Here is a 60,948-nt window from a genome sequence, read left to right as displayed (position 1 = left end):
ATGAGACTAAAATCAATAATTTAAAAGCATTATATGGTGAATTCTATGTTTGCAACATAAAACAATAAATATAAGAGCTATACTTACTTGCTTCCACTTTAAAGAAAATAAAAGGTGATTTATGGTTCAATGACATTTACTAAGTGATTCCCAATAACTTTAAGCCATAATCTAAGTATAGGGAAACTGTAAGTGCTGGATAATTTAACATAAATATTCTGATTGTGATGTAGGAGCGATTATAAGGAATTTGAAAACAAACAACTGAAGATAAGATGCAAACATTTTTTATTAGTAATAATAACTTTAAATCACAGTAATAAAAACTACTGGTAAGAAACATTCCATTTGAATTGCTCTTTGTATATCAGCTAATAGATTTTGCAATCATCTACATCATTTTATGCTACTTTAAGAGAGAAAAGCGAGTTTTCTAAGATGTGACAGAAGTGGCCATTTAATTTGAAAGCATAATGAATTTCCTCTTCAGCTTCCATCAGGGTTGTATGATTTTACCCCTTGATCAGGTGACAGACCAGAATACATCCCCTTAGTCAAAGCAGAATCTTAGATGGTGAGGGAATGGGCTGTTGGGTACTTGAGCAGAGCACTACTCTTGCATCATATATCCAAACCAGAGCTGTGCTTCACATTTGAAAAAAGTTTGAGCTAATAAACTAAGGAGGGTCTAATATCACAAGATGGGGAGCGGAATTAGTTCAGAGAGTAAGGAGTCGGCCAAAAGATCAAAAGAGCTGGAGAAAAAGCTTCAGGAAGATGCGGAACGAGATGCAAGAACTGTAAAGTTGCTATTATTAGGTAATATTTTCAATTTTCTTAATTCAAAAAAATTGATTTTCTATTCACTTTTCTCAAAATTTAATTTCAAATGATATTACCATAGAGGAAATTTTTTAGGAAAATGTGTTTAGAAACTTCGATAGACTTTACATGCACTCAGTAAATCTTTAATAATAGATTTTCCTACTACATATCTTTCTGTTAAGCAGATGGGCAAATATTTATTTGATGATCCCTTTTCCCTATGTCAAAAAGATTATCATTAAAACAAAACTCATGTATATTTATTATTTTATTGTACCTTAATCATTTCCCCGATGTCAGCTTTTTAATACTAAAAACAAGTTTTAAAGATCAATATTATTTTGTTTGAGCAGAAATATGTTGTTTGACATCATATTTAATATGTTACTTGTGCTGTTGAAATCAACTAGACTCTATTTATTTGAGGAGTAATGATAAGGTATTCTCAACTATATTAATTATATTATTTTGGCTCCCAAATGGTGCCCAGGATCTTGTCTGTACACTTCAATAATACTTCATTTATAGCATTTTAGGACATTTATAAATTCATTCAGGACAAGAATTCTCTCTTCTATCTTTTCATTCCCTCAAATCTCAGCATGATGTTTTACCAAAACAATAATTATGTTCAATGAATTGAAAGAATGAAATAATCTACATGCCACAGATGGTTCTAAACAAAAATTATATCTACTGGTCATTGAAAACAGAAATAGATTTTGAATTAAAAATAAAGACCCATTAAAAAAAAATACATAAGAGTGTTAATTAAATTAGCCAAGTGTTCTCTCCTGTTCTTAGTGATACACAAAAGGACTTTGATTTATTCCAGAATTGTGAATCTTGCACAGAACAAAACATCCTGTGATTTTTCAGTGTTCCTTTTCTGTGCCTAATTTGCTCCCATTGCCAACAGCATTTCACAAACCAACCGTGGGATTTCCAGCACTTGCTTTTTAAAAGAAAGGAAATATTCTCTTGCTTTTTGTGTATGAGTTCTGCTGCTACCCATATGAACCACAGCCCTTGGGAGTAACCACCTAGGGGTTAGTGACTTAGCAAAATATTGGTGTAAGCTCTCATGAAATCAGTAAATATATTTTTCTAACACTTCAGAGTATTTACTGAAGTTTTGATCAAAATGGAAGTCATGTGGGCATAGAAAAAGTAAATAAAAGGTGGGTGGGAAAGCTAAGCGTGCATTTTATGTTTTTCTTGTACTAAGGACAATGGCATAAGAGTGTTGATAAAATATACTTTAAGAATCCCTGTGTTGAAATAGCATTTGAAAATAATAAGCATATGTTTTCAAAATACCAAAAATTTTTAGATTAAAATGGTGGGTTAGAAGAGGAGAAAGAATAACTTTTTGGACTGGAGATATAAAAGGATCATTAATGGGGCAATCTCATCCTTTACTGTCCCGAGACAACCATATTTTCATGCATTCAGTCCCATTGTTACTATACAATATGCCTGTATTTATTTAGCTCCAACTATATGGGCAATCTCTCAGTCACCTCTTTATTTATACAAAATTAATCAAATAGTCTTAATTTTTTCCTATATCAGTTATATTCTAAACACTTACTTGTCTATACTTTACCTTGTGAACTCTATTGTGTTCTACATATCATGGTTCAATTGTGAAGTTCAAAACAACAAAGTCAACAATTCTGTTTTGGTTCTCAGTTGTGAATTTCACTAAATTTTCTACACTTTAATTTTTATATTCATTTTGACTTCTTTAAGATATCATAAAGGTGTACAATAGAACTAAACTAAATCTTCCCACTCTCCTACCCCTAAAGCCCCCTCCTCTAATGAGGTCTATTTAATTTGTCCCATCATTGAAACAATGATTCCCATTCATCAGTGGGCTCTGAACCAGTTTTCGGGTTGATCAATGAGTATATGTCACGTAGGATTAGCCAATTTAAACTTAATAATGATCAGATCCTGAGTCTAACCCTACTTTCCCAAAATTAGAACTCTCAAAACAACTATTAAAAGAATTCATTATTATGGTGATCTTCTTCTTCGTATCTGGTGAAGTCCTAGGTACTTAAACACCAAATACCACATTTCCGAATGTACCATGTGCTGTAAAATACATAAAACCATTTGGTATTATTGGACACAAGATTTCACTGAATCTCAAGACTTTCATAATGCTACCTTACAATTCAAAGATTACTTTGCAGACAGATTTTTTTTTTTTTTTTTTTAATGCCTTTCAGATCTTAAGTAAAATTACAGAGCAGGTGCTAAATCAGTTTCTTTGGCAAAAAGTGGCCTTCTAGGAAATACCAGAGATGACTCATACATCCCTCGTGCATTTGATAACTGCTATTAAGACATTTTTTTTTTTATTAAGACAACAATGGCATGTGCTTAAAAAAAAAAAAAGAGCCTATAAAGATGCCACAGATAACAGTGTACTTTATAAATTAAAAAAAAAAAATTAATGAATAAGTTGTTCTGTTTTGTAGACTTCCTAAAGTAGTTTTTCCAGTCTTTATTTATAAATAATGTTTGACTAAACTTTCTGACTGTTCAAAAAAATACCTACCATTTAAGTGTGTGGAGTCAGCATGTGGGTTATACTCCCACTTTTCCTATGTCTCCTCTCTTTTTATTTTTTACTTCAAATTTCACTTAAAATTTATTTAGCTCCAACTATTTCACAAAACCTTTCTTTGTAGTTTTACAAATCTGTATCATATGAGCTGATTAGACTCTGAGACCCAGGAGAAATACAGGGAAAATTTAGCACTATTTTCTAAACACCCCTCTCACGCTGTATTTAACAATCCTTTCACAGCTCTCAATTATAATGTTTCAGTTAGTTGTTAGCTAGTCATTTCCATAAGAACCATGGGCAGCTCACCATCAATGTTCTTTTCTTTTAAAACCTTTTATTCTCTATTTTTCTATGTGCTATGTCTTAAAAATTACACTCATTCTTTAACTGTACTGAGTTTTATTGTTTTGAAATATACTAGTCATTTGGCTCTTAGAAACATAAACCTGAATAGAACCTAGAAATAAAAGGATATTTATGTCACATGTGCTTATATTTATCATAGCTGCTTGACATTTTCAAAGTTCTATATGGTCCCTCTTATTCAACAAATAGATATTTTGGACAGCAATGCCATTTTTTAATATAACAGTAGGAGTATCACAATGATTCTGACACTATCTAAAAGCTTGTTGCAAAATCATTGGTAAGAAAAAAATTTTCCTAAGGTAACTAGCTAAATAGGTTTATTTACATGGCAGAAGTAAGAGTTTTTAAGCCATCTGAGGTAAAATGATTTGTTGATTTCTTCATCAAGTGTTGTCATTTTTTTTTTGTCTTCTCTGAGTGACCTTGGACTTGCCATATAACCTCCAAGAAATGTTAGCTGTCAAAGTATTTTGTAAATTGTAAAAAACCACACAATGTGGTTTATTCTTATTTTGCAGTAGATTCACAAATCTGTGATAAATTGAATGTCAATAAATGTATACAAGTTTTCTTCCTTTTGTCATTTTTTCTTGTATAACTAGGAGCAGCGAGATCATAAGACTTGGGATAAATCAAGGTTCTTATTTGCCACTCCGGGTTTTTCGTCTGTTTTATTTTTTAAATAGGTCTTCATTTTTATTTTTAAAAATATATCTCTGGGTGGGAGTGGGAAAGGCTGAAAACTAGAGGTGTTTCTTAGTTATTGGCTAAAGTTTAAGTTCATCAAGTACAAAAAATTCTATTTTAAAATTTCATGACATAGCCAATGCTTATCCATGGGTGTGATCGGATAAACACATTTCCTGGAATAATTGTGTTAAGATTAACTGATAAATCTCTTTCTTATCACCAATGAAAAGAGAAGAAGCTGTAAACACATGGGATATACTCCTGAATGATGCTCTCAATTATTTGTTTTGTTCTATTTATCCAAATTTAAAACCATTATTTCCTTTATCCAATAAGAATACAATTTCATTTTATGTTTGTAAAGGTATTGGCTTTTCTCCAATCTGTGGATGCAGAAATAGCTTTAATGCAAACATTTATATTGTTTTTCAATTTTTCAGTTAAGTAGAAATCAGGCAGAAAAAATCTACCCACAGAGTTTCAAATTTTCTTCAAAGTATAATGAACTATCTGCACTATAACAATTTGGAAGCTCCAGAGGAAACTCTGAATATTTGCAACATTGGATTTACTTATAAAGCATGGCAGATGGCAGCATCAAATATCTTCTTCTAACAGCGAAAGAGCACTTAGACAAATGTTTTGCATATATTTGGTTGTTTGTTTTAGATTTATTTATCCCAATTAATTAGTACATCTAAAGCATAGACTCACGAGTCACATAAAATATGTAAGCCATTCATTAATGCATTCTATACTTAGATTATGATTTTGTTAAAGAGATTAAAAAGAACAGTGCTTATAAACTGCAATTCATTAGAACATTTCTAATGATATCACAGATCATTTTCATATTCATTTTTTTCCTTCAAACCCTGAATTATTGATTTAAGAGCTACACTGAACAAGCATTACATAAGTACTATGAGCTGTTAATGTAAATTATTTACCCTTCCATATTGTTGAAAAGGAAGAAGGGTAATGAAACATATGATTGTTTAAGAACCCCATAATATGTTTTATATAAGTAAAAATATGACCAGTTATGTTTTTAGACAAAAATTCAGAATTCCATCTCATTTAATTTTCCTCCACATAAACTGGTTGCCATTCAGTCCAATCCCACTCACAGCCCTATAGGACAGTGTAGAACTACCCCATAGGGTTTCCAAGGAGCAGCTGGTGGATTTGAACTGCCAAACTTTTGGTTAGCAGCTAAGCAATTAATCACTATGCCACCAGAGCTCCCTTTTCCTCCATATACTCATGTGCAATATATTAATATAGAATTTGAACTTAAAGAAGTAGAATTCAAGGTGAAATTGAGGTTGAAACTCCATCAAGATATAAAAATATCCATTCTGTTTATCAGATCCTGATGCTAATGAGGTAGAAATTACGGGTTTAATTCCTGCCTTAATATTTTATATTCCAATAGAAAAGAACTACTATTTAGAATTGTTACTCCTTTAAGATATCTTGAAGTTTCCTTCTCTGACCAGCATTTCATACTCTATCATCTCCATACTTTTCATCCTTAAAGAATTAGTTCTTCAATTTCATATACCTACCTCTGATCAAGTCAGCCATTTCAACAGTGTTCCTCCCAAAATTCTGGAATATCCTGTCCCCCTAATCTTCTATCTTAATTGACACTTAACCCTGGGTAATCCCTCAAAGTGCCCTCTTTACCAGTGTTGTAATACACTATTCCCTATTGACTTCCCTCAAAGTGATGCTAACTCTAAGTGCTGTCTAGCCCTGATCCCACCCCATAAAAATATATACACATGTATATGTATATAGGTATATATATGAAAAAGAAAGTAAATATTACATAATAGTAATCATTGTCAAATATAATGCACTATTTTTCCAACCTTCTGTAGGTTTGAAAATTACCAAAATAAAAAATCTGGGATAACTAAGAGCATGTTGGATTAATATTCATTCTGTGACTCCCCCCTCCAAAAAATGTACAAATTTATCTGCCAACTCTTTCATAGTGATAAAAATCAAGGAGGAATGGCATAGATGAAATTTTAGAAATTGAAGAGATTTATATAGCATATAATCAAATACTCATTTTAAATATTTTTCTAAGAATTAAATATTTTGGCCAGGAGCACAGGCAAGCAAGCATCACAGGTAGGTAGTAAAACTAGGCCTTCTAACATGTAACTCCATACTAGACACTCTCAGCTACACTACTGTGTGAATTCATCTGCAAGGAACATTGGTTTTACAAAATACACAGATGTTTTCAAGTGAATGACTCTCATACCACCCTCTGTCCAAATTGTGAGTGAGTCATGTTTGGTGAAAATATTTTCACCATCAATACTGAGATGTTATGTCCAAAACTCTATTTCAAAAATTAATATAATAGACTTTGGAGAATGTAGGTAACAATGTGCCTTAGATAAGATATTTTTCTCAACTTAAACTTTTTTTTTTACTATCAGATAGGTGTTGCATTTTAGCTAATTCATGATTAATTAATGACCTAAATGTAGATGTTTAAAGTGAGAAGTCTGTGCCTCACCTGTCAAATATAAGTGAAGCAACACTGTTTTGTTGAAAACAGTGTTAAAAAGTCTCACTTTTTCCAGCTCAGAAGGCCCACACACCATAGCAAGAATGAAAACAGGATCAATATTCTAGGTGGTACAATTATTTTCTTTTAAAACAAGCTCTGAAACTGCTTATGCTTTTTGCACACACTTGCTCAAGATCACTAAGTCCTATATGTCATAGCAGGGAAGTGATAATTTGGCATGGAAAAAAGTGTAGGAAATTATTTGTTACCAATTGGAAAATGTCTATAAAAACTAAACAAAGATTTTAGTATGGTTGTTACATGACTACTTTAAAAATAACCCAGCACTTTCAATTGCTTCTCAAGACACTTCTTAGAGGCAATCAAACAACTTCATCAGCAGAGAAGTGAGTACTTTTCTTCCCATTTGCTATTCAAATAGTAACAATATTGGCTCAAGTCCCCTGAGAGGTTACGGTACTATTGTGTAGGAGTAAACCAATTTTGCTTGCTGAAAGTGAAGAGGACTTGAAGCACTTACTAATAAGATCAAAGACCACAGCCTTCAGTATGGATTACACCTCAACATAAAGAAAACAAAAATCCTCACAACTGGACCAATGAGCAACATCATGATAAACGGAGAAAAGATTGAAGTGGTCAAGGATTTCATTTTACTTGGATCAACAATCAACAGCCATGGAAGCAGCAGTCAAGAAATCAAAAGATGCATTGCATTGGGCAAATCTGCTGCAAAGGACCTCTTCAAAGTGTTGAAGAACAAAGATGTCACCCTGAAGACTAAGGTGCACCTGACCCAAGCCATGGTATTTTCAATCGCATCACATGCATGTGAAAGCTGGACAATGAATAAGGAAGACTGAAGAAGAGTTGACGCCTTTGAATTGAGGTATTGGCAAAGAATATTGAATATATCATGGACTGCCAAAAGAACAAACAAATCTGCCTTGGAAGAAGTATAGTCAGAATGCTCCTTAGAGGCAAGGATGGTGAGACTGCATCTTACATACTTTGGACATGTTGTCAGGAGGACCAGTCCCTGGAGAAGGACATCATGCTTGACAGAGTACAGGGTCAGTGGAAAAGAGGAAGACCCTCAACGAGGTAGATTGACACAGTGGCTGCAACAATGAGCTCCAGCATAACAACGATTGTAAGGACGGCGCAGGACCGGGCAGTGTTTCGTTCTGTTGTAGATAGGGTCGCTATGAGTCGGACCTGACTCGGCGCCACCTAAAACAACAACAACAACAACAAACCAATTTAGAGGTACAAGATTACATTATGAGAAAGCTGTATCATGACAGAGGTGACACAATTTCTTGAGATGCTTTTAGATTAAAATCCAAAATTCATTTTTCCATCCTGAAGAGAATTTTATTACTAATCTCTTTTCATTCATTTATTCATTCAACAAATGTCATATAACACCTACAATGTGTCAGTCTCTTCCATCTAAAATCAGTTTAAGATTTCTTTTTCTCCTTTCAAAACCGTGTTCCTTTCTCTCTGGACTATTCAAGAAAAGAAAAGAACTTCTTTGGGTTCTCTTCTTCCAGAAAGGCCCATTAAGACAAGGACCTGAACCTATTCTTCTCAAGAAGTAACAAAAATATTGAACGTATTATTACAGTTTTCAATTACATATAGAAATTCTATTTGTTTCCTTTTCAAATGTGTTTGGGCATTTTTTACAGTTTCATCTCAGATTATCAATCTTCTCTTTCATTTCTTTAAAAATATCTTATATTCTATGTTTAAAAATTTCAATATCTGAAGACTTCATGGATCTGTTTCTGCTGTCTATCAGAGCCCTGGTGGAGCCGTGGTTAAGCGTTCAGCAGCTAACCACAAGTGAGCAGTTTGAATCCACCAGCCACTCCTTGAAAACCCTATGGGGCAGTTCTATTGTCCTACAGGGTCACTGTGAGTCAGAATCAACCCCACAGCAAAGGGTTTGGTTTTTTGTTTTGTTATCTCTGTTGGTTCTCATTCATGCTGCCTTGTTTTCTTGTATTTTCTGGTATGACTTTTTATCACTATTTAGTCATTTTCATTGAAACTTTATCTGTGGGAACTTCTTAAAACCTGAGTTAGAAAATTGAAAAGTGTCTTAGAAATTAAAGGGGAAAAATCATGATTATCTCAGGAGATTTAACATTTTTAAAAAGATAAGCTTCTTTATTTAGTCCTAATAAAAAATCTCATCAAACTGTGGATAAAAGTGAATTCCCTTAACCTGAAAAATAATATCCACAAAAATTAACTGTGGTTGCCATACTTAAAGTGAATATTTAGCTTTGTTGACTATAGATAGTGAATAAGGACTAACAGCAATCCATGTTTTCCAGTTAACAGAGCAGACTCTAGTGTCTGGCACAATTTAATGCCCTTGACCTTTGACTCTTCAACCTTCTTATTGGGGTTTTGAGTGAAGGTGAATAAAGCATGCCTTCAAATGAGTAAGATTCAGAGTTTGATGGGACACAGTGGTAGATAACAAAGTCAAAATTCCAAGTGATCTCAACTAACAGAAATGCTTGGATCAAATTATAAAAATGGATTTGGACAGAGATGTAGTTAATCTAGGTTTTAAGTTAATTACATTCATACAGTATGTAGGAGACTGTAACTGGTAACAGTTGATGTGAAAAAAATAGGAAAAATGTAACAACTACAAGCTCAATATAGATAAAGAGTGATAAAGCTACGAAGAAAAAGAGAGAGAAAATCATGGCTTCTATTAAGAAAAGTTTTCTAAGAAAAAACAAGTACCAGGAGTGAGACAGACTGAGGCTACATCCCTGTCATACAGAATATCAGTACTGTTCAAAAATCCCCTGGTATCTATGGCACAATTTTCAGCACCAGCTATTCAAAAGGACATTAGCTTTCTCATGGAGTGTGGGTCAGAGGGTAGGGCATCTAGAAATCATGTTTCACAAGAAAGGAGTAAAAGAATGGAACATACGAAAATTGAAAAGTCTCTTAGAAAATAACATTCTTCAAATAGGAGAAAAGTATTGAGAGCTCACTGTATGTTAGAGTATGTTCTAGGTCTTTTAATCCTAATTTTAATTCTCTCAAACCCAAAGAAAACCAAAAACCATTGCCGTCATGTCAATTTTGACTCAGAGAGATCCTGTTGGACAGAGTAGAACTGTCCCATGGGATTTCCAAGGAGCAGCTGGTGGATTTGAAGTGCTGAACTTTTGGTTAGCAGCCGAGCTCTTAACCACTGGGCCACTAAACCCTAAGAGGTAGATGTTAATAATCTAATTTTATAGAAGAGTAAACTGACTCTTAGAGAGGTTAATTTTGATTGAGACACACAGGCGGCATGAGTGCAAGCCCATATTTAATTCTAAAACATAAGTATACCTATTCTATTTTCCTAGCCAAGTCAAGACTATTTGAAGGACTATCATATGGAAGACCCTTAGCGACCCTATAGGACAGAGTAGAACTGCCCCACAGAGTTTCCAAGGAGTGCCTGGAGGATTCGAACTGCTGACCCTTTGGTTAGCAGCCGTAGCACTTAACCACTACGCCACCGGGTTTCCTATGAGTCCGAATCGACTTGCCAGCACTAGGTTTTAGTTTTTTTATCATATGGAAGAGGCAGAGATTTTTGTTGATCTCCATGAGGAGAAACAGTGAGTGGAATCAAAGTGACCCAAATTAAAATCGGTTCAAAAAAGCACTACCCAAAAAATCTTTCATGCCAGCAGTCTACTGATAGTGAAAGGCAGATACCATGTAACAATGCATCTATGAAAGTAAACAGCTTTCATATTAAATAAGAAGTTGTGCATTCAAAATAATTTATAAAATAGATTAATGTTTGATGTTTCAGCTGCTGAAACCATTCTGAAGTACATACCTAAAAAGGAAGCAACATGACACAGTGTTAAAGGGAGAGTCAGGAGACATAGTTTCTTTGTTTTAAGGTAGATGTGGAACTTCGGATGAGTATTATAACCTTTCCTGAACTCATTTTTCTCATACATAGAATGAAGACATGTGCCTAGCTGGTTGATTTCTAAGGTTTCTTTGTATTTGATCATTATATGATCTTTTATTTTTAGAACCACCTACAGAAATTTTTATGTATGATTATAACACCAAGTGTGTATTCTCAACTTGCATGTTTTAATAAGTTATACCAAATAAGCAGTCGAGTCTTGTGTGTGTTCATTTGAAGATTGGTTACAGGTATAGATAATGTGTACCTTTAAAATTATTTTTAATATTTACAAATAAAAATTCAGACTAAAGTCCCTAATTTATTCTTACTAAAAATAAAATAATTTGTGAGTATTAAAGTATGAATTAAATATAAATTTACATGTTTAGCTTTTTGAAACATAATCACTTCAAAGAAATAAATGCATACCATGTTAAAATTCCTTTAGTAACCCATGACCCAGAAATTTATTTTAGTGATGACCCCAATTTGGAAGGAAAAGATTATTTCAGGACAGCCTCAGCGTACGTGAACATGCTGTTTTGGTGTCTATATTTGGCTCAGTAACATGATCCATCCTACAAAATGGAATGGTCCATGTGAACTAAAACCTAGAATCATTGTGAGGATGGTAATCAAGGATTTATTTCTGAAATAACTTTAAAATGGCGTTCCAAATAATAAATAAATGAGATGTTGGAGAGACTGGCTTTTCTTCAGGAATTTTCCTTTTAATGCTGTAGTTGAGTATACTGCACCTTCAAATAGAAGACTGTAGTTACTACTTGGAGCAAGGATGATCCACAACTTCTTAAGACTTCCAAGGGAAATATTAGAGTTTTATATATAGTTTCATAAAAAACAACAGTGCATGATGTTTTTTAAGGGTGATTTATTATTCTGCTTTCCGGAGATACATCAGGAATGGCCAGCTAAGTTAAAAGGAATAGCACAGAAAACCATTCTGAATATATGCTATCCCTCTGACATAGTCTAAAAGTTGCATTTTTGGTCTAAATTTATAATAAATGTATGACTCATCAATGACACAGCATGAGTATAATGAAATTTGGTTATGATTCTTTAAAACTGTTTATCCATCCAATAGGACAGAGTAGAACTGTCCCATGGAGTTTCCAAGGAGCAGCTGGTTGATTTGAACTTCTGACCTTTTGGTGAGCAGCCAAGCTCTTAACCACAGTGCCACCAGGGCTCTGTTATTTATCCAACAACAACAACAAGAGCTCATTGCCATTGAGTAGATACCCACTCATAGCGACCCTATAGGACAGAGTAAAACTGCCCCATGGGGTTTCCAAGGAGCACCTGGTGGATTCGAACTGCCGATCTTTTGGTTAGCAGCTGTAGCTCTTAACCACTATGCCACCATGGCTTCTAATTCATCCAATGGTGTTTCTTAATTGATGCTGTATTTGTCCATGATACATAAAAAAAAAAAAATATGGTGGTACAATTCTGAAAAACTCTTGACATACATTTTTTTCTCATTATTCTCAAGGTAGAAAATTAATTTAAATGCAATTTATCTAAATAAATTTTCCCTCACTGTAGAAATCATAGCTATTATAGCACTATTTAAAAAAAAATTAATTGACACTCAGTCTCAGATTTTCTCCAAGATTTCCCCCCCCAATATTTCCTCACTCTGGTTGAAAAAGATGCAACACCAAATACATTTGCACAGGGAAGTAGTGGAGTACTGGAGTTCCCATTGGCTTTGGAGGTCCCACTGGCTTTCCTCCCAAACCCCCATAACCCTGAAATTTTCCTCACAGTTTTGTTCTTTAATTCCTGTTTGATTGAATGGGATATACAGGAAACATTCTGGGAGGATGAGGGTGACCTAGAGATTATAAAGTTGGGGACCATTTTCTTTGGGTTGCAAAGCCAGGAGATAAAAGCCTCCCAAATTAAGCTCAAATGTAATGATGGAATTTTCGCACGGTAGTATACTCTGCTTGCTACCTTGGAGCAAGACCTAAGTCTGGATCTAATGTAAATGTAGAGGTGGTTTTACTCTCTTCTGTTATCCTGGAAAGTAGACAGATAATCCTTTCGAGACTTGACAGGAACATTACATTGGAGAGATGTTTGCTACAGATTTATCCACAGAAAGTGGTAGTCACAGGTTTTAATATCTGTACAAACTTGGTGTGTCTGTTGATAATGCCTTCATCTTTCTGTTGCAGGAGCAGGAGAATCTGGAAAAAGTACTATTGTTAAACAAATGAAGTAGGTACACAACTATTTTAAATGTTTAATATTTAAAGTCTGTCCATGTATTTGACCGTTCTTAAAATACTTTTGGAAAAGGTGATTGATAGTTTCTTTCAAATTGTCGGTAGTAGCAAAATTGTCACATTTTCTTAGCAAACATTCCTCCTATCCTTTAGTAGAAAGAATAACAGAGGAATAATATTTTAATTTCCATTTTTCTTTTAGTTTTTCACTCTAAAAGCAGTTATGTGTTAAATATATCTATCTGGTAATGATCTATGGCTTTAACATTGTGATGCATAAGCCATATTTAAAAATATGTCAACTAGTGATCATTTTGAATTGGTGAGAAAAGCATATTTTTAACTTTATTGGCATTTTGGGTACCCAGGAACGAGATGCATATTTGAAATTATTACTATCATGGATTGTAATTTATTTTTGCATTTATTTACCTTGTTTTCTCTTTATAATAAAATAAGTAAACCTGAATTTGTTAATAAGGAAATAGTGAAAAAACATTTTATAATTCAAGAATGTAATGTCCAAGTAAATGGTGATTGATAAGTGTAGGTAAATGGGTGGAGCCACATGGCTGTGTCATTGCCCAAGCATTTTAAAGGACCGGGATTACTATGAGAGAAGAATGGCAATAATTTTAAAGCCAATTTTTAATTCTGTGTCTAAAGACACTGTTCTTTGGGACATATTATGGGAGGAAATGACCCCAGTCAATAATGAAATTGTCTAATTGCAGTCTAATTTCCTTCTTTCTCAGTAATATGTCATGTAAGTTCCATACCAACCAATATTGAAGCCTCTCTTTTGAAATCTACTATATGTATCAACTCCCTCAAGCTGTTTGTTTACTAACTCACTTATACCTGCATACGAAGTTTTGACCTTTCTTCTTGTCTCTAAAGAACAGGGTTCCTTTATCTTGTTCACTAAGCATTCTACTTTTGAGTTCTTAGGTGTATCCTTTCACCTGTCAACTCTTTTTCACCCATAACATTACCCTAGGTTTTAGCATTCTTTTCCTTTGGGCTATAATCATGTTTGATTCTCTCATTCTTTTAACCTTTCCATTCCAAATGAGCTTAAATGCAATGAAAAAAGAAATGATCAAGTATTTGTCTACATAATTATTAAAATTTTAAATATATTAAACCATAAATGAATTTAAAAAAAAAAAATGGAGAACTAGAAAAAAATCCATAATAAATACCATAGATAAGTAATTGACTAGCATAATCTATAAAGACCTATAGAATGTTATGAAGAAGAAACTGAAATATTGTACAGCCATTACACATTAATAAGTATGAGAAAGTGCTAATGTGAGAAAATGCTTATGTTAACCAGAAAACCATGATACACAACTGCATAAACATCTTTATCTCAACCAAGGCAAAACAGATAATTTAAGAAAATGGAAAAACACATAAAAATTTTCAGAGAAATTTGCCCTCAACAATGGGATTTAAAGTTACATTGCACCTTAGCTTTGGATATTGCTAGACTTTTCACATAGAACGAGTCTCCTCTAGGTACTACTTCCTTTTCTGTCCTTCCTTTTCTCACTAAAGTTTCTGTGAAGGATCCCACTTCCCATTTATTCTCCAACCACTTCTATCACACTTTTGCCCTGAATTGCTCTTAGGAAGCTCATTTATGATCTCATAATTGCCATTTTCTATGACTTGTTCATAGTCCTTATCATAATTCCATATTTGGCTCTTCCCTTTCAAAACTTTTCCTTGGCTTCTAGGATCTCTTTCTCCCAGTGCTCCTAACTTTGTCTCCTTTACTTCCTGCCTCTTTGCATCTTAAATGTTGGTTCCCTAGTGTTTTTTATAAGTCCTCTTCTCTGCTTATTCTGCATCTTGATCGAATGAAAACTGCCAAAGTCCAATAATTTTTGCTATCATCTCCAAGCTGAGTCCTCCAAAATCTTTCTTTCAAACCCAGACCCTTTGTCTAAAGTAAGGGGCTGTATATATCTACCAGTATAGTCTATGGATAGCTCTAAATCAGCATCAACAACATTTTTTCATAGAGCTTTTAACTGTCTTAATTATTTATTTAATTGTTTAAGGTAGCAAGACAAACATGATCATACTCAAAGTAGAAATATAGAAAATAATAAATACAGGTGATGCTTTTGCTTTTTTCACATCAGAATCCTTGTATTTGAAAGTTTTAGTACCTTGCGAGGCAATCATGCTGTTTTCTCCCCCTGTGCTACCGCCTCCATGTCTATAAACACAAGGCAAATTCTTAGGAATATAGCATCCAAAAAGATGCCTTAGTGAACACAAAACACTTCAAAAACAGTAAGAAAAACATACTCTGAACGGGAACACATTATGCAATGAAGATGCAGTGAAGTGTAGTTGGCAAACACAAAGGTTTTAGTTTTTAATAGGCAAATCTATTTTAAGCATTAGTTCAAAACTATTAGTCAAATCCTGAACGAGTGGAAAGAAGAGAGGAGTTCAGCCAAATAGACTGTCTGGACATTTAAACTTTGAGAACTCACCGGCACGTACACAGACAGAGAAGTGACAAGGGGCTTAACAGCAGGCAACTACCTACAGTAAAAAAGATGCTTTTGTTAACACCATAAATAGAAAGCAGGCACTCCTATTTCCAGCAGGTCTTAAGTGATAGGAAAGGACATGAACGTTCTAGTAAATTACTTTACTTCCTCTAGACATCCCATTGTAAACACTATACAAACTATCAGAACACTGTATGTATCTTTATCCTGGGAATCTGGAAAATATTCTTTTGAAAAACGATAAGCTTTCTATGTAAAATGCTCATGAGTTAACCCATGGAGTTATTTAGCGTAAATGTGATTTACCTAGAACAAATCCTTAGTCATCTTCATACTTGTTATGGGGAGTTCGGAAAGAAAATATTGTCTTAGAAGACAATGATAAAGTAAACTCAAAGGTATAAAGTAGCTCAGATTTAACACACACATATGGACAAAATTCTTCCTTTTTTAAACTAATTTATACCTTAACGTTATGCAAGGAAATTATTGTTGACGTACTTTAGCATTACACTTGTTCAATTCACTAAAGCCTTTCATGTTTAAATTATAGGATCATCCATAAGAATGGCTACAGTGAGCAAGAATGCTTGGAGTTTAAAGCAGTAATTTACAGTAATACAGTGCAATCCATCCTATCTATTGTGAAAGCCATGACTACCCTTGAGATTGATTATGTAAATCCCAGAAGTGCAGTAAGTATGCAACTAATGGCAATTGTATGTCCAAAATGGAGTTTAAGCCCTAAAATGATATGACTTAATAAGTTTGTAGTCCTAATCTGTACCAAAAATTTAAGAATATGAAACCTGTGTTTTGGAACTATTAATTCTGTTAGTGTAAGATTTTTTTTCTGTTTTCCTTCAAATCAAACTTTTCCTCTTGAGTGTGTGCTATAATCTTATTCAACACTAAGTGCCTTCCTAGCAGTCAAGCCTAATATCAAAATAACATGCTACATTAAGGAAAAACAGAGTTCACGTTTGCTAAATAAAAGTGTTTACTATATAAATTCTAAGCTGCTATATCTTTCCATATATTTTCTTTATTAGTCATTTCATGGGCAATTTTTTCTAGTTTTTAATAACACTGCAATTTCCATCAATGTTCAAATGATAATTGCAAAGATGTAGCAATGGTGAAATATTGATTTTATAATGTTAGTTTTTTTTTTAAGAATTCAAAATTGTGTGATTAAATAAAATGATTTATACTAAATACACCCAACTAGTCATAGTTTGGGATATAAGGTAACATTTAAATAACTTTATTTTTTTCTCTATTTGATATTTATGTAATACAATTATTTTACTCTATAAAAATCCACTTATTTTAAAACACCTTATGTGTGAACAAATAAAACTATTTTTGTTGGCAAATAAAACATAATATTACCCAAAAAACAATAGTTGACCCACACACACACATATACACACAAAATAAAACTGTGCACAAGAGGAGCCCCAGTGGTGCAGTGATTAAGCACTTGACTGCTAACCCAAAAGGTCTCCAGTTCAAATCCACCAGCGGCTCCGAGGGAAAAAGATGTGGCAGTCTGCTTCCCTAAAGTTTACACCCTTGGAAACCCCATGGGACAGTTTTACTCTGTCCTATGGAGTTGCTGTCAGTCGGAATCGACTCGATGACAACAGGTATTTGTGCACAATCCACAGGAAAAACTCACCTATTCCATAAGCTCCCTCCAAAGGACAGCTGGTTACCTCCAGAAGATTTCAGCTGAACTATTCCAATGTAATTCTCAGACACCCTGTTAAATGAACAATGAAAATAGAGACAACAGTACAGTAAATATAGAGAAAATAGTCACATTCATACTTATTCTCCCCCAATTTAGGATTAAACCATGTAAATCACCACTGGAAGCTATTGGGGGTAAAAGAAAAAATGCTTCTTCTATATGAATAACTTCAAAGGAAAAGGATAAATCCTCAGTGGTCCTAGCACTTTTCATTTTCATGAAAATCCTCAGTATGTCTTCAGTGCAGACAGTTTGGGGAGCAGAAAGCTGGCGGTTCGCTGGGCTCTCCTTCTATTTCTAGCCACTCCCTGCCCCTACTATGTTAGCTGGTAAGTCACTTATGTCTCTGGGGACGGTTTCCCTCTCACCTATAAAATAGGACACTTGGAGTAGCTGCATTCCAAGTTCCTTTCCTTCTTTACCATTCTATGACTATTTAGTGATCCTGTTCTTATTTTTAAGGGTAATTCAGTCATCCCTTTGACCACAAGCTTTTTTTAGGAATTTAAACTGACCCTTAAGAGAAAATCTGATTCAACCTACTTATTTAAAGATGAGAAAAATAAGGCCCAGAGAGGATTAGCAATTTGGTTTATGCAGCTAGAGTTTAGGGCAAATCCCACTTCTAACGGCTTCCATTATAGTGCTTTTCTTTTGCAAGGGTTTTTAAGAAATGCCTCTAATGATCAGCAATATTTCATTTATTTTCTACCTTCAAGGCCCTGATAGTTGTTGCTGCATTACTTTGAGAATGGTTTAACAACGTTCTAACTCGCTTGTGCGATATTCCATATATTTGTGTCACTGAAGTTGAAAACTACAATCGTGCTTTAGCTACTTATTTAAATATATTGTGCACTCCATACAGCCCAGTATTTTGAAATCAGTGATGCCAGTCAGCACTAAAGAACTGAAACCTGTTGGTTAAGAGTCTTAATGACTTGTCAGACAGGTGGAGTGAAAATAAGGGGCTCTGTAACATTGCTGCCATTATGCTGAGTGAAAAAATAAAAATAAATAGGATTTATTCACATAGCAGAGCAACTTAAGCAGCACTAAGCAACTGTGACAGGTTTCTCAAGGAGCTGCTATGTCCTCAAGTATCGGAACTTCACGGTCATCAGGCACTACGTAGCAGCTAATTTGATTTCAACCAGTACAAAACTATAGTCGTTTCAGTCACATTCTTTAGTATTTGATTTTAAGATTAATATATTCTCTACCTGCGTTAAATTATTTATTTAACAGATTAATTGCTAAACACTATTTATGTGGGGTTTTGAGAGTTCTAAAGGTCTAATATTTTCTATTTAGTCTTCAATTTATTTATTTATACATGTTTATATATTTTTACACAACCATTTGTACATCAGCACATCGACTGTCAGTGGGAGAAAGTCTCAGTAGGAAATTTGGAATAGTTTTATTACATTGGTTGTGCAAGTTTTGACAAGTTACTTCTCTAAACTTTGATTTCTTCATTGACAAAATGTTGGTGCTTTCTTTATTGAAGCACAGTTTTACAGGGTTATTAAGTTGAAGGAGGAAGCAGAAACTTAAGAGTAAAGCACATAAATACAGAATACTGCAGAATATAAGCTCCCAGATAAATAAGGTATTATTTTTCAATAACTTTGAATGTAGGTTCATTAAAATCTATATATTGAAGTCTACACAGGTCCAAGGCATTTCTAAAAAGTATTTCTTCATTAAACCATTATTTATGTGGCAGACATTTGACTGGACACTGGCTATACTAAGGAGTCCGTGGTAAATGAGATGGAAATAGTATTTTCCCTCAGAAAAGAAAAGGCTGATGTTGAACAGGTAATTACAAAACATCAATGACTTCAAAAGGGCAGCACAGCTGGGTGTGGAATTAAATCCACATTTGTCAAAAGAACTGTACTATCATGAAGTAGGGATGGGGGAAATACTCAAGAAGCCTAGTGTGAAATATTGAGTTTGTAAGGTCTGGAAGATATCCACATGGAGATATCCAGTAAGCAGTTACAAATGTGCATTAGAAGCTCAGAAGAGATATTCTGGCTAGAGATGTGAATCTAGGTGTTATCGGCATATCATTACACTATGGCATATAATTTATACTAAAGGATAGAATAGGTCCAGTCTTAGGCTGAGAAGAGAAAGACATTAAAGAGAACAAAGGCAAGAAAGAAGAAAGCTAAAAATAATCTATTGGATTTAATAATAATGGAGATCATTGGTGATAAAATGAGAGAGGTTTCAGAAAAGTGGCAGCAGCAGAATACAGAAGTGGTGCTACGAAGATAAAAGTCAACATAAATCAAATCCTCACTTTTTCACTTCTCTGACACCATGCAACACTTACTTTAAGTTTAGCCACCCGCTAAACTCAGGTAGGTCAAATCTGTCCTTCAGACTGAATCTAAGCCCAAGACTTTAGATACCCACCGCAAATCCACATGACGTCCTCACTTCTGACCTGCTGGCAACAAATTTAGGGGTCCCTTTTACCCCCTCAGGATACCAACCATAAACTCAGGGATTCCAGCTCTCCCTCACTTCTGACCTGCTGGCTTTCGGCACTCCCTCAAGTTCAATAATTTACTAGAGGGGCTCACCAAACTCACAGAAAGCTCTATATTTATAAAGGATAAAAAGCAGGGTCAGCATAAGGAGATCTAGGAGGATTCGTAACATTGAGCTTCCACATCTCAAAAGAGGGTGCATCACCCTCCTGAGAGCAAATGTTTTCACCAACCAGGAAGTTCCTGAAGATTCAGTGTCCAGAGTTTTATTGGAGTCTCATTATGTACTGCAAAATCCAGCTCATCTCCCCTGAGGTTAGCTGATTAGCTCTTCTCCTCTGAGGTCAAGCAACATCACAAGGTACTTTCCAATGGGGCTATTTGGCCTGGCCATCCCCCACCCCCACTTAACCTATTAGTTAGGTGCCATCTGGAGTCCTTATCAAAAAAAAAAAAAAAAGACACTTAAATTCCAAGTTTGTTTTTTTTTTTTTTTTTAAGACATTATCTCTCAGGAAACAAGAATAAAGATTTAATGCTTTGGGTAAAGTTAATGTAAAAGAACCTAGGAGTACAGAGCAAGGTATTTGTAACTTTTTGTATGAAAGACTGACTTGATTTGTAAACTTTCACCTAAAGCACAGTAAATAAATACATAAATTAAAAAAAAAAAAAGACCAGACTTAGTGGCCTGAGACAGACTGGAGAAACGCTGAGAGTATGGCCCCTTGACACCCTTTTAGCTCAGTAATGAAGTCACTCCTGAGGTTCACCCTTCAGCCGAAGATTAGAGAGGCACATACAACAAAACTAAACTAAAAGGGCACACTAGCCCAGGGGCAAGGACTAGAAGGCAGGAAGGGACAGGAAAGCTGGTAATATGGAACCCAAGGTCGGGAAGGGAGAGTGTTGACATGTCATGGGATTGATAACTAATGTGACAAAACAATATGTATACTAATTGTTTAATGAGACTCTAGTTTGTTCTGTAAACCTTCATCTAAAAGTACAATGATAATAATAAGCACACATTAAAAAAAAGTTAACGTAAAACCCACAGGCCAAAATGTAAACCCCAAAAAACCACTGTGATCTTTGTCCACAGCTCCTTTTATATGCCTCTCATTTGTAGAATTGACCTTTCCTCTCTTAATTTATTGATATTTGATTTCATCCAGAGGAGACTTTAACTCAAATTCCCAGTACATTTGACCATTACTATCAGCAATGCCAGTGATACACCAAAGCTGAAAATTAAGAGTCAAAAGATACTGACATATTACTAGAGTCTCAGTCATTAGTCACTAGCATCAGTCCATCATCATATCAAATGGCCAAAATTTCTCCCATGTTGAGACCAGCCAGGTTTGCTGCAGGCTTCTATTCAATCTTGTCAGGTTCCAAAAACAGGAGTGGTTTTCATCCTTTTCAGGCCAAAAAAAATAAATAAAAGACCCACTGCTGTCAAGTCATTTCTAAGATTCTAATTCACAGCGACCCTATAGGACAGAGTAGAACTGCCCCATAGGGTTTTCAAGAAGCCACTTGTGGATTCCATCAGCCTTTTTGCATCAGCCAAAGCTCTTAATCACTGTGCCATCAGTATAACTGAGCTAAGAGACAATATCATCTCTTGCTCTGAGCCCCTTTGGGACATTAATATGGTTTTTTAATTTTCCTCATTGTATAACTCATGCATTCATTCCTTTATCCTCAGCTACTTTTTTTCTTCACTCCATTTACAAACAAGCTTCACATTTGGGAAGGACATTTGGTTCAACTACTGTACTCATCTAAATTGCCAGCAGCAATACTAGTCTAGCAAGCACCTCCCCTCAGTCAATTCTTTCTCAGTTACAGTTTCTTGCTTAGTAATTATCCCTGCTTCCATTATGCACACCTGCAACCCTGGTCCTGGGACCACATCATAGGGAGGGGGAAAAAAAGTTGAGGTGATATGGGGAAAACAGAAAAAAAAAATTGAAGTAATATGCGAAGAATCATATAGTCACATCAGCATCCTCTCCCATCCCCTCTTCCCCCGATCCACCTCATCACCTCGCCTAACTTGTTAGTTAGGTGCCATCTGGAGTCCTTATCATAGATACTTAAAATCCAAGTCTTTTTTTTTTTTAGAGATTTTCTTTCAGAAACTGAAGACAAAGGCCAAATTCTTCGGGTAAAATTAATGTAAGCCCCACAGATGCACTGAGAAATGAAAAGAGGATGTGGGTTTGGAGTACACAGTATAAAGACAATGTCTTCAGGAATTATGGTTTACTTACCCTGAATGTTATTAGATTTTTTACCTACATAAAAGAATGTTGGAAACGGAAATGTACGCTTTTATCACCTCACTTGTGTGTGGTTGTGACCACCTTTGACACAGTGCTCTATGAAGTGAACCCTACAACGTGAATGAAAGAGCCTTTATTCCTCAACATGCCCTATCATTAAAGTTCTGTGATCAAATAAGTTTTGGATATATACATACTTTAACAACTTCTTGGAAATTTGCAACCAACATTAGTATTCCAAGGCTCTGAAAATCCTGCAGCAAGGGAATCTGGCATTATTAAGTTGGCAGTTCCTCAAATTACTAGGCTATGATATTATTTTCTTCCTCTGTTTTTCCCCAATCTTTGGAAATATAACTAGGGTTCAGAATGAGCTCTGTGAGGCTCTAAGGCCATCTGAGGTCCCTAATATTTACGAGGAAGATCTAGGTGACTTGTAGAGAAAATATATATTTTGTTTTCTGTGCAAAGAGCTACAGGGCTATGCAACCTTGAGAGAATGGGCCATTACAGAACCACTATAATTCCCAAAACCAAAAACCAAACCCATTGCTGTCGAGTCGATTCCAACTTGTAGCGACCCTAAAGAACAGACTACAACTGCCCCACCGGGTTTCCAAGAAGCAGCTGGTGGATTCAAACTGCTGACATTTTGGTCAACAACTGTAGCTTTTAACCACTGTGCCACCAGGGCTTTACCAAATACAATGTAGGAAGAAAAAGTTCTTCAGGATGCCACTCGAACCCTTATGGAGCTACGTGAAATACTTGAGAGATTACTGAAGATACCTTAAAGTTTCTCTAGAATAAAAGGTCTGAGCTAACTAGGAATCAGATAGCTTATTCATTTTATTGATTGATTCATTCATCAATATTTTGGCAACACGTCTTGTGTGCCAGGTTCTGAACGAGGTCATAAGGTTTTAGAAGTAAACAAAACAATAAAATCTCCTCCTTCGTGTGTTTATAGTCTAATATAAAAGACATAAAATAAGCAAAGAAATATTACTATACATAGGCAAGAAGAATAATAAGTGATGGAAGAAAGGATGGTCAGGGAAGAAATCCTTGAGGACATGCTATTTGAGAAGAGATCTGAATGAAATCAGCAAATAAGTCATGGGAAAGACATGGAGGGAACAACAATTCAAATGATCTGAAATGGGGCTTGGTAAATTCAAAGAACAGCAAGGAGACCAGTAATTCTTGAGGTGGGAGAGGAGGGAGAGAGAAAGAGAAAGAAGGTTGACCAGAAAATAAGATCGGAAAGGAAGACATGGGTTCACACATGCAGTATTGTGGGCCATAGTAAGAAATTTGTTTTTGTTTTTTTTTTTAGTTTTGTGGGAAATTATTGAAGTTTGGGCATATGGGGATAGGATAATCAGTAGGACTTCAATTTTAAAAGGATCAATTTGACTGCTTTTGGAAGACAACTTTTCATAATGCCTGTTAATTTTGCTGTTACATAATTTAAGAATTTAAATTTGATTGGTAGACCCAATCCCTTAAAAATGTGGAATTTGATTCTTTCATTTATGATCCTAGCCCTTGGACAACTACAGAAGGACTTTGAAGACTTGATATGCAGCATACTCAATAAGATTATTACATATCTTCAAGAACAAACCTGCATATTTTCCAGGGTTCTTAACCTTGGCTGCATATTAGAGTCATCCGGGAGCTTTTAAAAAATACCTTTGCAGACTCCAACACCCAGAGATTCTGACTCATTTGCTTTGGGGTGGGATCCTGGTATCAGCATTTTTTTAAAGTGCCTCAGGTCCTTCTAAGGTACAGCCTGAATTGAAAGTTGTTGCCATGGGCTCTGCCTGTGTATACAGTAAATTAAAAAAACAAAGATCTGAAAGGATCAAAACCAAGGTGAAAGAATGGCCTGCCTTTTGGGGAGGTACTACCATCAAAAGTGGGGTGCATGGAGAACTTCATAACATTTTAATGTTTCAAGTGAGGGTATAGTCATGATATCTATATAGATAAAGCGTACTTAAAGTAAAAACTGAAATATTTTTTAAAGAAATGCCACAGTACATATAATTTACTTGCCTTTAGGAACAAAACTGTACCAGCACCTGTTTCATTGCCTCATTTGTCCTAAATGGCACTTTAAAGTGGTAGGAGGCAACTAGGATATTGCTACGAAAAATTACTAGGTCATATTTCAGTGGATTTGCAGTTCTCCCTCACAACCAACTAATTGGGAGGAAGGGTTTTAAAATTTGCCCTGTGCTGATATAAGAAAATGAGGTCAAGCCCTTGGTTTTAGCCATTTAACAACTGACTGAATGATTATCTGATTAGTTTCATCTCAAAAGTAAAATCTGATTGTGAAGAAAGATGAAATGTTTTTTTTAGTCTTAACAGGGTATCTCTTGAACCTTCCTGTTCTATACAAAAAGTCAATTTTTAATAAAATGGGAGATAAATTTGTAGTCAGTTTAATAACAGTCATTAATAAATAAGTTGAATCAGGAAGCAGCAGATTCTTATCGGACAAACTTAACTGGTACTGGCCCAACATTGCACAAAATGTATTTGGGCTTGACTCTTCTTGTAATGTGTATTGTCTTTATCGCTTTGGATAAATTAACCTGAAAAATAATACTGTTCTGAGGATTATGTGAGATAATATATGTGCTAAGTGTCTTGTAAATTTTATAGTAATAATATGCACTAGGAGGAGCGTGAATTTGAGAGTCTGAAGACCAGGATTTGAGCCCAGACTTCTCCATTTGCCTGGACCATTACAATGGTCTATAATTTAATTACTCTGAGCCTCAAGTTTTTAATGTTTAAAGAATTGTTCTTATCATAAAATTGTTTTGACAATGTGTTTAAATAAACCTTGGACTACAGTATTTATTCAATAAACTATTTTCTTTCTCTCTTGTCACCTCCAACAAGCATACCAATGGGGTTAACACAATGCTTGTTTTCTCTCCTTTTCTTATCTACTGATTTGCACCAGAGGAATGAAATCAACAAAACCTACAGGGATGTTATAAAACATTATGTATGGAGCAGATTGTTTGCTGCTATTGCTTATTTATATGATTACAACAAGGTGCCTGGTGGCAAAGTATATTAATACTATTTTAAATACAATTTCAGAATATAAAGTTTTATTTCCCATTTTATTCTAATTCTTACTTGGTGTCTTATATTTTTTTCTAAAAAAAAAATCTATGGCTATGTTCAAAGGAAGCCAAAGTGCCAGATTATATCAGGTTCATAACTACATTACTCCAGGATTTCGACCCTCTGATAATTCAAAGTTGTACATACCAAAGCACTGTTATTCTTTCTGACATGGAACTCAGAGTTTAGTGATATATGCCCAAAATTCTAATGTTCCTCTATAACATTTTATAGTTTTTGCAAGAGAGAACTCTTCTTGACATCTGCTGTTTATTATAAGGAACTCTAATTCTATTGACCATAAAGTATTCTGAAATGATGTTCCAAGAAATGATTGCCTAGAAGAATTAGATAATCATCCAATTAAAATCTTCTTTATTTTAAAAAAAGAATATGTTGTTCCAAATACATTTTTATCTTTCTCACTCAAACATTGCTCTAGGAAGACCAACGAAAACTTTATGCTCTGGCAAACACCCTGGAAGATGGTGGCATGACGCCTGAACTGGCTGAGATAATAAAACGACTGTGGAGAGATCCAGGAATCCAGGCCTGTTTTGAAAGGGCATCTGAATACCAGCTCAATGACTCCGCAGCTTAGTAAGTACATTTTGACAAAAACTGAGACATTTAAAAATAAAAATTATTATTCTGCATTTGTAAACACAAGTGCTTGAGTGTGCATCTTATTATACTAAAAAAACTGAAGATAAGTTAAAAAAAAGAACAAGGTAACTTTAAGGGGAAAAAATATAAACAGGGGAGTATTTTAAATAACTAATTTTACAGCTATTTGCCTGAGAAGCTCTATTTGTTTCAAATATTTTCTCCAGATGAAAAAGAATCACCCATTTTGCATAGCGCTCGACAGAGACACAGGTTGGTGATATGCATACTGAGACTCGGGGCTATTCATTTCATCTCCATTCATGCTACTGAAATCTTACCTTAAAATAATTGTATTAGTGACATACACTTTGGCTCCATTGGCTTGATAAGCATGATACAGAACTCAAAAATAATATATTTTTTCCAAAAAAAAAAAAAATTTATATTATGGGATTCTTTCAGAGTCTCAGGGACGACTGTATAATTTTAACAGTTAAAGTTGGCCAGTTAGCACTTATCAGCCACAGGGAAGTTAGGAGGTATAATTTTAGACTGTAATTTTGTCTTCAAAGTTATTTTAAAGTTTCATTTTTGTAAGTTCTTAACCTATCATACGGTTACATGCCTGCAAGTGTACATACACATGTACGTAAATATATCTGCCCATGCATATGAGTCTATAAAATGTATAACAGTCACATTGAAAAATCCCCAACATAACATCTTAGCAGCACTTAATTAAAAAAACAAAAGTAATGTAAAAGTTAAACAAATGATAGGTATTCGAGGACAAAGCCATGAAAGCTGCATGATTCTTCAGATTTTTAATTAATGATGGACAGAGGATTATGGAGAGAAAACAAACAATACAAATTCTAGGTGGAGTGAAACTATTTTCTATGATTACTCATTGATTTTTATTTTAGACCCATAATTCCAATAGGCAAATTGTCTTTGGAGCAAAGTGCTACTCCTGTCTCTCTGATGAAGGAGCTAATGAACTTCAACCTAGGATGGCAACTGGAGGGATCCAGGGAAGATACTTTAGTTAAGACTTCATGGTTTACTGATTGGGGCCATCTAGTGTGCTATTTAAAAATACCATATGCTTTAAGAACTAACATCGACTTCCCCCAGGAAAATAACTGCTTTAATAAGTGTCTCACTGCCGAACCACATTTTAATAATAAAACAGTTCTCTGGTAGTATAGTAAAGCATTGTTTTTCTACACTAATCCTGGGTAAAAAAAAAAGGCAGGCATAATTTGTAAGAAGCTGAATTATGCAATAGTCCCATAAAATGTTAGCAAAATTCTGGAGAGGGAGGGAAGGAAGGGCAGATAAAAGTGGACTGTAATTAATAAATTTAGTTTTGGATACACATTATTGTTTGAACACGATTTTCCATTAAATATTGAAAGAAATGTATTTGCAATTATATTATCATTATGTTTACCAAATTCTTTGCTCTTTGTTAACAAAAAACTATTTAAATATCATGCGGTCAAAATGAACAGATGAAATAACCTTTTATTGTACTTTCTAATCTCGTTATGAGTCGGAATCAACTCAACGTCACACAACCACAACAGCAACCTTTAGTTTTAGTTTTGTTTATGTATTTCTACACCTAAAATATATTTTACATTGGGACCATCTCTCCATTGTAGATTCCTATTAAATATCTGTTCTTCAAGCTACACACAACTAAACAATATCGAGCTGCACCCATTTTTTGAGCGCAGCCCATATTGTGATGGTTTTAGACTAACAAGATTGATTTGCAGGGCAACAGGATAACAACATGAAAGCTGTTTTCCCTACTAGGTCTCAGAAAGAATACAAATATAATTCTAAAACTAAAATGTTAACTGTTTTCTGTCCTTACAGGTCCTTAAAAGGAAGGTTAAATAAAAAAAAGCTCACTAAGAAAATAGCTGAGCGATCACTGCTTTCTTCTAAAAATTAAAAGCAGGCTTTTTTTCAAATACTGTTTTACTCTCACATTTTAAAACTAAATATAAACCCAGAATGGTAATATATCTCATGTCTATTTCATATGAGGAGCCCTGGTAGTGCAGTGATTAAGAGCTCGGCTGCTAACCAAAAGGCTGATAGCTGAAACCCACCAGCCGCTCTGAGGGAGAAAGATGTGGCAGCCTGCTTCTGTAAAGATTACAGCCTTGGAAACCCTACGGGGCAGTTCTACTCTGTTCAATGCAGCCACTAAGAGTTGGAATCAACCCAATGGCAATAGGTTTTTATTTCATATGCATTATATAGGGTAAAGTTCTCTAACAGTTCTTTTTCCTTTTTCTGTTTTTCTTTCTCTCTCCCTTTTTTTTTTTTTTTTTTGGTAAAAATAAGATATTTCTTATTTTCTTAAACCTAGAGATGGTCTTCAAGCTGAGGCTGACAAAAGTAAGTCCTGATCAGAATTAGGGAAGGGAGTGCTCTTGCTGGCACCCTAATGTCTCCAGTCAGTGGTAGCAAACTGAAGGACAAGTGGCACGGTTGTGGCCAGTAGATTTTAGTTCAGATTTCATTGCTCACGGGTTGGGCCATCTAGTGTGCCTTTTAAATTCTATATCCTTGAAAACTAGTATAGGCTTCCCCAGGAATGATTCTATTTTTACGTAATCAGAAAAAGAATTGAGATATTGTTAAATGATTTGTGCCATATTTTTTAAAAGCCTCTGGTTTGGCCTGAGTTTTAGACTGCAGTCTTGAACACCCAAATCCAATATTTGTTTATTAAAATAAGCATTTTAAATGCAAATTTGTCACTGTGAAAATGTATGTGTTTTGCTTGAACGCATACATACATGCAAATAAAAGTACATTACCATGTGTCATTCCAAAAGCATTATTCAGTTACCTATCATGAAAATGAATTTAATCTCTATCTTGACAGGTATATTTTTTTAACTCCTTCAACAGTTTCCCTACCACATATGCAGATTGAGTAAACACGGAATTCTTAAAGGGGTTTACGTCACAACAGAGAAAAAAATAAACTAGGAAAATTTGCCAACATTTTCTTCTGATACATTTATATATTGCTTTGGTATGCTTTTTTTTTTTTTTAAGAAAAACTCACCTTTAGTAGAATAAAGCAATGGTGATGAATTTTCACACACTACATGTGTGTGTCCTTGACCAAAATCCCTTTGAGGCACTTGCTGGTTCTTTTAGTTTGTTTCAGCTTAGAAGTGAAAACATACAAAAACAAATCAATTACTTACATTGTTGAATTTTTTTTTATCATAATAGCTTTGTTTTTTAAGACACTGTACTAGGTACAAAGGCATACAACTGCTCAACTTAGTCTGTGGACAAATCCAGTTTATGAATAACAACCAAATATTTGGTTAGATTGTAGCTCTCAAATTCTGTCCAGATGGAAGTATGCCCATCTTGCTCTTTCTATTTAAGCTACATATGTAAACTGGGTTCAGTGCAATGGTCAAATTTGTCATAAAAATCTTACCTTGCCATTAGTGTTTATATTTAAAACGTTCACAAAAAGTCATATTACTAAACTACTAAAGCCTTAGTATCAAAAATCTAGAACAGTGGGTTTCAACTTTCTTTTAAAGCAATATAACTTTGTTTTAGTCTAAACACATTATCTGGCTTCAAGGACAATGTTAAGAGCAGATTCTTTAATCTAACAGATTTTTATAGCGTATATCACCACCCCCAGATCCTATAGTGACAAAGAGGGGTTTTTTAACAGGGTCTCCTGGAAGGGTTTAGGGCACACTGATGCACTGATAAACGAGATGAAGAAGTAGAAATTGGTTTGTTGGGTAAATTCAGCACTGTGTTCCCCAAAGAGTGTCGGGTCAGAGGTGGGTCTGAAATTCAAAGAGTTAGTTGCAGCATGGACCAGCAAGAGTCAAAGTTCTTTCTCTTATTGAGCTAACTGGATATTGTCAGGGCACTTAATTAAAATAGCTGAGACTCCTAAACTAGGCAATCCATGCAAAAATAACATAACAACCTTCAAATTATGATATTATAACCAATCACTCTCTTAAAGCTGAAAGTGTCTAAATTCAAACTACAGTAGTTTGAATATAGTATACTGACTATCATTATAAGGTTTTTTTTTTTTTTTTTTAGATGATCCAGGCCCTATAAAGATAATTTTTTCTCAAACCCTAATCTACAGCTATCACATGAGCCTCAGGCAGGGTTGATTTAGCTGACAAGAGCCCCCAGGGGAGTCAGCTGTGTACTACACACAGCTTTGCAACATCTGTCCCAAAGAACAGAGTTCGAAAACTACTGGTCTTGAGTTTAATGTTACTAATGGACTCTCAACTAAAAATTCATTAGTGCTGAATCATGGCGTATGCAAACGCAAAGTTAAAAAACTTATATGCTATTTTGCTTTTTATTGTTTCTTTGCAATAGCTACCTTAATGACTTAGACAGAATAACGGCTCCTGGGTATGTTCCAAATGAGCAAGATGTTCTACATTCTCGAGTGAAAACAACTGGAATCATTGAAACTCAATTCTCCTTTAAAGACTTGCACTTCAGGTACGATCAAATGTCTTTTCTAACTCTTACCAGAAGTATGCATCAAGCTTAACCTTTACAGGGAAAAGCTTTAACTCATGATCAGGAGCAGTGGACGCCTGGGCATGCTCACTAGGCCCAGTTTCCTTTCAGTACCATACGGTCGCTATGAGTCGGAATAGGCTCCATGGCAGTGGGTTAGTGTCCCCTCACCACCGCCTGACCCACCCCACCATGCCCTCCTCCCACCTTCCCTGTCCTGAGCCTCAGGACTGCACTCCTGTCTCCAAGAAAAGTGACTGTCTTGAGCAGATGGAATCTAGCTTTTTTTACTTTCCTTACACTTGAAACTGACATCCTACTGGGGGAGATATATATATACATATATATATAAAGTTTAAGTAACAGGTGCCAGGGGTCCTATTTCCTTTGCCTTCCTATTCCCCCATTTGCATGAAATATTCTCATTAAATTTGTTTCCTTAATTTTAAAAAAATAAAACATGCAAATAATTCAGAAGAGAATTATTTGAATATGATACCATTTACTGGAAGTACAAGGAATATTTTATAAGTTGTTTTGGGTATGAAAATGAGTCAATTATTTTCATCATTGTTGCATTATCAAGCCCTCCTAGAAATCTTATTTCAAAATCATTTTCTAGACCAAGAAAAGAAAACCCATGCTATAATGATAGAAAAATGTTCTTTAGCACTTAAATGCCTCTCCCTATAAAGTGTAAGAAGGAATATTAAAACTAGTTCTAGATGTGCCCTTCATTTATGTTAAAAATCAATTATAAATATTAATAAAATCATCTATGCATGCAATAATAGAGACATTGTTGAAGAGCAGAAAAACTGGAGATATAGTGGCACAAATTACTTGAATCCATTTGTGAGGAAAAAGTAAGAGAATTGTCATTAGTTGCTATTTCAACATTTGTTTCAGTGGGATAAAACCTTTGAAAACTTTAAAATATGAAAACTGGTTATACATAATATATAATTAAAACAGCTATTATATAGATAGCCAGAATATTTTCAAGTAACTATAGAAGAAATATCTTCAAAATATATACCTAAATTCCAGGCCCACAAATAGTTAATTTTCTGAAAGATGAGCCAGAGATCTAACCAGGATAAACAGACTGCAAAGATTGAGATCAGCATCCTCACTTGTTGATACTGAATGTAAGAAAAGTTTGTCTTCAGTTCTGGCTTCACGGTTGTACAGTTCCTCTTTAGCAACTACTTTGTCTAGTCTCGTGATCTTTGATTCAGTTTTTAGACTTGTCCTTTGGGAGCCCACGTTCAATTGCTTTTCCTCTCTGCCCTTCCTATGCCTGGCAAAGACATTCTTGACACACTTCCTTTTCTCTCTTACACTCCTTTCTCCACTCCCAACTTTTCAGCGAAATGAAGGCATCTTAGACTAGAAGCTAAGTGTGGGCCTTGAGGCTGGTTAGACCAAGGTTACAATCCCAGTAATCAGGAACAATGAGAGTTGAGGACCTGAGTTACTTTTCCTTACTTCTCCAGTAAGTTTGTGGAAAAGATTAGATGAGGTAAAGTACCAGCGGAGAGTTAGAACTTGATGTGAGCTAAGATAATTGGAATTTTCTGATTCCTATATTGCCAGGATCATAAGCTCGTTTTGATAATTAGTGTCACATATTGAACATCTATGAGCTCACAACCCTGGACACATCATATAAGACCAAGTAGTTTAGTATCTTCTCAGGAGTGCTCTCTCTCGCAGCCTGGCCATCCTATCTATGAACCATCCTGCATGTTCCTGTCAGTATCATATCCAATAATATGCCGGGTTAACAACTATCTCTGGGTGAAAAACACCTAATTTTAGCATTTGCCTATTTCTCTGGTATAAAAACTCCTTTCGTGGATGATTTCAAGTTATTAATATAATGTCACTGGGTGGAGAGTTTGGAAAAAATGCAGGCAGGGTCCTATGGTATTTCACATGTCCAGCTTCTAAAACCAGAGAATATGAGGATTGTCAATGAGCACACAAAACCTCAGAAACTCATGTTCATTCCCTAGGACATCTATTTCTCTCAGTACTAAGTATTATAAATATTCATATTTTTTTAAAACATACTTATATTCTAAGTAAAACAAAACATTTGCACTGATTTTTAAAAATACAAATATTACTTCAGAACAGGCCTCTTTACAATAGGCCTCCAGGTCCTCACTGGTGTATAAGCATCTTCCTCAGTCCTTTTGGAGTTCTGTGGTTAATTCTGTGAAGAACTGTCTTAGGTCATAGTAGTCCCTGGATGGCACAAACACTTAAGAACTTTGCTACTAACCCAAAGGTTGGTTGTTCAAATCCACCCAAAGGCACTTCAAAAAGGCTTGGCAATCTGCTTCCAAAAGTTAATAACCATTGAAAACCCTATGGCGTGAGGTTCTACTTTAAAACACAAGGGATCTCCATGACTTGGAATCAACTTGCGGGCAACTGGTATTAGTTCATATAGATACATGATCTCCTATTCTACTTTCGTCTATTGCTGGCCCTAATGAAGGGATAAGAAGGATCTTATTAAGCCTTTATTACAGTATCCAACGTAAAAAGTGAGATGTTTGTGAATTGGATTGTGGGGCTCAGTTAGGACTTATTTGTATGTAACATTTTCTATACTATAAACTTCTACCTCAAAACCACTAAAAACAGGTTTTGAGCTATTTGTTTTCTTAAGAGGCTTTACTTTCCTCTGATTCAAGAAGGTGTGTTATTTAAAGGTGTTGACTATGAAAAAGACAATGAAGGACACAATAGCTACTTGCTTAAAGGCAGGGAATTTCTCTAAGAACAAATCTTCATTTAAACAATGACATTTAGCAATTACTTAATTTGGGGTACGAAATCTAAAAAAATACAATTACGCTGTTTTCTTCAACTCTTAAATCACTTAAATATATTTTCTTAAGCTCAGACAAGCAATCCAGATACATTAACCTAACCTAACCAGATATATTAATCCCTTAATAATTGCTCACAGACAAATCACTGAATTTTTTATTTATATTTGAAGTGCTAAACAGTATTACCCAAAAGTGTACAGTTTTCTGTAATGTAAAATTCTGTAGCACTTCAAAATAAGAAGTATAAAAGTGATGTATCTTTCAATTTCATTTCAATAAGTGCCCAGGTATTAGAACATATTAAATCAGCATTGATTCATTGTATAAATCATTCTATAACTATCTAAAAGTAAAGGCTTAATTTACATATTAAATTAGAGAACTCTAGAATTTTAAATAAGAATACCAAAATGAAAAAACTCTATTTAATGTACTGTATCACCCTTGTGTATCATCCAACTTAGTGAAAATTACCTTAGAACTCTTATCAAACCAAAACTCCAACTGTTAAACTCATAAAATAAATTATCCTAATAGATGTTAAAATACTATGTAAATGAAAAATGCAATGCAAACGTTAGCCCTTTTATTGTTATAAAATCATTCCACAGAACAACTTGGAAATAGATTTACAAGGGCTTATCAGTTAATTATAGAGAAGTAATCTTTTCTCTAATTGCTTCATGATTGAAAAACAGAATTGAAAGGACTTAAAACTAGACAGGATAAAAAAAAAAGGAATAAAGGTTAGCGACTATTATAATAGAGTTTTAGATTTTGTAAATTAAACATAACTGCTTTCAAAAATGTTTGAACTGTCCATGATATGAAATAAATTAGGGTGTTCCTAAAATGTAAATCTGAATCATGTACACAATGTTCATTGTGCAGGACATGAGTCAATTTAGCTTAGGAATGAGACTAGTTGTCTACCTAGAAGCTATATCTCAATTTAGCTTTGTTATTCTGTACTAGATTTCATGGGGCAATAACTCATGCAGACTATATATCTGTTTCAGGTTGTGTTCACGGTTAATATTACCAAAATAATGTCATATGATATAGTGTCTAATGTACTGTAGTGACAGAATTTATTGTGATGAATTACTTTATTCAATAATTAATTATCTCACTCATTTAGTAGAAAGCATATTAAACTATTAGCAACTACAGGCATTTCGAGTCTCTGGCTGCCTTCAGGTTATAAATTCTTTCAATTCAGTTTTGTTTTGTTTTATCCTGGAGCAATTAAGAGACGGATAAACAAAGCCTCTGTGCATATCCTTTGTGTATGCAAGTATCTACCCTCCTCTATTTTCAGAACTAGGCACAAAGAAACAATTTGGTTTTTTGCCATGGCTGAATCATGATGACACAGATCCAACCTGTTGGTGCTCTCACATCTAGCCTACTTAAAAAGTTATGTCTAGTCTGGGGTCTTAAGAGCTAACAAGCAGCCATCTAAGATGCTTCAATTGGTCTCAACCCACCCGGAGCAAAAGAGAATGAAGAACACCGGACACAAAGAAAATATGAGCCCAAGAGACAGAAAGAGCCACATAAACCAGAAACTCCATCAGCCTGAGACCAGAAGAACTAGATGGTGCCTGGCTACCACCAGTGACCGCCCTGACAGGGAACACAACAGAGAATCTCTGATCGAGTAGCAGAAAAGTGGGATGTAGATCTCCAATTATCGTAAAAAGACCAGACTTAATGGTCTTACTGAGACTTGAGGGACCCCAGAGGACATGGCCCGCAGAGTCTCTGTTAGCCCAAAACTAAAACCATTCCTGAAGCCAACTCTTCGGACAAAGATTAGACTGGACTACAAGACAAAAAATGATACTGGTGAGGAGTGTGCTTCTTAGTTCAAGTAGACACATGAGACTATGTGGGCAGCTCTTGTCTGGAGGCAAGGTGAGAAGGCAGAGGGGGACAAGAGCTGGTTGAATGGACAGAGGAAATACAGAGTGGAAAGGAGGAGTGTGCTGTCACATTATAGGGAGCACAACTAAGGTCACAGAACAGTGCATGTATAAGTTTTTATATGAGAAACTGACTTGAATTGTAAATTTTCACTCAAAGCACAATATAAAAAGAAATAAGAAAAGTTATGCCTATTCTGATACAGCCAAAAATCTTTAATTAACCCCATTCAACATAATAGCTTAAAAATAAATGCCTCACGCCAATAGGATCTTATTTTTAGGTGGTTAAATATATAGTAGAAAATGTCAGAAACTGTGATTTTTCCAAGTTGGCCATATGCTTAGAGGATGAATGAAGACATTTAACAAATACATTAGCTCCAGAAGCATTGTTGACCTCTAGCGACCCTAGATTACATAATGATTCTGAAGCATTATTAAGGGCAGTTGATTTCATAATAATCTATTCTGATATGAGTGTGAATAACCTTATGTGGTCAAATGTCTAGCCAACTGTTCAACATAAACTCATAAAACTCAACACTTTTGCCAACTGTTTGAAATAGAACTATAAAACTCAACTGTTTAATCAGCTGTTTAATATAAAGCCATAAAATTCTGATAAACCAAAATCAACCCCTTTCCCGCCGAGCTGATTTTCACTTTTAGCCATCCCATAAGATGGAGTAGAACTGCCTCACAAGGCTTCCAAGGCTGTAAATCTTTACAGAAGCAGATTGCCACAGTTTTCTCCTGCTGAACCACTGGTAGCTTTCTGTTAGCAGCCGAACGCTTCGCCTTATACTAATTCTATGGGCAGTTTCGGAAATAATCAATGTTCAACTGCCACCTAAGAGCCTGTTCTGTCAGTTTCTAGTTACATTGTAAATTTCAGATATTTAACTTTTTTTCCCAGTAAGAATTCTAGCTTAAATGCTAGACTAAATAAAGAAACATTTGTTACAAAACAAACAAAACACCCTTTACCCAAAATGAGAATAGTTAGTTCCATACTTCCATCCCAATATCATTAAGGCTCTGGTTACTTCTACTATTCAGGAAATTGAGAGTATTCGGGCAGCATCACATGTTGATTCACCTCATTGTCCACATAGATTTCAAATGACCAGGCAGCAAGTACTCATGCTTTTCCTCTAATTTCTAGTTTTGTCTTTCACAGAATGAATAATAAGGAGTTTTGTTTTGCTTTTGTTTTCTTTTTTTTTTTTAATACAAGAGAGAATATTTCTTTAGTCAAATTTATAATAAGTAAATACTCCACCGTGGGGATTTACAAATTGTTTTAATATACTGTAATAACTGACACCTTCGTAAAAAAACCCAAGTTATAATTTACAGGAATAACTAAAAATAGAGATGTATGAAAAATAACTTGCTATAGCAATAGTAAACCAAAATCTAACTTTTCTTATAGCTCACATAGAATCCAGGAGAATGTATATAAAAACAAAACTCTGGCCCTTCATTCTATCAGCTGATGAGTATTTCAGTTCAACAATAGCAGATGGCATTAGACAAATGTTCGGTGATCCCTGGACCCATGTCTCTTAAGCAATCTGTACTGGTAAAATAAAAACAAAAAAAAACAGCATTGTTTATCAAATGAGTCATAAAATGAGAAGGTTATTAGCATTTAAGATAGACTTTCAGAAGCCATTTTATCAATATGAATAATATCCCAGGACTCAATATCTTTGCCCTCCTTTCCTCAGGAGAAAGCTAAGCTTATTCATATTTATAGGCGGCTCATGGTATGTTGAAACAACATTGGGCTAAGGGTTATACTGCATAAGTCCTACCCCTTATTAATTGTGAGTTTGGTGACAAGCCATTTAACCTCACAGAGGCTCACTTTCTTTACTTGTAAAATGAGTGTAACACTATTTTCCCTTCTAACACAAAGAATTGTTATGAGGAACAAATAAAGCCATAGATACGAAATTTATTGTATTTATTTACTTGTGTCAGCTGGAACACAAATTCCAACATGATTTCTATGTAAGTGTTAAGTGTTAATTAACACAGTTGTATGTGTTTATCGAAAGTGAATAGGTACTCCTTACACATGGGCGTTACGGTGCAAGTAGGCCACAGAGAAGGTGCATCATCACAGAAAGTCAGGAAGGCATAGCCAATGAGACTACTAGGCTTCTTTCCTCTTAGAAATTCTTCAGATGTTTCAGTTCTTGGGAAAGCCACTTAAAATCATATGTTATAGAAAATATGTAGGAAGTATAGGGCATTCCTAGGGAGTTTATACCTCCCACAGAGTCCATAAATTGAGAATATTCATATCTTTAAAATTCTAATTACTGCTTTTTGTTACTAGGAACTCTCCCTCCTTCCCCCACCAAAAAAAAAAAAATTGCTAATGAGAGAAATAAGATCATTCTTTCTGAGGTAAGATTTTTGGCCACCACACAGGGAATCTGAGCAGTTATACAAAGTCATCTTAAAGAGAGAGGAAATTCCTCAGACTTGCAAGATTTGAATATAATCTGATTGAAAATATCGACATGATTAGATGAAGAAAGTATCAATCAGAATAGAGGGAGATGGGTTGGGCAGGCATAAAACAGAGAAAAGAAGGCTCAGAAGCAAATGCTAGCAGTACTAATCTAAGTCCTGTCTGGGGGAGAAAACTTAATCAATATGCCCAGTACTTTGATTCTTACAGAACTGCCATTTTTACTGTGAAAACTGAACGTTGAGCTTAGTAAAATGTTCCATTTATCTAATTACCTTTCTCATGGTACCATGATTAGTTAGCTTTCCACTATAGAATGCACACTATGGAAGCAAGAAGAGGATTAGAAAAGAGGAGGCAAGAAATATGGACATTCTTCGATGTAAAAAATCTCTTGGGTGGGAGTACGAAGAATAGTTTTAGACTGAAAAGACCACCAAGAGTTTAAACCTATTGATGTATACTCCATCTTCAGCTCACCAAAACCTACAAGTTAAGGCATTTTTGTTCAATTACAGTATCACATTTCTTTGCCAACAAATGATCCATAATACGTTAATATATGCTCAGATGGAGAGTACGTACAAAACCTAGAATCCAGGAGATCTATACTCTCTTCTCAAAAGACGGAACAAAACCTGACAAGGGAAGAATTTTATTTTTTTTTTTTGCCCAGGGACAGGCAATCAACTGCTCATATGCAAGTTCAATTTGAAGCTGAAGAAAATTATAACAAGTCCATGAAAACCTAAGTACAACCTTGAGTATATCCCACCTGAATTTAGAGACCATCTCAAGAATAGATTTGACGCATTAAAGACTAAAGACCAGACCAGTTGTGGAATGATATCAAGGACATCATACACGAAGAAAGCAAGAAGTCACTGAAAAGACAAGAAAGAAAGACCAAAATGGATGTCATAAGACACTTGAAGCTTGCTCTTGAATGTAGAATACCTAAAGAGTGAGGAAGAAGTGATGAAGAGAGCTGAACAAAAGGTTTCAAAGGGTGGCTCAAGAAGACAAAGTATTATAATGAAATGTGCAAACACCAGGAGTTGGAAAACCAAAAGGGAAGAATATGCTTGGCATTTCTCAAGCTGAAAGAACTGAAGAAAAAATTCAAGCCTTGAGTTGCCATTTTGAAGGATTCTACAGGGAAGACATCAAACGATGCAGGAAGCATCAAAAAAGATGGAAGGAATACAGAGTCACTGTACCAAAAAGAATTGGTCAAGCAGTAGTCAAGAAATCAAACAATAAATTGCATTAGGCAAATCTGCTACAAAAGACCTCTTTAAACTGTTAAAAAGCAAGTATGTCACTTTAAGAACTATGGTGCAACTGACCCAAGCCACGGTGTTTTCAATTGCCTCATATGTATGAGAATACTGGACAAGGAAAACCAAAGAATTGACGCCTTTGAATTACAGTGTTGATGAAGAATATTGGATATACCATGGACGGCCAGAAGAAAGAACAAATCTGTCTTGGAAGAAGTACAGCCAGAATGCTCCTTAGATGCAAAGATGACGAGACTTTGTCTCACATACTTGGAACACGTTATCAGGAGGGACCAGTCCCTGAAGAAGGACATCATGCTTGGTAAAGTAGAGGGTCAGTGAAAAAGAGGAAGACCCTCAATGAAATGGATTGACACTGTGGCTGCAACAATGGGCTTAAGCATAACAACGATTGTGAGGATGGCACAGCACTGGGCAGTGTTTTCGTTCTGTGGTATGCAGGGTCACTATGAGTCAGAACTGACTTGACGGCACCTAACAACAACATCATAACTATCATATCAACAGAACCTATATGGTTCTTGGTACATATCAGCCTCAAACAAACAGTAGTTGAATTAATAAGCCCTCTGCAAGTTGCTTAAGGTCTCATCTGAAAAATGTCATAGTTTATGGCGAGGTTTACCTGAGTTAATTGTTGGATGGTGCTTACAGGACTGGAAAATGGTAAACTCTTATTATTTAAAAAAAAAAAAAAAAAAAACGTTGCTGTCAGTTGACTCTGACTCACAGCAACCCTGTGTCTGTCAGAGTAGAACTGCGCTCCGTCAGGCTGTGAATGGCTGTGACCTTTCAGAAGTAGACCACAGGCCTTTCTTCTGAGGTGCCAATGAGTAGACTCTACCTGCTAACCTTCCAGCTATGTATTAAACTAAGACTAAAAAAAAACAAACTAAGACTAAGCCATTACAATTGGTGATACGGGGATTTATGAAAGGGATAAAAGTCAGATCTAAAATCAGTTTCTCCCACATTTTACAGTTTAAGTGATTTCAATACAGGAATAGATAAAGCTCTATTTTTCAAAGTCTAAAGTTGCTTTTATGGATTAAAACAAAACATTTGACTAAAACCTGAAAAGTGTAAACACATGTTTATTATCATTGTTTCCAAAAGAATTCTGATTGATTTTTTTTTAAATTACACTTATTGGACAGTTTTCAGATAGTATAACCTTAAGGTCAAAACTCTGTCCCCTCTATCTATTTTGCAAATCTGAAACTGCAGATTTTAGTCATTAGCAGCATTCAATAGCAGTATATATAATATCCTTTATTGACACTAAATTTAGGTTTCCAAACCACATGACTATTGAACTCTTACCCACCACCATCAATATTGTGAGTATCCTTTCCTTCAGTCCACTAATGAATGGAGTGGTTTTGCATTGGCGCATGCATGTATTTGAGGAATTTTAGTTCTATATATCTGTTCTCTGTTTGGGCTGTATGTGAAATGTGAAGTCCTAGAGAAATACAATGCATTGTACTTTCAATTATCCTTAATAACTCAGCTGGTCGACAGTTATTACCCCAAGCACAGTTATTACCCTTGAAATCTCTGGACAGCTTAGAAGCTTTTTAATACTTAATATCTTGGACTTAAACTACTATTTAAAAAAAACAAAACAAAGAACCAAATTCGCTGTTGTCAAGTCAATTCTGACTCATAGCAATTCTATAGGACAGAGTAGAACTGCTCCATAGGGTTTCCAAGAAGCCACTGGTGGATTCAAACTGCCAACCTTTTAGTTAGCAGCCAGACACTTAACCACTGCACAACCAGGGCTTCTAAATTACTACAATAGTCCATTATTTCTTTTCCTCTTGTCTCTTCCTTATCAAAACTACCTCTGAACTCAGATCAAAGTGATCTAATATAACAAAACACTAAAATGTAAATTGCCGACCTAAAAATCTCCCAAAGTGCCTCATTGTTTGTGATATAAAATGTAAATTTCTCATGTAACGTGAAAGACCCAATGAATTTATCAATGTCCTGATATACCAGGCATGCTTCTGCCTCAAGTCCTTTGCTCTTTGCTATTTCCTGTTTCCTCTGCCTGGAACACTCTTCCCAAGTCATCCACTTGCCTCAATTCTTCATCTTCTTAGGTCTTTACACAGCTGTCACCTTCTGCTGCTTCTGATCACTGCATTTCAAATTCAAACCCAACTCCTATACCCCCTGTTCTGTAAGGAGAGCCTAAGTCTTTTAGCAAACACACATACACACACATATACATCACCACCACCGCCACCAGATTATAAACTTCTTGCTGCAGACTCTCTAGTACCTGGCGTATAATACGTGCTTAATAAATATTTGCTGAATGAATGATGAAAAAATGAGTATCATGCTTTATAGCTTAATGTTTTTAACTTAGACATTGTGTTCCCCAAATTATAAAGTCTTTGCTTACACAAATATGCTATGTTCTCTCATGTCTTGAATGACTTGCCCGTGTCCTTCACATTGCCTAACTCCCTTTCATTTCATTAACATAGAATTTATTCATTATTTAACAAAATATATGTCAGATGTCTGTTATGTGTCAGGCATAGTGCCAGGCACTAGGAATACAGGGTCACGCAAATGATTAAGCACCAAAAGGTTGGCGGTTCCCATTCATTCAGAGGCACGTCAAGTGAAAGGCTGGCAATCTACTTCAACAAATCACCCACTGATAACCCTGTGGAGCACAGCTCTCTGATGTGCATGGGGTTGCCATGAGTCAGAATCAACTTAGCAGTAACTGGTGATTTAATGTTAAGAAGGAGCCAGTCAGTCCTTGCAGAGAACCAGGTGAAGGGCCCTTAAGTTGATTCTGCTCCATAGGGTTTTCAATGGCTGTTTTGTTGTTGTTGTTATTGTTGTTTCTCATATGGAAACATCCCTGCCCTTGTGAGTCTGCTATACTATTAAAGAGATAATAGATCTTAAATATGTGAAAAGATAAACAAGTTAATCGTGGATTGCAATGACTACTATAAAGAAAATAGAGCTAACACGATAGAAAGTAAATGGGGGATGGGAAGAAAGAAATTTACATGGAGGTTCAAGGAGTCTTCTTTTGGAGGAAGAGACATTGAAGCTAAGACCTGAAAGTTGAGAAAGAAGCAGTCTTGTAAGGAAGAAGGGAATTCATGTCCTAGGGAAAGGAAAGAGCATGTTCAAAAAGTCCAGAGGCACCTAATCACAAGCTTGTGATTGGACTGTAGTGAAAACAGCGTTATCAAATAAGCTTGGAAAGGTAAGTAGGAACCAGAACAACTATAGCCTTATAGGTTATTACAAGTTTGAGTTTCATTCAAAAGAGAAGCAATTGGAAAGTTGTAAATAGGAAAGTGGTATAAGAAGATTTACATTAAAACACAATTCTGAGTGCTGTGAGAGTCAGTTTTAGGGCTGTAAGAGTAGAAGGAAGACCAGTTAGGACACTTTTGCACTAGCCCTGGTGAGAAATGTTGGTGGCCGAACAAAAGGATAAGAGTTGGAAGAAGCGGATGAATTAGAAACTGCATTTTGAATGTGTAGTATGGGGTAGGCAGTGAGGGAATAAGGAAAAGGGAGGCGTTAAGAATATATCTTAGTTTCTTTATTGAGTTGCTAGGTACAAGATGGTGCTTTTTACCAAAATACAAAAACAGAGGGTGGCTCAGGTTTTCAAACACCTCCTGTGAGTAACTTTCATGATCCCTCAGGCAGACTTAATCAAATCTTCCTCTCCACTCACATATTACATTTGCAGTGAGCCAAGAATGAAAAATGAGCTCGTGCAGGACTACAAGTTCGCAGCAAATAACTGACATTACCCAGTGGTGAGACCATAAGCATTGTTATTTACACAGTAATTAGGACAAAGGGTTAGAGCTCCCCCACCACAGGCCCTCCTCCCAGGGTGAGATGAAAAGGAAAAACAGCTCTCCTTGCATACATCATATCTCGCTGCAACAAGGACAAAAGAACCAAAGGACAAAGGGACCCAGGGCTTATATACCTCTGACCAGAAGGGTTTACATGCTCGGTTGTATAGAAGGGGGAATAAGGGAAAGGGGGAGGCACCCCTTGGTGCTGTCTGGGCTCAGAGTGCTCGACGGTCTCGTGGTCATCATTATCCCCAGCCTTGATGGTGTCAGAAAAAGAACATTCTTTCCTCTTCTTCCATCTAAGATAAGATCTTGCCAGCATGCCATTATATAGTTACTTAGGTACATACCATACCACTAAGGCACCAGGGGAGGGGGCCTACATTCTCTAGGGTACGTTCTTTCATTATAGTTTCAGTGTAAGGTCATGCAGGCAGTGGTGGGAGAAATTGCTTTGCTGCCTCTGCAACCTTGTATATTAGAATATTTAGTACAATAATAATTCATGTTTTTCTTTCTACCAGACAGCAAGCTCTTTGATATACTGACCCTATCTTTTCATCTTTGTGTCAGTAGGCCTAGCACAGTGTCTAGTACATAGTATGCAAACAATAGTTGTTTCAGTGAGTGACTTAATGCAGAAAGAGCTAAGGGTGAGCAAGAATCATAGTATCAGAACTATAGTAGCTTCTAATCTTCTTGCAAGTTCTGTAACTCAAGCAGAGTATGTACAGACCAGCATCTAACTCTTCAAAGGCTAATCAATTTTTACTGAAATTTTAAGCTAATTTGCATTCCAAAGTCAGTGTTGAATTACTTCACTCTGGTCTGCATGAAGGAGCCCCAGTGGCACAGTCATTAAGCACTAGGCTGCTAACCAAAAGGTTGACACTTTGAACCCACCAGCCACTCCACCGGAAAAATATGTGGCAGTCTGCTTCCCTAAAGATATAAAACCCTGGAAACCCTATGGGGAAGTTCTACTCTCTCTTACAGGGTCACTATGGGTCAGAATTGACCCAACGACAATGGGTTTTGTTTTTAGTTTTCGTTTTGCATGAGAAAAAATATTTTTTTTAAATGGCAAAGATTTTCTCTTTTTCTATAGTCTTTGAGCTGCAAGTTGGCCAAATAAAATTTATTTTATAATCAATAAAAATCAAATAAATCCCTTTTAAGATATAAACATTTTGGAAGGTATTTATAAGATTCAATATTCTTTTGTTGTTTTCTTTTAAAGGATGTTTGATGTAGGTGGACAGCGATCAGAGAGAAAGAAATGGATTCACTGCTTTGAAGGAGTGACATGCATTATATTTTGTGCCGCACTCAGTGCCTATGACATGGTCCTAGTGGAAGATGAAGAAGTGGTAAGTCTAAAAGTAAAAATCCAACATTTGTGCTTTCCAGTAGCACTACCACATCTCCCAACTCAATGCAGACCTTCCATAGATGGATGTTATCTCTAGATCCTTGCTTATGAAGCCTAACGCTAATATTTTACAAATAATAATCCTACATATTCTCACTTTGTATACCTAACAGAACAGAATGCATGAAAGCCTTCATCTGTTCAACAGTATCTGTAATCACAAGTATTTTGCAACCACCTCCATTGTCCTGTTTCTCAATAAAAAAGACCTCTTTCAAGAAAAAGTTACCAAGGTGCATCTTAGTATCTGTTTTCCAGAATACACTGGTAAGATTCTTTCTCTTAAACTCTATAGTAATAGCTTGTTTTATAAACATATATTTTCCTATCTGGACCTGACATTCACTACTTATGAAGATGAAGCTTATGATAATATTTTTTTTGAGTCATTTGTACAATCCAGAGTGGAAAGAAATAACCAGGAACCTCTCTACACTGTTTCCATTAAAACAAAGCCCTAATGAATAAACAGACGTTATTAGGAACACAGCATTCTGTCAAAATGGATATTTATGCTAGTTATCTATAATTAAAAAAAAAAAATTTATTTCTCCTATAATTATCAGTATTATTTATTATATGCCCACACATTTATTTAACATGTGATTAAATATAAGCATGTTTTAAAATTGAATACTACAAATTAAATATAGATTCATAATTTAGGGCAATATAGTTCTAAAGATGTTCTCTCATAGAATTTTCCTACTAGTTATAGCAAAATGAGGTGGGGGGAAGCATATATCCTTGCAAAGCCTTTATACTACTGTTCTACCTGTGTCAAGTTTCCACTAAGCATATTCCCGTAGGAAGCCAATCAATAGGTCATTTTTGAGCTGTGTTATATTTTTTGGCCTACTTACTTTATTTGTGCCTTTTTCCCAATTGATCCATTGTGTATCCTACTACAAGGTTAAACATTCTCAAGCATAGCCTTCACCATTTTACTGCTCTGATAAAACTTTAATCAGGAAAAACTTTAGACAACTTTCCATATTTCACCTCGGATCCTTTGGCAACATGGTCCATAACTGGCTGATTCCATCTATTCTACCTGATTTTCTCCAATTTCCCTACAAATATCTTTCATTTCCATCCTGGCCGTTCCTCCAAAGCTCACATCGACTTCCCAACTCTTTTCTCAAGTCTACTGGTACAGACACTCCCACTTTGTTCTCACTCATCCTATTTCTCCTCTTTTTTTTTTCAGCTATCTTTCAAGATTCCACTCAACTATCACCTTCTAAATCCTACTCAGGAGCCCTGGTAGCTAAGTGTTTAAGCAGGTGGCTGCTAACCAAAAGGTCAGCAGTTCGAACCCATCAGCTTCTCCACAGGAAAAAAATACGGCAGTCCACTTCGGTAAAGATTTATAGTCTTGGAAACCCTATGAGGCAGTTCTACTCTGTTCTACAGGGTCACTGTGTGTTAGAATAAGCTCCAAGAAAATGTTTTTTTTTTTTTAATTCATCTATAATATCCATTATCTTCCTCTTTCAGTTCATATTAAAACACGTGTACACTTATAAACACCGTGAGCATTTGACATATATACAGACTTGTATTACTTATTAATGTTGTTTTGTAAATGTGTTAGTATCTGAACCATACTGGTCACATCTTAGCCATCAGAAATTTTCAGTAGGGTAGGTATAGTTTTCAGCACAATGTAGAAAACACATAAGTTCCTAAAAATTGACCCTTGCCACTTCAATTGTGCAATATTAGTATATTAACAGCAGCACACAAAGAGTCTAAATTCTTAAAATTTACTGGTACTATTTATGGTTTTATTCTTTGTAAAATACAATTAATGTCTACTTCTTTAAATCTTTTATTTAACCAGGGCCAAATACATTTGAAGATGCAGGCAACTACATCAAGAACCAGTTTCTAGACCTGAATTTAAAAAAAGAAGATAAGGAAATTTATTCCCACATGACCTGTGCGACTGATACCCAAAATGTCAAGTTTGTGTTTGATGCAGTTACAGATATAATAATCAAAGAAAATCTGAAAGATTGCGGGCTTTTCTAATGAATGCATTTCTTTTCCAGTCTTGCTTATGTATATGCTTTCCAAGATATAGAAGAAAAAATGCTGTGTGATGTGTTTAGTTTGAATAGCTATTAACAGATATAGACATATATATAACTAGGATTTTAAAGAGTTTTCACAGGAAGTCTTTAATGTATTGTCATCTATACTTAAATACTTGGAAATCCTGATGGCATAGTGGTTAAGAGCTATGGCTACTAACCAAAAAGTCAGCAGTTCAAATTCACCAGGTGCTCCTTGGAAACCCTAAGGGGCAGTTCTACTCTGTCCTATAGGGTCGCAATTAGTTGGAATTGACTTGACGGCAATGGGTTTGGCTTTTTGGTTTATACTTGAATAGGTTTCAATTTTTTTTTTTTTTTTAACATTAAGTAAGGGAGTGTCTTTGATGCCTTCAGGTATAAAAATTGATTTATTTTGGTAACTCTGGAATAGCACCTACCAATGACACTGAATTTGCTAGGAAGTAAACTTCTGCATTGTGAACTATCTTTAAGCATTCATTTTTACTGAAAACATAATCATGCCTGTACTATGGAGACTATTCAAAAACGGAACATGAGGCATTTTATTGATCAATCACCTCTCTATATAGCCAATTGTAAATGAAATATTTACTATATTTTTGTTCATGAGCAATTACACATGCAAAAGAAATGCATCCAATTTTATCCACTGTATGTTTTTCCTTTAAAAAATTAATGCTGAATTTACCAGTAGAGTTAAGGATTTCAATAATATATCTGTTTTTGTACCATCTTGGTTGAAGAGAGAGGTACATTCAAAACTTGCTCTGACTGGAGATTTGCTAAGACATTTGTAAACTAGGGAATTTCATAACTTTTCCATTGGTTGAGTTTCTCAGAAGTCAAGGGTGCTTATAACTCAGCCATAGCAGCTGAGGAAAGTGGACCACCCAACGCTGGAGAGAAAAATCCCCATCTCTGACCTCAACCCCTGCTGGTTTACCTTGCAAGGTCAAGTACAGCTGTGCACCATTTCCCACATTTTATTTTGGAGTAGCATGAAACATAATTACAGTTGATGGTAATATGGGCTACCGACTTTAGTCTGCAAAACAGAGAAGTGATTTGATGTCTTAGCACTAGTATGTCTGTTAGTGCTCTACGGTCTATTCTAAATTTTACACTGCAGGCTAATGGTCAAAGCCTACTTTTTAAAAGTAAATTTGGTGCCTTACAGACCTAATCATATTATTTATGCACAGAAAAGAGATTTTCTTTTTTTAAAGTGTATACCATTGGAAAAATACACTCTTCAAACATGTCTGAATATTGTTTATTCTGCACACTTACAGAAGGTGACATATAGGTCAGAATATTAGATCGGTGGTTGAGTTTTATAACTACCCTGGAAAGAAAGTAAACTATGTTTTAACAAGCTAAATGAGATGAAGGGAACATAAATTAAGCAATTTCTAATCTGAACTTCAGGTAGATTTAGGTAGCTCTGTCTCTCAGTGTTGCTACTTCATCTTTCTATAACACCTTTCCACTCTAAACATGTAAAAGTGATCGTCATAACTCAATAAGCAACCTTGACTAGAGTGCCTGTGGCTGTATTTTCAAAAACACAGAAGCAGTTATCAGCAAATACGGTCAAATAAAAAATATATTTAGAAAAATTAATTTGGCACTTCTTTGCAGAATATAAATTATTAAGGTGCCTAAAATGCCAAGGACAAGCAAGCATAAGAAATCATTTAGTTCAGGCATCCAATAAAGTTTTCTAGCTAAGACCCAGTATCTAGTGATGACAACCCAACATTTTGCTAAAAAAAAAAAAAACTAGGAGATATTTAATGCTCAGATTTTAATTTAAGAACAAAAATGCTGTAGCTTCAGCCATTATTTTACCTTTAACTTTCTCTACTTCTGCTTTAACCCATTTTGCTCCATCAATGTAAAGAGAGTTTTCCAGAAAGAAAAAAAACATATTTTTCAAATATTACTACTATTACTATTTAAATTTTGACTCTGACTTGAATCGTAGATAACACAGGTGGAAAGGGTGGGGTCAGAAAAAAGTGCAAGTTGCCTTTTAAAAATATATAACTCAATTAAAAAAAACAAAAAATTTTTTTTGTTTTTTTTAATTGAGTTATATATTTTTAAAAGGCAACTTGGGCCTGTGCGAAAATTGACAGGCATCAATATTAATTATGAAACATTACTATCTGGGAACTTTTAAAAATATGTTAAACTACCAAACTAAAAATAGGGATCAGTTTAGAATATTTTAAGTTAAATTTCTTCCAATCTTCTGATTAAACTGAAAAACCTTTTCTTTACAATTAAGAAAATAGGTTATATGTTAAACAATGAATGCTAATTAAGAAATTTTACATAGAGAAAAAATAAAAAATGTTCACATTGTTTCTTTAATGATTGAAATCTTTAAAACTGAGTAAATTTCCAATTTTTTTTAAATATAAAAAGTAGGAGTAGATGGACAGAATTTTGGGCTGGCCAAAGAAAGTATCTAACTGAAAAAATATGGGAAACTTTACCTTAGCCTGAAGCAACTCCCACTAAGAGCAATGTTGAAGCCTGCTAGAACTGAAACACCTGTTTCAGAAGTTTGGCCTTCTAACTGCACAGGGTACTCTTGCATCTTCAGCATCACAAAGAACCAGTCTTAGTCTTTGCCATTCAGTGTTCAAACATGACTACGCTGACATTTTACTCTTCTGTTATTTGAGGCTTCTCTTCTTGATTCAGAATGTTCCCCAACCCCACTTGCCTTCAATTCTAACTCTCCTAACTTCTGAATTTCTAAGGTCTGTTCAGTTGCAGACACACTGCACTATGTCAGATATCTGGTATGGGCTTATGTCTGAGAGGTTATTAACAACCAGCACTCACAGAGTTTTCCAGAAGCATAAGCTGGTCAATACAGATAAGTCCTTGCATCTTTCTGATGAATGACTATAGGGTGACATGAAGACTATGAACTGGGTAATAATATTATAAAAGTTGTCAGTTCTACAAACAAGCTCTATGGAGGAGGGGTTTCAAATTCTGTGAAATCTCACATATGCGTTGTGGATATCTAATACCCTATTAATTAAAAAAAAATTAAACAGATAATGGTCCGCATGTTTGTAATATAAATGGACAATATTGTTTTCAGGGCCTGGGCCTATCCTAGTACAAATCTTCTTAACTGATTCATCATCCTATTTAATTACAAAATGTAGTTGAGAGTACTTATAGAAAATTACTCAGGCTTGACTTAACCAAACACAAGGTATATGAGAAAAAAAATACACCCTTCACGTTGATTTATGTGTTTCTAATATGTTATACCACCTCAGAAGCAGAAATGAAAACATTTAAATGCCTGGCCACTAAACTAAAATAATTGTAAGAACTTTAGGAGAAATTATAAATCCTCTAACTGAAATCCAAATAATCCCAAACCAGTTGCCATCAAGTCAACAACTCATGGTGACCCCATGTGTGTCAGAGTAGAACTGTGCTCCGTAGAGTACTAAGTGGCTGATTTTTGGGAAGTAGATCACAAGGTCTCCCTTCCCAGGTACCTCTGGGTGAACTCTAACTTCTATCCTTTCAGTTTGCAGCCAAGCTTCTTAACCCTTTTCACCAACCAGGGTAAAATAAACAACTTTTTCTTAGGATGGAGTAAGCATTCACTTGCTAATAAAACCAAGTAAGGACCTCTTTCCATTTATGCCTTTTCTAACAAGCTTTTCTATAGCCACATGGGGCACACTTACATCATGTGTTTTCTACCAAATGTTGCAAACATAATAAATTTGGATTACCAACAACTTTGGTAAAGCAAATAAGAGAATCCTGTTAAGAATTATAGTTCATTTTGCATTTCTAGCTCATTACTATATTATAATCTTCTGATTATCATATTATACAATATTTTAGTAAAAATAGTGAATAACAAAGCTAATGAAACAGCTTCAAACTAGTATAGAGAATATTATTCAAATATACAGATATAGTTTATTTTCAAGCTCTTGTTTTTTTTTGGCATTGTCAGTCCTTTGTTTAAATCTAGGTAGCCATTAATTTTGTAAAGTGTGCTTTCCATTAATCTATATTTATGCCTAAAATCTTGATTTGTTTACAATGAAAAGTAGAAAAAAATGTAATTTGATGTCTGACAACTATTATGTTTTGTCAATATTAATGAGTTGCCTGTTTATTGATCTGTATTCCCTTCGATAAATCAAAGTTCCAGTCCGCTCTAACGTTAACCATGTCATTATTCTGTTTATTCCAACTTTTTCCTCAACCACCACTCCACCAAATCAAGAAGAAAATGAGTGTTCCGACATTTCTTTTACCACCACTGCTGCTGCCAACACCTTTTTCATTAGTAATAGTACAATTTTTATTTTAAGCCACATTTGTCAAACTAGTTAAGAAATAGAGTTAAGAAAGAGAAAGGAAATAAAAACAGTCTAATTTAATTCATGGGGTCAGTCATGACTCTCTAATTATTACACTTTTCAGATCAGGCATGATAAACGTGGTACACTCAAGCAAAACAAGCATTCTATTTGAAAGACTCACATTTTCTCAAGTGTTCAGACTCAAGCAAAACCAAGCATACACATGTGATAGAAGACTTTCTTTCAAAGTATATTGCTGTGATGTTTCTCTTCTTAAAAAGAAAAATGGTCAAATATTAAATGCCATTACAATATCAAAACCAATGGAAAATGTTCATTTTTTAATACATTAAAAGCCTTACAATGAAGAAACGAACTAGATGACTGTACTTACAGTTAGCATGTAAAAGGTTAGTATAGAAAGCACCCCATCCAAAATGCCAATTATTTAACTGATCACCTGAATATTGTATTACAGTTTCTAAAAGTGCACATTTATATAAAGCACAAGGTATGTGAGTTAATTTACCAACAAAAGAAACAATTTTATTTCCCTTGGAGCCAGGTTATGCATCACAGTGAGTCTACAAATGCTTAGTCTTTATTCAAGAAACAATCACTTAACATTTTTATTAATATATATAGTGTGCTCCCCAACGATACTGTAGCAGGGTACCGTAATCACCTTCACCTTTTGAAAAAATAAGTACAGACTTTTATGATAAAATGTATGTAACTCACATGTAGTACATTAAGGTCAGACACAATTGTTTATTCTTTTTTCATACCTGTGTTCTTTTCTAAATATACAAAGGGTACTGCTTCATAATCTTAAAAAAACTATTTTGCTATACTTTTCCTAAGATATTTTTACTTTAAAACGGTAGTAGAATTATCTGGGCAGTTGGATTTCAACAGCAAATTACTAATCAGGTCTTTCATTATAAGTTTGTGACAAAATTTCTCATGAGCAGTATTCCCCCCCCCCCCCCGCCCCGCCACCCCACTGGGACAGGTTACATGGAAACTGTAGGGAACCCTGTACTGTGCTTGAGGAGACTTGAATTTAAATCCTGATTCTAGCCCTTAGGCCCTGTGGGACACTGAACAGTTGTTTATTCTGGGCGACCATCTTTCTTAGCCATGGAAAGAACAGCGTACTTTAAACAATCACCACAGACCAACATAGACTGAGCTTCTCAATCAGCAATTTCTTTTGAAAACTGATAGAAGAGCAAGCTTGTTATCTTAACTGAATTTTTTTTTAAAAAGGAAAAACAGAAGAGGAATGATATATAAAGGATTTTTAACTGATGTTTAAAATGTGACTTGTTTATTGTGACTTCCTTTTCAGGTTTAAATTGAGGGCTTAGAAGTGCTATTTTTTCCTAGGAAGAAGGGCCAGGCACCTACAATTGCCCCTAATACAATGTCCCTAACATTGTAAAGTCTTCACAAACGCAGTATTTTAATGCTGAGCCTGGCAGATCACCCTTTGTCAATCAAGGGGGGGAATGTAATAAAAACTAAGAATTATGTGCAATTTGGTAAAGTTACCACACATCACTGATACAGGTAAATTTTGTGATATGTAAATTATCCCTCAATAAAAAACAATGACAATAGAGATGAATTTTACAAAACAATAATGTGACAGTCACTCTTCTCTACAGCATCTCTCATATATAATAGAATTTAAAAGTATTTAATAAATTAATGAACAATGAGTCCATAGTCCCTACAGTAACTTCTCAGTCTGAAACAGAAATGTTCTAAACTCTAATATGCCTATTTATCTAAATTTCTCTTTCCCTGAATTATTGGTTGCATAAAAGTAATGATTTAGTTTTCTTTTTTAAATTCTTGGCAGCCGAGATAATTCCATGCTAAATTAAATTTTTAGTGCTCAGAAAGGAAACCCTGTTGGCACAGTGGTTATGAGCTACAGCTGCTAACCAAGAGGTCAGCAACTGGAATCCACCAGGCACTCCTTGGAAACTCTACAGGGCAGTTCTGCTCTGTCCTATAGGGTCACTATAGTGTGGCTATGAGTCAGAATCAACTCCGCGGCAATGGGTTCAGTTACAGTTAGTGCTCCAGGACACATGGCCCCTGCCAAAAGACATATTAGGTCTTTTATGCTAGCTAGTTCATCTACCCTCGTGCCTTGTTGGCTCCTACATATTTGTCAAATTGAGGTCAAAGGTCACTTCTTTACAGAGGGCTTCACTGATCGACAGAATACAAGTTAACATGCTACATACTTTTATGACTGTTTATAATTTACTCTATGCCTTCTTGATGTTACCATGAAATATTTATGCACGAGATTGTCTGATTTATGTTTGTTTCTCCACTTTCCTATAAGCTCCCTAAGTGCAGAGCCCATTTATGGTTTTCAACAACTGTGCTTGACATACAATAAAGACTCAACAAATATTTGCCAGTTAATGAACCAAGGAATTAATAACTGTTTAACAAGTTCTCATTGAAAGCTTCTTTTCTCTTGACTTCCAAAATGTCAAACCTCCCTCATTTTTCTCCTAGCTTTCTGGCTCCTTCTCCTCAAACTCCTCTGTCAGCATTTCTTTCTCTGATTATCCAGTAAATGTTGGTATGACCAAAGATACCTCAACCATCTTCTCTTCTTACTCTACACATTCCCTCTTGGAAATATTAAGTACTTTCACGGTTTCATTTTTTTCTAGATAAGACCATGATGTTTTACCTCCACCAAGCCTATCCTTGCTTGTATGATTTCTATCAGTTGTTGAAGCCGGATCTTAGGTTTTGTCTTTCTTTTTTCCCTCACCTCTTACACATAAAAAATTACTCAACAAGTTCTACTGATTCTACATCCTAAATACTCTTCTATTTATCTGCTTTTCTCCATCACCACTGCCCACTGTCTAGCTCAAGTCTTTCTCTTGCAGAGATTCCTGGAACAGCAGTTAATTGCCTCCCTGATTCATTTTTATTCCTTCTAATTTCTTTTCTATCCAATCACCAGGATGTTCTTCCTAAAATGCAAAACAATTACACTACCCTACTTCAAATGCTTCCATGGTTCTCAATGGTGTATAGAGTAATAATATTTAAATGATCTCCATGACCGGGCTTCTTTCTACCTTCTAGCCCACTCTCTTGCCACTTCTTCAATCTAACTCTACTCAGTCACAGAAAGCTTGAGCTGAGATTGCTGAACCCAGAGCAGACACGCAAGCCAGACGAATCTTGAAGCTTTAGAGAATGAGCTGCAGAGCTTCACAAATAGCCTGTAACAATGTACCAAACCATTATATAAGAGACATGAACTTTGAAATGTGTTAAGGAGCATTACCTGTGTCTAACTGCTGGTAAAAACAGAATTGTGCCATAAGAAGTTTTGTCCTTAGAATAGAAAAACACAATAATAAAGAAATCAATCTTTAGAATCTTTACACATTTTGTTTCATAATGTTATTGTAATTTCTTACAAAAGTCAGAGGGTGAGCTATTAAAATTTTCCACTATATTTTTGATACTTGTTTTTCTACTTTCAGCCTTTCAAAAAGCAGTTTCTGTTCCTATAACAGAACATACCCAACACTTTACATATTTTCACCAAAATACCCATAATTTTTAAAGCTAGTAATGCCTCTGCTACAAATGTTCCGTATCTGTAATATTCCAAGAGATTACAAAAAACACGCCTGGTCAAATTTCAAGCATAGAGCTTTGAAAAACATTTACGCTTGAAAACTTGCAAAATCTTGAAGAATTGAAGCAAGTTACCAAAAGCAACCAAATTTGTTGCTGTTGAGTCGTTTTCGACTCATAGTGACCCTACAGGACAGATGAGAACTGCCCCATGGGATTTCCAAGTAGTGGCTGGTGGATTCGAACTGCTGACTTTTGCTTAGCAGCCAAGCTCTTAGCCACTGCAACAGAGCTCCTAAAGCAGGTTAAAAGACTCATAGCAATCGTATAGGACAGAGTAGAACTGCCCCATAGAGCTTCCAAGGAGCACCTGGTGGATTTGAACTGCCGACCCTTTGGTTAGCAGCCGTAGCACTTAACCACTATGTCACCAGGGCTTCTAATGAGAGTTGTTGTTGTTGTTTAGGTGACATGGAGTCGGTTCCAACACATAGCGACCCTATAGGACAGAACAGAACTTCCCCAAAGGGTTTTCAAGGAGTGGCTGATAGATTTGCACTGCTGATCTTTTGGTTGGCAGCTGAGCTCTTAACCAATACACCACTTAATGACCTTTAATATGTATAAGTAGATAATGGTGAAACTCTTATAGATTTCCATAATCTTAGTATATTCTATTTCCTTTAGATTTCTCACATTTTAAAATACCTTCGTATTTTTTTAAAACATTTCCTTCACTGACATGTTTAAAAACATATTTAGTTGTTTAAGATAGAGCACAATGGAAAACCAGTAAAGATTTATTGCTGATAAGTTTAGAAATTCTTAACTTTGATATTAAAATTCCAAATGAACATTCATTTGTTCACGCTAAGTAAAAAAAAAAAAAAAAATCAAATACAATTTTATTGTGCACCTACTTATTTTTTTATTTAGATGTCTAGAGTTTTTCATTTCCATTAACCATAAAATTTCATATGTGTGTATGTGTGGGTAAAACTTTAAAAAATCACCATAACTTCTTTACTTTTTCTGTTATCCTCCTTTGGAGGCCTGGTGGCACAGTGATTAAGAGCTCTGAGGAGCTCCAGCTGCTAAACAAAAAAGGTCAGCAGTTGAATCCACCAGCTGCTCCTTGGAAACCCTATGGGGCAGTCCTACTCTATCCTACAGGGTTGCTATGAGTCAGAATCCCACCAATTACAATGGGTTTGGGTTTGCTTTTTTTTTTTTTAATCCTTCTTTAAACTTATAAACTTCAAATCAAGCAACTCTCAAGAGTTCTGTCTTCTTGTTGCAAAGAGTTAAGCCAAGTTACTGATTATAATCAACCACACTATCTATGCTTCATGAAGGTCTAAAACTTCCCTGTTAAATACAATTATAAAAGTGTTTTTGATACTTTTTTTTTTAACTAGTGAAGCCTTCATGTACTTAGTCTTTCTTAAGCTCATAAATTTAAGTCCAATCAGTTGGGATTTTACATTATTTCCATACAATTCATGGAACTTCAATGAAAAATTTAAAAAAAGGAAGATTCAGTAAGTTCCAACTATTCCTGTACTCAGCCTGTGCTATCTCTCACTTCCGCTTCAATTCCAAAAACATGAACAGCACCAGACTCAATTTTCAAAGGAATCTGAAGACGTAAAAAATTTCCCCCATGCAAAGTGACTGGGCCACATTACAGCCAGCTTGCAATCTATTAAACTCACACAGAGTGTGAGTGGTGAATGTACACAACTTACTTTCTGATGATCATGTATAGTCTGCAAAATGCTTTGTGATATTCACCTGCTGAAAACAATATTTTCCTTTTGAAAGTCTTTTTTTTTTTAACCTAAATAAAGTCTTACTGCATGAGAGGCCTACCTTCAAACCCCATCCCAACAGAGGCCCAGCAGATGTCTGTTTATATTACTTCTGTGATCTATGACAACAAAACACCCAGCTGAGCCCCTAGCATTTTACAAGTGCTCCAAACCCAGGAGGCTAGCATATCAAACATCTACATGCTAATTGTGACGTTAACCTCCAATCTTCAGCTGCCTAAGGATATTTGAGCTATATTGGGAACATGTTGCAGTTTTAAATCACTTCATCAAATAACTCCTGTAATGCCATATTTTATTACTATTCCAATGAGGAATGGCAAGAAGAAAAGTATAGCTGAGTATCAATCTTGAAAGAAGAAACCACTGTTCAGACATACAAATTCTATAAGAAGAAAATGATAAATTAAATTGTGCCTCCTAGAACTCAAAGGGCATTGTTTATTTTTGACCATCTGGCTATATGGGGGATTTCTGACTAAATACAGTATTTTCAGACTAGATGAGAATTTGTTTCTTTCAAACCCTAAACCTGGAATCTTAACCCACAATAGTTTTACTATAATACAGTTTATTCTGTCTTCCGAGGTAGAGTATAGTAAATGTCTTTTTATCTTTTCCTTAATATGTCATAATCATTATGAAGAACATTAGATAATATATTGTAAGGCAGTGATACCCTGTGTTTCAATTTGGGCATGTGGGTTTCATTTTATTTGTTGTCATAGAAATTGAATTCGTGAGGGGCTAATATGAGTTACCAGGGAGGGGGGAAAAAGTCTTTCCTTTAAAGACAAACAAATAAGAGAAACCTCCTATCTAATGTGGAGATAATATTAATAGAGGAGAAAAGTGTCAAGTAAAGGTTCTTCAGTCAGATATTTGGTTGATATCTCAGCTCTCTGCCTTATGAGCTGCAGAGCCTGGGGCTTGGTCCTTAACTTCTTAAGCCAGGTATGTCTCAAATTTAAAACACCATTTTTACTTTCTTACTAGTCCTTTTGGCTTCCTTTTATATTTCTTTTCTGTTAATACCATGAACCTCTCTGTCACCAAAGCTAGTAATCTTGCTGTAACGCACCTTCACTACCAAGACTTCAGTGGTCCCATCTCTCCCTGAGACAGACTGAAACGGGTCTCTCCCACCCTGAATTCCCTTTCTCCTCTACTCAGATGAGCACATGACCTAATCTCACCCAAAGATCCATCCTGATTCCACCATTTAATGACTTCACCTGCAATAAGTAATTTAACTTCTCTTAAACATAGGTTCCTCAGTTGAAAAGGATGAGTAAACCTTATTTCATGAATTTTCTATGAAAATTTAATGAAATAATGAACCTTAAGTGCTCATTACAGTTTCTGATAGCGGTAGGTCTCAATGATTATCTGTTGAATTTGAATGTGACTCAACAGTGCAAAATAACACATATGCACTTTCCATTCAGAAACTACAGGTAAAATAAAAATGATTTAAAAAAAAAAGATATTTTATACACACACACACACATCCATCAGTTTGTCGTACTGGGGCGGCTTGTGTGTGGCTGTGATACTGGAAGCTATGCTACCGGTATTTGGAAATACCAGCAGGGTCACCCATGGTAGACAGGTTTCAGCGGAATTTCCAGACTAAGACAGACCAGGAAGAAGGACCTAGTGGTCTACTTCTGAAAAAACTGGCCAGTAAAAATCTTATAAATAGCAGTGGAACATTGTCTGGTATAGTGCTGGAAGATGAGCACTCAAAATACACCTGGGGAAAAGCTGCCTCCTCAAAGTAGAGTCAACCTTAGTGATGTGGATGAAGTAAAGCTTCCAGGACCTTCATTTGCTGAAGTGGCATGACTCAAAATGAGAAGACACAGCCACAAATACCCATTAATAATCAGATTACGGAAGGTACAAAGTATGAATCTTGGAAAATTGGAAGTCATCAAAAACGAAAAGGAATGCATAAAGATCCTAGGCTGCAACCTTTATGGGAGCAGATCACCACGTCTTTTCTCCCACAGATCAGCTGATGATTTCGAAATCCCCACTATTCAGTTAGCAGCCAAGTGCTTTAACCATCTTTTATCTTAAATATTAATATACTGACCTAGACATTGCATGTGTTCAATACATTATTTTAACATCCAAGATTAAATCAACATGGTAGGCAGAAATCTGAAATGGTCTTGAGATTCCCATCCCCTGGTTTACAGGCCCTGAATAATTCCCTTCCCTTGAGTGTGGTTGGGATTGTGAATATGATGGGATATCACTCCTGTGATTAGGTTGTAATCAGTTGATTTTCAGTTAATCAAAAGAAAAATTACACTGGGTGGGCCTGACATAATCAGGTAAGCTCTTTAAAAGAAGGTGAAGTGTCAAAGAGATGTTGTCCTACTAGCCCCAAAGACAAATAAACTGCCATATTGTAAGGGGGTCTATGGGTTGGTGGATGTCAGGTTGAAAGTGGTCCCCAGCTAACAACTAGCAATAAAACAGGGACCTCAGTCACACAACCATATGGAGCCGAATCCTGCCAAAAACCATGTGATTTGGAAAAGAACTCCACACCTCAGATGAACTGCAACCTACAAACTGTGTCTAAGCTAAATAATTTTATAATCACTAAACTAATTATTTTGTTATCACTATATTTAAGCACATACATACACTCTTAACTCTTAAAGTTGAATAGATATCAATATAAATTTCTACCCAGCTGTGGAAATGACATTTTACCTTCTAGCTTTGTATTTTAGGCAAATGGTTATTAAATTTTCTTACCCACTAACACTGATATTGACAGTTATATCAATTGCTATGTATCAGATCCTCCTATGGGCAATTTTCCACGACCTGTCTATTAGTTTGTTAGACCAAGGTGGCTTGCATGTTGCTATTATGCTGGAAGCTAAGACACTAGTATTTCAAATAACCAACAGGGTCACCCATGGTGGATAGGTTTCAGTGATGCTTCCAGACAAAGACAGACTAGGAAGAAAGGTCTGGTGATCTACTTCTGAAAATTAACCAATAAAAACCTTATGGCTCGCAACAGAACATTATCTGACTTGCTTGCTTTGGACACTTCACTGGGAAAGACCAACCGCTGGAGAGGGACATCATGTTTGGTGAAGTAGAGAACCAACGAGGGCAGGGGAGACCATCTGTGAGGTGGATTGGTACAATAGCTGCAATAATGGACTTGAACATGCCTGTGACTATGAGGATAACACATGACCAGGTGATGTTTCAGTCTGTTCATTCTTTTGTACATAAGGTCACCTTATGTTCTATTGTACATAAGGTCACCATAACTTGGAGTCAATTTGACAGCAGCTAACAACAACAACATACTAAACCAAACTAAACCCACTGCGGTCAGGTCACTTTTGACTCATGGCAACCTCATGCGTGCAGAGTACAAGTGCGTTCTGTGAGATTGTCAAGGCTAAAACCTCTCAAGAGCCAGATCAGCAGATCTTTCTTCTGAGGTGTCTCTGGGTGGGTTCAACCGCCAACTTTTCCATTAGTAGTCCAGTGCTTAATCGTTTTGCCACCCAGGGACTCCTAACAACAACAGGGGAGACTTCAATTCCTCTTGGCCTTCTCTCTTACTTCAGCCATTGTTTCAACAACTTTATTCCAGTGCAACCTGATGCCTTGTCTGGGTACACAGCGTACCTTTTGCTTCCTGACCCAAGGCGCCTCTGACACGTGGCATTGTGGCACCCTCAGAATCCACTGGGCCTTCAGACAAGAAAAACTAGGAATGAGGGTAGTTAACCCACAGGGGGTCAGCCATCATCAAAAAGGATCAGAAGCTGATAGATAATGCTTTCCTCCTTTTATCCTTTATAGGTAGGTAGTTTTGGTGGTGCAGTGGTTAAGCGCTCAGCTGATAATTGAAAGGTTGGCAGTTCAAACCCCTCAGCCACTTTGCAGGAGAACTCACTCTATGGGGCAGTTCTACTCTATCTTAGAGGGTCACTATGAGTTCGAATTGACTAGTCAGCAATGTGTAGGTAGACAGTTCAGAAAGGCATTTTATGAGACTCTGCAGAAATTCCAAGACATGGAGAAGCAGATATGGTAATAGCCAACTCAGCAGTACATCCTTGTGTTTGCTTTCCCTCCTTCCCTTTCTCACTTCTTCCGTTCCTCACTCCTAAATAAATCAGAATCCAGGATTACTTCCTAAATAAATCACCTACAAGCAAGTATTTCTCTCAAGTTCTCCTTCCAGAGAAAACTAGATTAAGATCCTATGTGAAATATATTGAAATTCTTTAATATTTCAATATATTTAATTTGATTTGATTACAGATACTTAAAATTTTAATAATTACATTTTCAAACTGTAAATTACAGCCCTGTGATTGTATTTTTCAAGAAGTAAATAGTTTCTTGTTAAATTTCTGCCATATGAAAAAGAACACAAAATGCAA

General features: G+C 35.5%; 1 protein-coding gene and 1 long non-coding RNA gene across 2 annotated transcripts; one reads left to right on the top strand and one right to left on the bottom strand.

The window, feature by feature from the left end:
- Window positions 1-701: 701 nt before the first annotated feature.
- On the top strand, window positions 702-46,621 carry GNAT3 (G protein subunit alpha transducin 3). The gene is made up of 8 exons (XM_049893598.1): window positions 702-819; window positions 13,209-13,251; window positions 16,353-16,494; window positions 25,970-26,127; window positions 30,559-30,687; window positions 44,393-44,522; window positions 44,698-44,851; window positions 46,431-46,621. The coding sequence occupies exons 1-8, from the start codon at window positions 702-704 to the stop codon at window positions 46,619-46,621; spliced, it is 1,065 nt and encodes a 354-aa protein (XP_049749555.1).
- LOC126081640 (uncharacterized) lies at window positions 17,489-49,490 on the bottom strand. The gene is made up of 3 exons (XR_007518420.1): window positions 49,173-49,490; window positions 29,237-29,341; window positions 17,489-17,567 (listed from the first exon to the last, which is right to left on the bottom strand). It is a non-coding gene; the product is annotated as an uncharacterized LOC126081640 (long non-coding RNA).
- Window positions 49,491-60,948: the final 11,458 nt, after the last annotated feature.

This window comes from Elephas maximus, chromosome 8, assembly GCF_024166365.1.
Source record: "Elephas maximus indicus isolate mEleMax1 chromosome 8, mEleMax1 primary haplotype, whole genome shotgun sequence".
NCBI classification, from domain to species: domain Eukaryota; kingdom Metazoa; phylum Chordata; class Mammalia; order Proboscidea; family Elephantidae; genus Elephas; species Elephas maximus.
This window is presented reverse-complemented; position numbering and strand designations above follow the sequence as displayed.

Coding starts and splice junctions, on each gene's coding strand:
- GNAT3 (XM_049893598.1), top strand. CDS start 702: ATGGGGAGCGGAATTAGTTCAGAGAGTAAGGAGTCGGCCAAAAGATCA. Junction 820..13,208: donor TGTAAAGTTGCTATTATTAG/GTAATATTTTCA, acceptor TTTCTGTTGCAG/GAGCAGGAGAATCTGGAAAA. Junction 16,495..25,969: donor ATGTAAATCCCAGAAGTGCA/GTAAGTATGCAA, acceptor ACATTGCTCTAG/GAAGACCAACGAAAACTTTA.